At 54.9% G+C, this 67277-nt stretch overlaps 3 protein-coding genes across 3 annotated transcripts; 1 reads left to right on the top strand and 2 right to left on the bottom strand.

Moving 5' to 3' along the window:
• Nucleotides 1-46323: 46323 nt before the first annotated feature.
• ZNF692 (zinc finger protein 692) lies at nucleotides 46324-52756 on the top strand (the record flags this gene model as incomplete). Its single annotated transcript, XM_062514139.1, has 13 exons — nucleotides 46324-46748; nucleotides 46840-46871; nucleotides 47211-47576; nucleotides 47769-47838; nucleotides 47984-48118; nucleotides 48562-48690; nucleotides 49468-49538; nucleotides 49623-49692; nucleotides 50628-50690; nucleotides 50946-51024; nucleotides 51113-51227; nucleotides 51584-51683; nucleotides 52127-52756. Coding segments are annotated over 13 exons (2019 nt in total), but the record flags the coding sequence as incomplete, so codon positions are not given.
• Nucleotides 52757-53155: 399 nt separating this feature from the next.
• Nucleotides 53156-59213, bottom strand: LOC134057114 (E3 ubiquitin-protein ligase TRIM7-like). Its single transcript, XM_062514138.1, has 7 exons — nucleotides 58627-59213; nucleotides 56596-56682; nucleotides 56147-56374; nucleotides 55729-55751; nucleotides 55487-55602; nucleotides 55175-55207; nucleotides 53156-54718 (listed from the first exon to the last, which is right to left on the bottom strand). The coding sequence occupies exons 1-7, from the start codon at nucleotides 59137-59139 to the stop codon at nucleotides 54192-54194; spliced, it is 1527 nt and encodes a 508-aa protein (XP_062370122.1). The 5' UTR covers nucleotides 59140-59213; the 3' UTR covers nucleotides 53156-54191.
• A 3603-nt stretch (nucleotides 59214-62816) lies between these two features.
• On the bottom strand, nucleotides 62817-65182 carry LOC134057113 (zinc finger protein CKR1-like). Its single transcript, XM_062514137.1, has 3 exons — nucleotides 65039-65182; nucleotides 64652-64796; nucleotides 62817-64132 (listed from the first exon to the last, which is right to left on the bottom strand). The coding sequence occupies exons 1-3, from the start codon at nucleotides 65180-65182 to the stop codon at nucleotides 62817-62819; spliced, it is 1605 nt and encodes a 534-aa protein (XP_062370121.1).
• Between the last annotated feature and the right edge of the window lie 2095 nt (nucleotides 65183-67277).

The raw sequence follows: 67277 nt of genomic DNA, 5'->3' as shown, positions 1-67277 counted from the left end.
CTTGGCAGGTGTCATTTTGTAGGGCACGTTTGGGCCTCCGATGGCAGCCAGGTTTGGAGGAGGGGGCAGCTTTGGCCTGGGAGAAATCCCCTTCCTTCTGGAATTTTTGGAGGCAAAAGCCCAGGACGGGCCGCAGGCAAGTTAGGCAAGTTGGCTCCGAAAGGAGGCACTTTTCCCCAAGAAGCCAAACTCAAGAACCCTCAATGCAGGTGTCATTTTGTAGGGCGCGTTTGGTCCTCCGATGGCAGCCAGGTTTGGAGGAGGGGGCAGCTTTGGTCTGGGAGAAATCCTCGTCCTTATGGAATTTTTGTAGTCTAAAGCCCAGCACGGGCCGCAGGATAGTTAGGCAAGTTGGCTTTGAAAGGAGGCACTTTTCCCCAAGAAGCCAAACTCAAGAGCCCACTTGGCAGATGTCATTTTGTAGGGCGCGTTTGGGCCTCCGATGGCAGCCAGGTTTGGAGGAGGGGGCAGCTTTGGTCTGGGAGGAATCCTCGTCCTTATGGAATTTTTGTAGGCAACAGCCCAGGAAGGGCCGCAGGCAAGTTGGCTTTGAAAGGAGGTACTTCCACCCAAGAAGCCAAACTCAAGAGCCCACTTGGCAGATGTCATTTTGTAGGGCGCGTTTGGGCCTCCGATGGCAGCCAGGTTTGGAGGAGGGGGCTGCTTTGGTCTGGGAGAAATCCTCGTCCTTATGGAATTTTTGGAGGCAAAAGCCCTGCATGGGACGCAGGCAAGTTGAGTCCGAAAGGAGGCACTTTTCCCCAGAAAGCCAAACTCAAGAGCCCACTTGGCAGATGTCATTTTGTAGGGCGCGTTTGGGCCTCCAATGGCAGCCAGGTTTGGAGGAGGGGGCAGCTTTGGTCTGGGAGGAATCCTCGTCCTTATGGAATTTTTTTAGCAAAAGCCCGGGACGGGACGCAGGCAAGTTGGTTTTGAAAGGAGTCACTTTTCCCCAAGAAGCCAAACTCAAGAGCCCACTTGGCAGGTGTCATTTTGTAGGGCGCGTTTGGGCCTCCGATGTCAGCCAGGTTTGGAGGAGGGGGCAGCTTTGGTCTGGGAGAAATCCTCGTCCTTATGGAATTTTTGTAGGCAAAAACCCCGCATGGGCCGCAGGCAAGTTAGGCAAGTTGGCTTTGAAAGGAGGCACTTTTCCCCAAGAAGCCAAACTCAAGAACTCACAATGCAGATGTCATTTTGTGGGGCGCGTTTGGGCCTCTGATGGCAGCCACGTTTGGAGGAGGGGGCAGCTTTGGTCTGGGAGAAATCCTCGTCCTTATGGAATTTTTGTAGCAAAAGCCCAGGACGGGCCGCAGGCAAGTTAGGCAAGTTGACTCCGAAAGGAGGCACTTTTCCCCAAGAAGCCAAACTCAAGAACCCTCAATGCAGATGTCATTTTGTGGGGCGCGTTTGGGCCTCCGATGGCAGCCAGGTTTGGAGGAGGGGGCAGCTTTGGTCTGGGAGAAATCCTCGTCCTTATGGAATTTTTGTAGTCTAAAGCCCAGCACGGGCTGCAGGCAAGTTGGCTTTGAAAGGAGGCACTTTCCCCCAAGAAGCCAAACTCAGGAGCCCACTTGGCAGATGTCATTTTGTAGGGCGCGTTTGGGCCACCGATGGCAGCCAGGTTTGGAGGAGGGGGCAGCTTTGGTCTGGGAGAAATCCTCGTCCTTATGGAATTTTTGTAGGCAAAAGCCCAGCACGGGCCGCAGGCAAGTTGGCTTTGAAAGGAGGTACTTCCACCCAAGAAGCCAAACTCAAGAGCCCACTTGGCAGATGTCATTTTGTAGGGCGCGTTTGGGCCTCCGATGGCAGCCAGGTTTGGAGGAGGGGGCAGCTTTGGTCTGGGAGAAATCCTCTTCCTTATGGAATTTTTGTAGGCAAAAGCCCAGGACGGGCCGCAGGCAAGTTGGCTTTGAAAGGAGGCACTTTTCCGCAAGAAGCCAAACTCAAGAGCCCACTTGGCAGATGTCATTTTGTAGGGCACGTTTGGGCCTCCGATGGCAGCCAGGTTTGGAGGAGGGGGCAGCTTTGGTCTGGGAGAAATCCTCGTCCTTCTGGAATTTTTGTAGGCAAAAGCCCTGCATGGGCCGCCGGCAAGTTGACTCCGAAAGGAGGCACTTTTCCCCAAGAAGCCAAACTCAAGAGCCCACTTGGCAGATGTCATTTTGTAGGGCGCGTTTGGGCCTCCGATGGCAGCCAGGTTTGGAGGAGGGGGCAGCTTTGGTCTGGGAGAAATCCTTGTACTTATGGAATTTTTGTAGGCAAAAGCCCAGGACGGGCCGCAGGCAAGTTAGGCATGTTGGCTTTGAAAGGAGGCACTTTTCCCCAAGAAGCCAAACTCAAGAACCCGCAATGCCGATGTCCTTTTGTAGGGCGCGTTTGGGCCTCTGATGGCAGCCAGGTTTGGAGGAGGGGGCAGCTTTGGTCTGGGAGAAATCCTCGTCCTTATGGAATTTTTGTACTCAAAAGCCCAGGACGGGCCGCAGGCAAGTTAGGCATTTTGGCTCCGAAAGGAAGCACTTTTCCCCAAGAACCCAAACTCAAGAGCCCACTTGGCAGATGTCATTTTGTAGGGCGCGTTTGGGCCTCCGATGGCAGCCAGGTTTGGAGGAGGGGGCAGCTTTGGTCTGGGAGAAATCCCCGTCCTTATGGAAGTTTTGTCGGCAAAAGCCCTGCATGGGCCGCAGGCAAGTTGACTCCGAAAGGAGGCACTTTTCCCCAGGAAGCCAAACTCAAGAGCCCACTTGGCAGATGTCATTTTGTAGGGCGCGTTTGGGCCTCCGATGGCAGCCAGGTTTGGAGGAGGGGGCAGCTTTGGTCTGGGAGAAATCCTCGTCCTTCTGGAATTTTTGGAGGCAAAAGCCCTGGAAGGGCCGCAGGCAAGTTGGCTCCGAAAGGAGGCACTTTCCCCCAAGAAGCCAAACTCAGGAGCCCACTTGGCAGATGTCATTTTGTAGGGCGCGTTTGGGCCACCGATGGCAGCTAGGTTTGGAGGAGGGGGCAGCTTTGGTCTGGGAGAAATCCTCGTCCTTCTGGAATTTTTGTAGGCAAAAGCCCAGAATGGGCTGCAGGCTAGTTAGGCAAGTTGGCTTTGAAAGGAGGCACTTTTCCGCAAGAAGCCAATCTCAAGAGCCCACTTGGCAGATGTCATTTTGTAGGGCGCGTTTGGGCCTCCGATGGCAGCCAGGTTTGGAGGAGGGGGCAGCTTTGGTCTGGGAGAAATCCTCGTCCTTATGGAATTTTTGTAGGCAAAAGCCCAGGACGGGCCGCAGGCAAGTTGGCTTTGAAAGGAGGCACTTCCACCCAAGAAGCCAAACTCAAGAGCCCACTTGGCAGGTGTCATTTTGTAGGGCACGTTTGGGCCTCCGATGGCAGCCAGGTTTGGAGGAGGGGGCAGCTTTGGTCTGGGAGAAATCCTCGTCCTTCTGGAATTTTTGTAGGCAAAAGCTCTGCATGGGACGCAGGCAAGTTGAGTCCGAAAGGAGGCACTTTTCCCCAGAAAGCCAAACTCAAGAGCCCACTTGGCAGATGTCATTTTGTAGGGCGCGTTTGGGCCTCCAATGGCAGCCAGGTTTGGAGGAGGGGGCAGCTTTGGTCTGGGAGGAATCCTCGTCCTTATGGAATTTTTTTAGCAAAAGCCCGGGACGGGACGCAGGCAAGTTGGTTTTGAAAGGAGTCACTTTTCCCCAAGAAGCCAAACTCAAGAGCCCACTTGGCAGGTGTCATTTTGTAGGGCGCGTTTGGGCCTCCGATGTCAGCCAGGTTTGGAGGAGGGGGCAGCTTTGGTCTGGGAGAAATCCTCGTCCTTATGGAATTTTTGTAGGCAAAAACCCCGCATGGGCCGCAGGCAAGTTAGGCAAGTTGGCTTTGAAAGGAGGCACTTTTCCCCAAGAAGCCAAACTCAAGAACTCACAATGCAGATGTCATTTTGTGGGGCGCGTTTGGGCCTCTGATGGCAGCCACGTTTGGAGGAGGGGGCAGCTTTGGTCTGGGAGAAATCCTCGTCCTTATGGAATTTTTGTAGCAAAAGCCCAGGACGGGCCGCAGGCAAGTTAGGCAAGTTGACTCCGAAAGGAGGCACTTTTCCCCAAGAAGCCAAACTCAAGAACCCTCAATGCAGATGTCATTTTGTGGGGCGCGTTTGGGCCTCCGATGGCAGCCAGGTTTGGAGGAGGGGGCAGCTTTGGTCTGGGAGAAATCCTCGTCCTTATGGAATTTTTGTAGTCTAAAGCCCAGCACGGGCTGCAGGCAAGTTGGCTTTGAAAGGAGGCACTTTCCCCCAAGAAGCCAAACTCAGGAGCCCACTTGGCAGATGTCATTTTGTAGGGCGCGTTTGGGCCACCGATGGCAGCCAGGTTTGGAGGAGGGGGCAGCTTTGGTCTGGGAGAAATCCTCGTCCTTATGGAATTTTTGTAGGCAAAAGCCCAGCACGGGCCGCAGGCAAGTTGGCTTTGAAAGGAGGTACTTCCACCCAAGAAGCCAAACTCAAGAGCCCACTTGGCAGATGTCATTTTGTAGGGCGCGTTTGGGCCTCCGATGGCAGCCAGGTTTGGAGGAGGGGGCAGCTTTGGTCTGGGAGAAATCCTCTTCCTTATGGAATTTTTGTAGGCAAAAGCCCAGGACGGGCCGCAGGCAAGTTGGCTTTGAAAGGAGGCACTTTTCCCCAAGAAGCCAAACTCAAGAGCCCACTTGGCAGATGTCATTTTGTAGGGCACGTTTGGGCCTCCGATGGCAGCCAGGTTTGGAGGAGGGGGCAGCTTTGGTCTGGGAGAAATCCTCGTCCTTCTGGAATTTTTGTAGGCAAAAGCCCTGCATGGGCCGCCGGCAAGTTGACTCCGAAAGGAGGCACTTTTCCCCAAGAAGCCAAACTCAAGAGCCCACTTGGCAGATGTCATTTTGTAGGGCGCGTTTGGGCCTCCGATGGCAGCCAGGTTTGGAGGAGGGGGCAGCTTTGGTCTGGGAGAAATCCTTGTACTTATGGAATTTTTGTAGGCAAAAGCCCAGGACGGGCCGCAGGCAAGTTAGGCATGTTGGCTTTGAAAGGAGGCACTTTTCCCCAAGAAGCCAAACTCAAGAACCCGCAATGCCGATGTCCTTTTGTAGGGCGCGTTTGGGCCTCTGATGGCAGCCAGGTTTGGAGGAGGGGGCAGCTTTGGTCTGGGAGAAATCCTCGTCCTTATGGAATTTTTGTACTCAAAAGCCCAGGACGGGCCGCAGGCAAGTTAGGCATTTTGGCTCCGAAAGGAAGCACTTTTCCCCAAGAACCCAAACTCAAGAGCCCACTTGGCAGATGTCATTTTGTAGGGCGCGTTTGGGCCTCCGATGGCAGCCAGGTTTGGAGGAGGGGGCAGCTTTGGTCTGGGAGAAATCCTCGTCCTTATGGAATTTTTGTAGTCTAAAGCCCAGCACGGGCTGCAGGCAAGTTGGCTTTGAAAGGAGGCACTTTCCCCCAAGAAGCCAAACTCAGGAGCCCACTTGGCAGATGTCATTTTGTAGGGCGCGTTTGGGCCACCGATGGCAGCCAGGTTTGGAGGAGGGGGCAGCTTTGGTCTGGGAGAAATCCTCGTCCTTATGGAATTTTTGTAGGCAAAAGCCCAGCACGGGCCGCAGGCAAGTTGGCTTTGAAAGGAGGTACTTCCACCCAAGAAGCCAAACTCAAGAGCCCACTTGGCAGATGTCATTTTGTAGGGCGCGTTTGGGCCTCCGATGGCAGCCAGGTTTGGAGGAGGGGGCAGCTTTGGTCTGGGAGAAATCCTCTTCCTTATGGAATTTTTGTAGGCAAAAGCCCAGGACGGGCCGCAGGCAAGTTGGCTTTGAAAGGAGGCACTTTTCCGCAAGAAGCCAAACTCAAGAGCCCACTTGGCAGATGTCATTTTGTAGGGCACGTTTGGGCCTCCGATGGCAGCCAGGTTTGGAGGAGGGGGCAGCTTTGGTCTGGGAGAAATCCTCGTCCTTCTGGAATTTTTGTAGGCAAAAGCCCTGCATGGGCCGCCGGCAAGTTGACTCCGAAAGGAGGCACTTTTCCCCAAGAAGCCAAACTCAAGAGCCCACTTGGCAGATGTCATTTTGTAGGGCGCGTTTGGGCCTCCGATGGCAGCCAGGTTTGGAGGAGGGGGCAGCTTTGGTCTGGGAGAAATCCTTGTACTTATGGAATTTTTGTAGGCAAAAGCCCAGGACGGGCCGCAGGCAAGTTAGGCATGTTGGCTTTGAAAGGAGGCACTTTTCCCCAAGAAGCCAAACTCAAGAACCCGCAATGCCGATGTCCTTTTGTAGGGCGCGTTTGGGCCTCTGATGGCAGCCAGGTTTGGAGGAGGGGGCAGCTTTGGTCTGGGAGAAATCCTCGTCCTTATGGAATTTTTGTACTCAAAAGCCCAGGACGGGCCGCAGGCAAGTTAGGCATTTTGGCTCCGAAAGGAAGCACTTTTCCCCAAGAACCCAAACTCAAGAGCCCACTTGGCAGATGTCATTTTGTAGGGCGCGTTTGGGCCTCCGATGGCAGCCAGGTTTGGAGGAGGGGGCAGCTTTGGTCTGGGAGAAATCCCCGTCCTTATGGAAGTTTTGTCGGCAAAAGCCCTGCATGGGCCGCAGGCAAGTTGACTCCGAAAGGAGGCACTTTTCCCCAGGAAGCCAAACTCAAGAGCCCACTTGGCAGATGTCATTTTGTAGGGCGCGTTTGGGCCTCCGATGGCAGCCAGGTTTGGAGGAGGGGGCAGCTTTGGTCTGGGAGAAATCCTCGTCCTTCTGGAATTTTTGGAGGCAAAAGCCCTGGAAGGGCCGCAGGCAAGTTGGCTCCGAAAGGAGGCACTTTCCCCCAAGAAGCCAAACTCAGGAGCCCACTTGGCAGATGTCATTTTGTAGGGCGCGTTTGGGCCACCGATGGCAGCTAGGTTTGGAGGAGGGGGCAGCTTTGGTCTGGGAGAAATCCTCGTCCTTCTGGAATTTTTGTAGGCAAAAGCCCAGAATGGGCTGCAGGCTAGTTAGGCAAGTTGGCTTTGAAAGGAGGCACTTTTCCGCAAGAAGCCAATCTCAAGAGCCCACTTGGCAGATGTCATTTTGTAGGGCGCGTTTGGGCCTCCGATGGCAGCCAGGTTTGGAGGAGGGGGCAGCTTTGGTCTGGGAGAAATCCTCGTCCTTATGGAATTTTTGTAGGCAAAAGCCCAGGACGGGCCGCAGGCAAGTTGGCTTTGAAAGGAGGCACTTCCACCCAAGAAGCCAAACTCAAGAGCCCACTTGGCAGGTGTCATTTTGTAGGGCACGTTTGGGCCTCCGATGGCAGCCAGGTTTGGAGGAGGGGGCAGCTTTGGTCTGGGAGAAATCCTCGTCCTTCTGGAATTTTTGTAGGCAAAAGCTCTGCATGGGACGCAGGCAAGTTGAGTCCGAAAGGAGGCACTTTTCCCCAGAAAGCCAAACTCAAGAGCCCACTTGGCAGATGTCATTTTGTAGGGCGCGTTTGGGCCTCCAATGGCAGCCAGGTTTGGAGGAGGGGGCAGCTTTGGTCTGGGAGGAATCCTCGTCCTTATGGAATTTTTTTAGCAAAAGCCCGGGACGGGACGCAGGCAAGTTGGTTTTGAAAGGAGTCACTTTTCCCCAAGAAGCCAAACTCAAGAGCCCACTTGGCAGGTGTCATTTTGTAGGGCGCGTTTGGGCCTCCGATGTCAGCCAGGTTTGGAGGAGGGGGCAGCTTTGGTCTGGGAGAAATCCTCGTCCTTATGGAATTTTTGTAGGCAAAAACCCCGCATGGGCCGCAGGCAAGTTAGGCAAGTTGGCTTTGAAAGGAGGCACTTTTCCCCAAGAAGCCAAACTCAAGAACTCACAATGCAGATGTCATTTTGTGGGGCGCGTTTGGGCCTCTGATGGCAGCCACGTTTGGAGGAGGGGGCAGCTTTGGTCTGGGAGAAATCCTCGTCCTTATGGAATTTTTGTAGCAAAAGCCCAGGACGGGCCGCAGGCAAGTTAGGCAAGTTGACTCCGAAAGGAGGCACTTTTCCCCAAGAAGCCAAACTCAAGAACCCTCAATGCAGATGTCATTTTGTGGGGCGCGTTTGGGCCTCCGATGGCAGCCAGGTTTGGAGGAGGGGGCAGCTTTGGTCTGGGAGAAATCCTCGTCCTTATGGAATTTTTGTAGTCTAAAGCCCAGCACGGGCTGCAGGCAAGTTGGCTTTGAAAGGAGGCACTTTCCCCCAAGAAGCCAAACTCAGGAGCCCACTTGGCAGATGTCATTTTGTAGGGCGCGTTTGGGCCACCGATGGCAGCCAGGTTTGGAGGAGGGGGCAGCTTTGGTCTGGGAGAAATCCTCGTCCTTATGGAATTTTTGTAGGCAAAAGCCCAGCACGGGCCGCAGGCAAGTTGGCTTTGAAAGGAGGTACTTCCACCCAAGAAGCCAAACTCAAGAGCCCACTTGGCAGATGTCATTTTGTAGGGCGCGTTTGGGCCTCCGATGGCAGCCAGGTTTGGAGGAGGGGGCAGCTTTGGTCTGGGAGAAATCCTCTTCCTTATGGAATTTTTGTAGGCAAAAGCCCAGGACGGGCCGCAGGCAAGTTGGCTTTGAAAGGAGGCACTTTTCCCCAAGAAGCCAAACTCAAGAGCCCACTTGGCAGATGTCATTTTGTAGGGCACGTTTGGGCCTCCGATGGCAGCCAGGTTTGGAGGAGGGGGCAGCTTTGGTCTGGGAGAAATCCTCGTCCTTCTGGAATTTTTGTAGGCAAAAGCCCTGCATGGGCCGCCGGCAAGTTGACTCCGAAAGGAGGCACTTTTCCCCAAGAAGCCAAACTCAAGAGCCCACTTGGCAGATGTCATTTTGTAGGGCGCGTTTGGGCCTCCGATGGCAGCCAGGTTTGGAGGAGGGGGCAGCTTTGGTCTGGGAGAAATCCTTGTACTTATGGAATTTTTGTAGGCAAAAGCCCAGGACGGGCCGCAGGCAAGTTAGGCATGTTGGCTTTGAAAGGAGGCACTTTTCCCCAAGAAGCCAAACTCAAGAACCCGCAATGCCGATGTCCTTTTGTAGGGCGCGTTTGGGCCTCTGATGGCAGCCAGGTTTGGAGGAGGGGGCAGCTTTGGTCTGGGAGAAATCCTCGTCCTTATGGAATTTTTGTACTCAAAAGCCCAGGACGGGCCGCAGGCAAGTTAGGCATTTTGGCTCCGAAAGGAAGCACTTTTCCCCAAGAACCCAAACTCAAGAGCCCACTTGGCAGATGTCATTTTGTAGGGCGCGTTTGGGCCTCCGATGGCAGCCAGGTTTGGAGGAGGGGGCAGCTTTTGTCTGGGAGAAATCCCCGTCCTTATGGAAGTTTTGTCGGCAAAAGCCCTGCATGGGCCGCAGGCAAGTTGACTCCGAAAGGAGGCACTTTTCCCCAGGAAGCCAAACTCAAGAGCCCACTTGGCAGATGTCATTTTGTAGGGCGCGTTTGGGCCTCCGATGGCAGCCAGGTTTGGAGGAGGGGGCAGCTTTGGTCTGGGAGAAATCCTCGTCCTTCTGGAATTTTTGGAGGCAAAAGCCCTGGAAGGGCCGCAGGCAAGTTGACTCCGAAAGGAGGCACTTTTCCCCAGGAAGCCAAACTCAAGAACCCTCAATGCAGGTGTCATTTTGTGGGGCGCGTTTGGGCCTCCGATGGCAGCCAGGTTTGGAGGAGGGGGCAGCTTTGGTCTGGGAGAAATCCTCGTCCTTCTGGAATTTTTGGAGGCAAAAGCCCAGGACGGGCCGCCGGCAAGTTAGGCAAGTTGGCTCCGAAAGGAGGCACTTTTCCGCAAGAAGCCAAACTCAAGAGCCCACTTGGCAGATGTCATTTTGTGGAGCGCGTTTGGGCCTCTGATGGCAGCCAGGTTTGGAGGAGGGGGCAGCTTTGGTCTGGGAGAAATCCTCGTCCTTATGGAATTTTTGTAGTCTAAAGCCCAGCACGGGCCGCAGGCTAGTTAGGCAAGTTGGCTTTGAAAGGAGGCACTTTTCCGCAAGAAGCCAATCTCAAGAGCCCACTTGGCAGATGTCGTTTTGTAGGGCGCGTTTGGGCCTCCGATGGCAGCCAGGTTTGGAGGAGGGGGCAGCTTTGGTCTGGGAGAAATCCTCGTCCTTGTGGAATTTTTGTAGGCAAAAGCCCAGCACCGGCCGCAGGCAAGTTGGCTTTGAAAGGAGGCACTTCCACCCAAGAAGCCAAACTCAAGAGCCCACTTGGCAGGTGTCATTTTGTAGGGCACGTTTGGGCCTCCGATGGCAGCCAGGTTTGGAGGAGGGGGCAGCTTTGGTCTGGGAGAAATCCTCGTCCTTATGGAATTTTTGTAGGCAAAAGCCCTGCATGGGCCGCAGGCAAGTTGACTCCGAAAGGAGGCACTTTTCCCCAGGAAGCCAAACTCAAGAACCCTCAATGCAGATGTCATTTTGTGGGGCGCGTTTGGGCCTCCGATGGCAGCCAGGTTTGGAGGAGGGGGCAGCTTTGGTCTGGGAGAAATCCTCGTCCTTCTGGAATTTTTGTAGGCAAAAGCCCAGGACGGGCCGCAGGCAAGTTAGGCAAGTTGGCTCCGAAAGGAGGCACTTTTCCCCAAGAAGCCAAACTCAAGAGCCCACTTGGCAGATGTCATTTTGTGGGGCGCATTTGGGCCTCTGATGGCAGGCAGGTTTGGAGGAGGGGGCAGCTTTGGTCTGGGAGAAATCCTCGTCCTTATGGAATTTTTGTAGTCTAAAGCCCAGGACGGGCCGCAGGCTAGTTAGGCAAGTTGGCTTTGAAAGGAGGCACTTTCCCCCAAGAAGCCAAACTCAAGAGCCCACTTGGCAGATGTCATTTTGTAGGGCGCGTTTGGGCCTCCGATGGCAGCCAGGTTTGGAGGAGGGGGCAGCTTTGGTCTGGGAGAAATCCTCGTCCTTATGGAATTTTTGTACTCAAAAGCCCAGGACGGGCCGCAGGCAAGTTGGCTTTGAAAGGAGGTACTTCCACCCAAGAAGCCAAACTCAAGAGCCCACTTGGCAGGTGTCATTTTGTAGGGCACGTTTGGGCCTCCGATGGCAGCCAGGTTTGGAGGAGGGGGCAGCTTTGGTCTGGGAGAAATCCTCGTCCTTATGGAATTTTTGTAGGCAAAAGCCCAGGACGGGCCGCAGGCAAGTTGGCTTTGAAAGGAGGCACTTCCACCCAAGAAGCCAAACTCAAGAGCCCACTTGGCAGATGTCATTTTGTAGGGCGCGTTTGGGCCTCCGATGGCAGCCAGGTTTGGAGGAGGGGGCAGCTTTGGTCTGGGAGGAATCCTCGTCCTTATGGAATTTTTGTAGGCAACAGCCCAGGAAGGGCCGCAGGCAAGTTGGCTTTGAAAGGAGGTACTTCCACCCAAGAAGCCAAACTCAAGAGCCCACTTGGCAGATGTCATTTTGTAGGGCGCGTTTGGGCCTCCGATGGCAGCCAGGTTTGGAGGAGGGGGCTGCTTTGGTCTGGGAGAAATCCTCGTCCTTATGGAATTTTTGGAGGCAAAAGCCCTGCATGGGCCGCAGGCAAGTTGAGTCCGAAAGGAGGCACTTTTCCCCAGAAAGCCAAACTCAAGAGCCCACTTGGCAGATGTCATTTTGTAGGGCGCGTTTGGGCCTCCGATGGCAGCCAGGTTTGGAGGAGGGGGCAGCTTTGGTCTGGGAGGAATCCTCGTCCTTATGGAATTTTTTTAGCAAAAGCCCGGGACGGGACGCAGGCAAGTTGGTTTTGAAAGGAGTCACTTTTCCCCAAGAAGCCAAACTCAAGAGCCCACTTGGCAGGTGTCATTTTGTAGGGCGCGTTTGGGCCTCCGATGTCAGCCAGGTTTGGAGGAGGGGGCAGCTTTGGTCTGGGAGAAATCCTCGTCCTTATGGAATTTTTGTAGGCAAAAACCCCGCATGGGCCGCAGGCAAGTTAGGCAAGTTGGCTTTGAAAGGAGGCACTTTTCCCCAAGAAGCCAAACTCAAGAACTCACAATGCAGATGTCATTTTGTGGGGCGCGTTTGGGCCTCTGATGGCAGCCACGTTTGGAGGAGGGGGCAGCTTTGGTCTGGGAGAAATCCTCGTCCTTATGGAATTTTTGTAGCAAAAGCCCAGGACGGGCCGCAGGCAAGTTAGGCAAGTTGACTCCGAAAGGAGGCACTTTTCCCCAAGAAGCCAAACTCAAGAACCCTCAATGCAGATGTCATTTTGTGGGGCGCGTTTGGGCCTCCGATGGCAGCCAGGTTTGGAGGAGGGGGCAGCTTTGGTCTGGGAGAAATCCTCGTCCTTATGGAATTTTTGTAGTCTAAAGCCCAGCACGGGCTGCAGGCAAGTTGGCTTTGAAAGGAGGCACTTTCCCCCAAGAAGCCAAACTCAGGAGCCCACTTGGCAGATGTCATTTTGTAGGGCGCGTTTGGGCCACCGATGGCAGCCAGGTTTGGAGGAGGGGGCAGCTTTGGTCTGGGAGAAATCCTCGTCCTTATGGAATTTTTGTAGGCAAAAGCCCAGCACGGGCCGCAGGCAAGTTGGCTTTGAAAGGAGGTACTTCCACCCAAGAAGCCAAACTCAAGAGCCCACTTGGCAGATGTCATTTTGTAGGGCGCGTTTGGGCCTCCGATGGCAGCCAGGTTTGGAGGAGGGGGCAGCTTTGGTCTGGGAGAAATCCTCTTCCTTATGGAATTTTTGTAGGCAAAAGCCCAGGACGGGCCGCAGGCAAGTTGGCTTTGAAAGGAGGCACTTTTCCCCAAGAAGCCAAACTCAAGAGCCCACTTGGCAGATGTCATTTTGTAGGGCACGTTTGGGCCTCCGATGGCAGCCAGGTTTGGAGGAGGGGGCAGCTTTGGTCTGGGAGAAATCCTCGTCCTTCTGGAATTTTTGTAGGCAAAAGCCCTGCATGGGCCGCCGGCAAGTTGACTCCGAAAGGAGGCACTTTTCCCCAAGAAGCCAAACTCAAGAGCCCACTTGGCAGATGTCATTTTGTAGGGCGCGTTTGGGCCTCCGATGGCAGCCAGGTTTGGAGGAGGGGGCAGCTTTGGTCTGGGAGAAATCCTCGTCCTTATGGAATTTTTGTACTCAAAAGCCCAGGACGGGCCGCAGGCAAGTTAGGCATTTTGGCTCCGAAAGGAAGCACTTTTCCCCAAGAACCCAAACTCAAGAGCCCACTTGGCAGGTGTCATTTTGTAGGGCGCGTTTGGGCCTCCGATGGCAGCCAGGTTTGGAGGAGGGGGCAGCTTTGGTCTTGGAGAAATCCCCGTCCTTATGGAAGTTTTGTCGGCAAAAGCCCTGCATGGGCCGCAGGCAAGTTGACTCCGAAAGGAGGCACTTTTCCCCAGGAAGCCAAACTCAAGAGCCCACTTGGCAGATGTCATTTTGTAGGGCGCGTTTGGGCCTCCGATGGCAGCCAGGTTTGGAGGAGGGGGCAGCTTTGGTCTGGGAGAAATCCTCGTCCTTCTGGAATTTTTGGAGGCAAAAGCCCTGGAAGGGCCGCAGGCAAGTTGGCTCCGAAAGGAGGCACTTTCCCCCAAGAAGCCAAACTCAGGAGCCCACTTGGCAGATGTCATTTTGTAGGGCGCGTTTGGGCCACCGATGGCAGCTAGGTTTGGAGGAGGGGGCAGCTTTGGTCTGGGAGAAATCCTCGTCCTTCTGGAATTTTTGTAGGCAAAAGCCCAGAATGGGCTGCAGGCTAGTTAGGCAAGTTGGCTTTGAAAGGAGGCACTTTTCCGCAAGAAGCCAATCTCAAGAGCCCACTTGGCAGATGTCATTTTGTAGGGCGCGTTTGGGCCTCCGATGGCAGCCAGGTTTGGAGGAGGGGGCAGCTTTGGTCTGGGAGAAATCCTCGTCCTTATGGAATTTTTGTAGGCAAAAGCCCAGGACGGGCCGCAGGCAAGTTGGCTTTGAAAGGAGGCACTTCCACCCAAGAAGCCAAACTCAAGAGCCCACTTGGCAGGTGTCATTTTGTAGGGCACGTTTGGGCCTCCGATGGCAGCCAGGTTTGGAGGAGGGGGCAGCTTTGGTCTGGGAGAAATCCTCGTCCTTCTGGAATTTTTGTAGGCAAAAGCTCTGCATGGGACGCAGGCAAGTTGAGTCCGAAAGGAGGCACTTTTCCCCAGAAAGCCAAACTCAAGAGCCCACTTGGCAGATGTCATTTTGTAGGGCGCGTTTGGGCCTCCAATGGCAGCCAGGTTTGGAGGAGGGGGCAGCTTTGGTCTGGGAGGAATCCTCGTCCTTATGGAATTTTTTTAGCAAAAGCCCGGGACGGGACGCAGGCAAGTTGGTTTTGAAAGGAGTCACTTTTCCCCAAGAAGCCAAACTCAAGAGCCCACTTGGCAGGTGTCATTTTGTAGGGCGCGTTTGGGCCTCCGATGTCAGCCAGGTTTGGAGGAGGGGGCAGCTTTGGTCTGGGAGAAATCCTCGTCCTTATGGAATTTTTGTAGGCAAAAACCCCGCATGGGCCGCAGGCAAGTTAGGCAAGTTGGCTTTGAAAGGAGGCACTTTTCCCCAAGAAGCCAAACTCAAGAACTCACAATGCAGATGTCATTTTGTGGGGCGCGTTTGGGCCTCTGATGGCAGCCACGTTTGGAGGAGGGGGCAGCTTTGGTCTGGGAGAAATCCTCGTCCTTATGGAATTTTTGTAGCAAAAGCCCAGGACGGGCCGCAGGCAAGTTAGGCAAGTTGACTCCGAAAGGAGGCACTTTTCCCCAAGAAGCCAAACTCAAGAACCCTCAATGCAGATGTCATTTTGTGGGGCGCGTTTGGGCCTCCGATGGCAGCCAGGTTTGGAGGAGGGGGCAGCTTTGGTCTGGGAGAAATCCTCGTCCTTATGGAATTTTTGTAGTCTAAAGCCCAGCACGGGCTGCAGGCAAGTTGGCTTTGAAAGGAGGCACTTTCCCCCAAGAAGCCAAACTCAGGAGCCCACTTGGCAGATGTCATTTTGTAGGGCGCGTTTGGGCCACCGATGGCAGCCAGGTTTGGAGGAGGGGGCAGCTTTGGTCTGGGAGAAATCCTCGTCCTTATGGAATTTTTGTAGGCAAAAGCCCAGCACGGGCCGCAGGCAAGTTGGCTTTGAAAGGAGGTACTTCCACCCAAGAAGCCAAACTCAAGAGCCCACTTGGCAGATGTCATTTTGTAGGGCGCGTTTGGGCCTCCGATGGCAGCCAGGTTTGGAGGAGGGGGCAGCTTTGGTCTGGGAGAAATCCTCTTCCTTATGGAATTTTTGTAGGCAAAAGCCCAGGACGGGCCGCAGGCAAGTTGGCTTTGAAAGGAGGCACTTTTCCCCAAGAAGCCAAACTCAAGAGCCCACTTGGCAGATGTCATTTTGTAGGGCACGTTTGGGCCTCCGATGGCAGCCAGGTTTGGAGGAGGGGGCAGCTTTGGTCTGGGAGAAATCCTCGTCCTTATGGAATTTTTGTAGGCAAAAGCCCTGCATGGGCCGCCGGCAAGTTGACTCCGAAAGGAGGCACTTTTCCCCAAGAAGCCAAACTCAAGAGCCCACTTGGCAGATGTCATTTTGTAGGGCGCGTTTGGGCCTCCGATGGCAGCCAGGTTTGGAGGAGGGGGCAGCTTTGGTCTGGGAGAAATCCTTGTACTTATGGAATTTTTGTAGGCAAAAGCCCAGGACGGGCCGCAGGCAAGTTAGGCATGTTGGCTTTGAAAGGAGGCACTTTTCCCCAAGAAGCCAAACTCAAGAACCCGCAATGCCGATGTCCTTTTGTAGGGCGCGTTTGGGCCTCTGATGGCAGCCAGGTTTGGAGGAGGGGGCAGCTTTGGTCTGGGAGAAATCCTCGTCCTTATGGAATTTTTGTACTCAAAAGCCCAGGACGGGCCGCAGGCAAGTTAGGCATTTTGGCTACGAAAGGAAGCACTTTTCCCCAAGAACCCAAACTCAAGAGCCCACTTGGCAGATGTCATTTTGTAGGGCGCGTTTGGGCCTCCGATGGCAGCCAGGTTTGGAGGAGGGGGCAGCTTTTGTCTGGGAGAAATCCCCGTCCTTATGGAAGTTTTGTCGGCAAAAGCCCTGCATGGGCCGCAGGCAAGTTGACTCCGAAAGGAGGCACTTTTCCCCAGGAAGCCAAACTCAAGAGCCCACTTGGCAGATGTCATTTTGTAGGGCGCGTTTGGGCCTCCGATGGCAGCCAGGTTTGGAGGAGGGGGCAGCTTTGGTCTGGGAGAAATCCTCGTCCTTCTGGAATTTTTGTAGGCAAAAGCCCTGGAAGGGCCGCAGGCAAGTTGACTCCGAAAGGAGGCACTTTTCCCCAGGAAGCCAAACTCAAGAACCCTCAATGCAGGTGTCATTTTGTGGGGCGCGTTTGGGCCTCCGATGGCAGCCAGGTTTGGAGGAGGGGGCAGCTTTGGTCTGGGAGAAATCCTCGTCCTTCTGGAATTTTTGGAGGCAAAAGCCCAGGACGGGCCGCCGGCAAGTTAGGCAAGTTGGCTCCGAAAGGAGGCACTTTTCCGCAAGAAGCCAAACTCAAGAGCCCACTTGGCAGATGTCATTTTGTGGAGCGCGTTTGGGCCTCTGATGGCAGCCAGGTTTGGAGGAGGGGGCAGCTTTGGTCTGGGAGAAATCCTCGTCCTTGTGGAATTTTTGTAGGCAAAAGCCCAGGACCGGCCGCAGGCAAGTTGGCTTTGAAAGGAGGCACTTCCACCCAAGAAGCCAAACTCAAGAGCCCACTTGGCAGGTGTCATTTTGTAGGGCACGTTTGGGCCTCCGATGGCAGCCAGGTTTGGAGGAGGGGGCAGCTTTGGTCTGGGAGAAATCCTCGTCCTTATGGAATTTTTGTAGGCAAAAGCCCTGCATGGGCCGCAGGCAAGTTGACTCCGAAAGGAGGCACTTTTCCCCAGGAAGCCAAACTCAAGAACCCTCAATGCAGATGTCATTTTGTGGGGCGCGTTTGGGCCTCCGATGGCAGCCAGGTTTGGAGGAGGGGGCAGCTTTGGTCTGGGAGAAATCCTCGTCCTTCTGGAATTTTTGTAGGCAAAAGCCCAGGACGGGCCGCAGGCAAGTTAGGCAAGTTGGCTCCGAAAGGAGGCACTTTTCCCCAAGAAGCCAAACTCAAGAGCCCACTTGGCAGATGTCATTTTGTGGGGCGCATTTGGGCCTCTGATGGCAGGCAGGTTTGGAGGAGGGGGCAGCTTTGGTCTGGGAGAAATCCTCGTCCTTATGGAATTTTTGTAGTCTAAAGCCCAGGACGGGCCGCAGGCTAGTTAGGCAAGTTGGCTTTGAAAGGAGGCACTTTCCCCCAAGAAGCCAAACTCAAGAGCCCACTTGGCAGATGTCATTTTGTAGGGCGCGTTTGGGCCTCCGATGGCAGCCAGGTTTGGAGGAGGGGGCAGCTTTGGTCTGGGAGAAATCCTCGTCCTTATGGAATTTTTGTACTCAAAAGCCCAGGACGGGCCGCAGGCAAGTTGGCTTTGAAAGGAGGTACTTCCACCCAAGAAGCCAAACTCAAGAACCCACTTGGCAGGTGTCATTTTGTAGGGCACGTTTGGGCCTCCGATGGCAGCCAGGTTTGGAGGAGGGGGCAGCTTTGGTCTGGGAGAAATCCTCGTCCTTATGGAATTTTTGTAGGCAAAAGCCCAGGACGGGCCGCAGGCAAGTTGGCTTTGAAAGGAGGCACTTCCACCCAAGAAGCCAAACTCAAGAGCCCACTTGGCAGATGTCATTTTGTAGGGCGCGTTTGGGCCTCCGATGGCAGCCAGGTTTGGAGGAGGGGGCAGCTTTGGTCTGGGAGGAATCCTCGTCCTTATGGAATTTTTTTAGCAAAAGCCCGGGACGGGACGCAGGCAAGTTGGTTTTGAAAGGAGTCACTTTTCCCCAAGAAGCCAAACTCAAGAGCCCACTTGGCAGGTGTCATTTTGTAGGGCGCGTTTGGGCCTCCGATGTCAGCCAGGTTTGGAGGAGGGGGCAGCTTTGGTCTGGGAGAAATCCTCGTCCTTATGGAATTTTTGTAGGCAAAAACCCCGCATGGGCCGCAGGCAAGTTAGGCAAGTTGGCTTTGAAAGGAGGCACTTTTCCCCAAGAAGCCAAACTCAAGAACTCACAATGCAGATGTCATTTTGTGGGGCGCGTTTGGGCCTCTGATGGCAGCCAGGTTTGGAGGAGGGGGCAGCTTTGGTCTGGGAGAAATCCTCGTCCTTATGGAATTTTTGTAGCAAAAGCCCAGGACGGGCCGCAGGCAAGTTAGGCAAGTTGACTCCGAAAGGAGGCACTTTTCCCCAAGAAGCCAAACTCAAGAACCCTCAATGCAGATGTCATTTTGTGGGGCGCGTTTGGGCCTCCGATGGCAGCCAGGTTTGGAGGAGGGGGCAGCTTTGGTCTGGGAGAAATCCTCGTCCTTATGGAATTTTTGTAGTCTAAAGCCCAGCACGGGCTGCAGGCAAGTTGGCTTTGAAAGGAGGCACTTTCCCCCAAGAAGCCAAACTCAGGAGCCCACTTGGCAGATGTCATTTTGTAGGGCGCGTTTGGGCCACCGATGGCAGCCAGGTTTGGAGGAGGGGGCAGCTTTGGTCTGGGAGAAATCCTCGTCCTTATGGAATTTTTGTAGGCAAAAGCCCAGCACGGGCCGCAGGCAAGTTGGCTTTGAAAGGAGGTACTTCCACCCAAGAAGCCAAACTCAAGAGCCCACTTGGCAGATGTCATTTTGTAGGGCGCGTTTGGGCCTCCGATGGCAGCCAGGTTTGGAGGAGGGGGCAGCTTTGGTCTGGGAGAAATCCTCTTCCTTATGGAATTTTTGTAGGCAAAAGCCCAGGACGGGCCGCAGGCAAGTTGGCTTTGAAAGGAGGCACTTTTCCCCAAGAAGCCAAACTCAAGAGCCCACTTGGCAGGTGTCATTTTGTAGGGCACGTTTGGGCCTCCGATGGCAGCCAGGTTTGGAGGAGGGGGCAGCTTTGGTCTGGGAGAAATCCTCGTCCTTCTGGAATTTTTGGAGGCAAAAGCCCAGGACGGGCCGCAGGCAAGTTAGGCAAGTTGGCTCCGAAAGGAGGCACTTTTCCCCAAGAAGCCAAACTCAAGAACCCTCAATGCAGATGTCATTTTGTGGGGCGCGTTTGGGCCTCCGATGGCAGCCAGGTTTGGAGGAGGGGGCAGCTTTGGTCTGGGAGAAATCCTCGTCCTTATGGAATTTTTGTAGGCAAAAGCCCAGGACGGGCCGCAGGCATGTTAGGCAAGTTGGCTCCGAAAGGAGGCACTTTTCCCCAAGAAGCCAAACTCAAGAGCCCACTTGGCAGATGTCATTTTGTGGGGCGCATTTGGGCCTCTGATGGCAGGCAGGTTTGGAGGAGGGGGCAGCTTTGGTCTGGGAGAAATCCTCGTCCTTATGGAATTTTTGTAGTCTAAAGCCCAGGACGGGCCGCAGGCTAGTTAGGCAAGTTGGCTTTGAAAGGAGGCACTTTCCCCCAAGAAGCCAAACTCAAGAGCCCACTTGGCAGATGTCATTTTGTAGGGCGCGTTTGGGCCTCCGATGGCAGCCAGGTTTGGAGGAGGGGGCAGCTTTGGTCTGGGAGAAATCCTCGTCCTTATGGAATTTTTGTACTCAAAAGCCCAGGACGGGCCGCAGGCAAGTTGGCTTTGAAAGGAGGTACTTCCACCCAAGAAGCCAAACTCAAGAGCCCACTTGGCAGGTGTCATTTTGTAGGGCACGTTTGGGCCTCCGATGGCAGCCAGGTTTGGAGGAGGGGGCAGCTTTGGTCTGGGAGAAATCCTCGTCCTTATGGAATTTTTGTAGGCAAAAGCCCAGGACGGGCCGCAGGCAAGTTGGCTTTGAAATGAGGTACTTCCACCCAAGAAGCCAAACTCAAGAGCCCACTTGGCAGGTGTCATTTTGTAGGGCACGTTTGGGCCTCCGATGGCAGCCAGGTTTGGAGGAGGGGGCAGCTTTGGTCTGGGAGAAATCCTCGTCCTTATGGAATTTTTGTAGGCAAAAGCCCAGGACGGGCCGCAGGCAAGTTGGCTTTGAAAGGAGGCACTTCCACCCAAGAAGCCAAACTCAAGAGCCCACTTGGCAGATGTCATTTTGTAGGGCACGTTTGGGCCTCCGATGGCAGCCAGATTTGGAGGAGGGGGCAGCTTTGGTCTGGGAGAAATCCTCGTCCTTATCGAATTTTTGTAGCAAAAGCCCGGGACGGGACACAGGCAAGTTGGTTTTGAAAGGAGTCACTTTTCCCCAAGAAGCCAAACTCAAGAGCCCACTTGGCAGGTGTCATTTTGTAGGGCACGTTTGGGCCTCTGATGGCAGCCAGGTTTGGAGGAGGGGGCAGCTTTGGCCTGGGAGAAATCCTCGCCCTTATGGAATTTTTGGAGGCAAAAGCCCAGGACGGGCCGCAGGCAAGTTAGGCAAGTTGGCTCCGAAAGGAGGCACTTTTCCCCAAGAAGCCAAACTGATGAACCCTCAATGCAGATGTCATTTTGTGGGGCGCGTTTGGGCCTCCGATGGCAGCCAGGTTTGGAGGAGGGGGCAGCTTTGGTCTGGGAGAAATCCTCGTCCTTCTGGAATTTTTGTAGCAAAAGCCCGGGACGGGACACAGGCAAGTTGGTTTTGAAAGGAGTCACTTTTCCCCAAGAAGCCAAACTCAAGAGCCCACTTGGCAGGTGTCATTTTGTAGGGCACGTTTGGGCCTCCGATGGCAGCCAGGTTTGGAGGAGGGGGAAGCTTTGGTCTGGGAGAAATCCTCGTCCTTCTGGAATTTTTGGAGGCAAAAGCCCAGGACGGGCCGCAGGCAAGTTAGGCAAGTTGGCTCCGAAAGGAGGCACTTTTCCCCAAGAAGCCAAACTCAAGAACCCTCAATGCAGATGTCATTTTGTGGGGCGCGTTTGGGCCTCCGATGGCAGCCAGGTTTGGAGGAGGGGGCAGCTTTGGTCTGGGAGAAATCCTCGTCCTTATGGAATTTTTGTAGGCAAAAGCCCAGCACGGGCCGCAGGATAGTTAGGCAAGTTGGCTTTGAAAGGAGGCACTTTTCCGCAAGAAGCCAAACTCAAGAGCCCACTTGGCAGATGTCATTTTGTAGGGCGCGTTTGGGCCTCCGATGGCAGCCAGGTTTGGAGGAGGGGGCAGCTTTGGTCTGGGAGAAATCCTCGTCCTTATGGAATTTTTGTAGCAAAAGCCCAGGACGGGCCGCAGGCAAGTTGGCTTTGAAAGGAGGCACTTCCACCCAAGAAGCCAAACTCAAGAGCCCACTTGGCAGGTGTCATTTTGTAGGGCACGTTTGGGCCTCCGATGGCAGCCAGGTTTGGAGGAGGGGGCAGCTTTGGTCTGGGAGAAATCCTCGTCCTTCTGGAATTTTTGTAGGCAAAAGCCCTGCATGGGCCGCAGGCAAGTTGACTCCGAAAGGAGGCACTTTTCCCCAGGAAGCCAAACTCAAGAACCCTCAATGCAGGTGTCATTTTGTGGGGCGCGTTTGGGCCTCCGATGGCAGCCAGGTTTGGAGGAGGGGGCAGCTTTGGTCTGGGAGAAATCCTCGTCCTTCTGGAATTTTTGGAGGCAAAAGCCCAGGACGGGCCGCAGGCAAGTTAGGCAATTTGGCTCTGAAAGGAGGCACTTTTCCCCAAGAAGCCAAACTCAGGAGCCCACTTGGCAGATGTCATTTTGTAGGGCGCGTTTGGGCCTCTGATGGCAGCCAGGTTTGGAGGAGGGGGCAGCTTTGGTCTGGGAGAAATCCTCGTCCTTATGGAATTTTTGTAGGCAAAAGCCCAGCACAGGCCGCAGGCAAGTTAGGCAAGTTGGCTCCGAAAGGAGGCACTTTTCCCCAAGAAGCCAAACTCAAGAGCCCACTTGGCAGGTGTCATTTTGTAGGGCGCGTTTGGGCCTCTGATGGCAGCCAGGTTTGGAGGAGGGGGCAGCTTTGGTCTGGGAGAAATCCTCGTCCTTATGGAATTCTTGTAGGCAAAACCCCTGCATGAGCCGCAGGCAAGTTGACTCCGAAAGGAGGCACTTTTCCCCAGAAAGCCAAACTCAAGAGCCCACTTGGCAGATGTCATTTTGTAGGGCGCGTTTGGGCCTCCGATGGCAGCCAGGTTTGGAGGAGGGGGCAGCTTTGGTCTGGGAGGAATCCTCGTCCTTATGGAATTTTTGTAGCAAAAGCCCAGGACGGGACGCAGGCAAGTTGGTTTTGAAAGGAGTCACTTTTCCCCAAGAAGCCAAACTCAAGAGCCCACTTGGCAGGTGTCATTTTGTAGGGCGCGTTTGGGCCTCCGATGTCAGCCAGGTTTGGAGGAGGGGGCAGCTTTGGTCTGGGAGAAATCCTCGTCCTTATGGAATTTTTGTAGGCAAAAACCCCACTTGGGCCGCAGGCAAGTTAGGCAAGTTGACTCCGAAAGGAGGCACTTTTCCCCAAGAAGCCAAACTCAAGAGCCCACTTGGCAGATGTCATTTTGTGGGGCGCGTTTGGGCCTCCGATGGCAGCCAGGTTTGGAGGAGGGGGCAGCTTTGGTCTGGGAGAAATCCTCGTCCTTATGGAATTTTTGTAGTCTAAAGCCCAGCACGGGCCGCAGGCTAGTTAGGCAAGTTGGCTTTGAAAGGAGGCACTTTTCCGCAAGAAGCCAAACTCAAGAGCCCACTTGGCAGATGTCATTTTGTAGGGCGCGTTTGGGCCTCCGATGGCAGCCAGGTTTGGAGGAGGGGGCAGCTTTGGTCTGGGAGAAATCCTCGTCCTTATGGAATTTTTGTAGGCAAAAGCCCAGGACGGGCCGCAGGCAAGTTGGCTTTGAAAGGAGGCACTTCCACCCAAGAAGCCAAACTCAAGAGCCCACTTGGCAGGTGTCATTTTGTAGGGCACGTTTGGGCCTCCGATGGCAGCCAGGTTTGGAGGAGGGGGCAGCTTTGGTCTGGGAGAAATCCTCGTCCTTCTGGAATTTTTGTAGGCAAAAGCCCTGCATGGGCCGCAGGCAAGTTGACTCCGAAAGGAGGCACTTTTCCCCAGGAAGCAAAACTCAAGAACCCTCAATGCAGGTGTCATTTTGTGGGGCGCGTTTGGGCCTCCGATGGCAGCCAGGTTTGGAGGAGGGGGCAGCTTTGGTCTGGGAGAAATCCTCGTCCTTATGGAATTTTTGTAGGCAAAAGCCCAGGACGGGCCGCTGGCAAGTTGGTTTTGAAAGGAGGTACTTCCACCCAAGAAGCCAATCTCAAGAGCCCACTTGGCAGGTGTCATTTTGTAGGGCACGTTTGGGCCTCCAATGGCAGCCAGGTTTGGAGGAGGGGGCAGCTTTGGTCTGGGAGAAATCCTCGTCCTTATGGAATTTTTGTAGGCAAAAGCCCTGGACGGGGCGCAGGCTACTTAGGCAAGTTGGCTCCGAAAGGAGGCACTTTTCCCCAAGAAGCCAAACTCAAGAGCCCACTTGGCAGGTGTCATTTTGTAGGGCGCGTTTGGGCCTCCGATGGCAGCCAGGTTTGGAGGAGGGGGCAGCTTTGGTCTGGGAGAAATCCTCGTCCTTATGGAATTTTTGGAGGCAAAAGCCCAGGACGGGCCGCAGGCAAGTTAGGCAAGTTGGCTCCGAAAGGAGGCACTTTTCCCCAAGAAGCCAAACTCAAGAACCCTCAATGCAGATGTCATTTTGTGGGGCGCGTTTGGGCCTCCGATGGCAGCCAGGTTTGGAGGAGGGGGCAGCTTTGGTCTGGGAGAAATCCTCGTCCTTATGGAATTTTTGTAGGCAAAAGCCCAGCACGGGCCGCAGGATAGTTAGGCAAGTTGGCTTTGAAAGGAGGCACTTTTCCGCAAGAAGCCAAACTCAAGAGCCCACTTGGCAGATGTCATTTTGTAGGGCGCGTTTGGGCCTCCGATGGCAGCCAGGTTTGGAGGAGGGGGCAGCTTTGGTCTGGGAGAAATCCTCGTCCTTATGGAATTTTTGTAGCAAAAGCCCAGGACGGGCCGCAGGCAAGTTGGCTTTGAAAGGAGGCACTTCCACCCAAGAAGCCAAACTCAAGAGCCCACTTGGCAGGTGTCATTTTGTAGGGCACGTTTGGGCCTCCGATGGCAGCCAGGTTTGGAGGAGGGGGCAGCTTTGGTCTGGGAGAAATCCTCGTCCTTCTGGAATTTTTGTAGGCAAAAGCCCTGCATGGGCCGCAGGCAAGTTGACTCCGAAAGGAGGCACTTTTCCCCAGGAAGCCAAACTCAAGAACCCTCAATGCAGGTGTCATTTTGTGGGGCGCGTTTGGGCCTCCGATGGCAGCCAGGTTTGGAGGAGGGGGCAGCTTTGGTCTGGGAGAAATCCTCGTCCTTCTGGAATTTTTGGAGGCAAAAGCCCAGGACGGGCCGCAGGCAAGTTAGGCAATTTGGCTCTGAAAGGAGGCACTTTTCCCCAAGAAGCCAAACTCAGGAGCCCACTTGGCAGATGTCATTTTGTAGGGCGCGTTTGGGCCTCTGATGGCAGCCAGGTTTGGAGGAGGGGGCAGCTTTGGTCTGGGAGAAATCCTCGTCCTTATGGAATTTTTGTAGGCAAAAGCCCAGCACAGGCCGCAGGCAAGTTAGGCAAGTTGGCTCCGAAAGGAGGCACTTTTCCCCAAGAAGCCAAACTCAAGAGCCCACTTGGCAGGTGTCATTTTGTAGGGCGCGTTTGGGCCTCTGATGGCAGCCAGGTTTGGAGGAGGGGGCAGCTTTGGTCTGGGAGAAATCCTCGTCCTTATGGAATTCTTGTAGGCAAAACCCCTGCATGAGCCGCAGGCAAGTTGACTCCGAAAGGAGGCACTTTTCCCCAGAAAGCCAAACTCAAGAGCCCACTTGGCAGATGTCATTTTGTAGGGCGCGTTTGGGCCTCCGATGGCAGCCAGGTTTGGAGGAGGGGGCAGCTTTGGTCTGGGAGGAATCCTCGTCCTTATGGAATTTTTGTAGCAAAAGCCCAGGACGGGACGCAGGCAAGTTGGTTTTGAAAGGAGTCACTTTTCCCCAAGAAGCCAAACTCAAGAGCCCACTTGGCAGGTGTCATTTTGTAGGGCGCGTTTGGGCCTCCGATGTCAGCCAGGTTTGGAGGAGGGGGCAGCTTTGGTCTGGGAGAAATCCTCGTCCTTATGGAATTTTTGTAGGCAAAAACCCCACTTGGGCCGCAGGCAAGTTAGGCAAGTTGACTCCGAAAGGAGGCACTTTTCCCCAAGAAGCCAAACTCAAGAGCCCACTTGGCAGATGTCATTTTGTGGGGCGCGTTTGGGCCTCCGATGGCAGCCAGGTTTGGAGGAGGGGGCAGCTTTGGTCTGGGAGAAATCCTCGTCCTTATGGAATTTTTGTAGTCTAAAGCCCAGCACGGGCCGCAGGCTAGTTAGGCAAGTTGGCTTTGAAAGGAGGCACTTTTCCGCAAGAAGCCAAACTCAAGAGCCCACTTGGCAGATGTCATTTTGTAGGGCGCGTTTGGGCCTCCGATGGCAGCCAGGTTTGGAGGAGGGGGCAGCTTTGGTCTGGGAGAAATCCTCGTCCTTATGGAATTTTTGTAGGCAAAAGCCCAGGACGGGCCGCAGGCAAGTTGGCTTTGAAAGGAGGCACTTCCACCCAAGAAGCCAAACTCAAGAGCCCACTTGGCAGGTGTCATTTTGTAGGGCACGTTTGGGCCTCCGATGGCAGCCAGGTTTGGAGGAGGGGGCAGCTTTGGTCTGGGAGAAATCCTCGTCCTTCTGGAATTTTTGTAGGCAAAAGCCCTGCATGGGCCGCAGGCAAGTTGACTCCGAAAGGAGGCACTTTTCCCCAGGAAGCAAAACTCAAGAACCCTCAATGCAGGTGTCATTTTGTGGGGCGCGTTTGGGCCTCCGATGGCAGCCAGGTTTGGAGGAGGGGGCAGCTTTGGTCTGGGAGAAATCCTCGTCCTTATGGAATTTTTGTAGGCAAAAGCCCAGGACGGGCCGCTGGCAAGTTGGTTTTGAAAGGAGGTACTTCCACCCAAGAAGCCAATCTCAAGAGCCCACTTGGCAGGTGTCATTTTGTAGGGCACGTTTGGGCCTCCAATGGCAGCCAGGTTTGGAGGAGGGGGCAGCTTTGGTCTGGGAGAAATCCTCGTCCTTATGGAATTTTTGTAGGCAAAAGCCCTGGACGGGGCGCAGGCTACTTAGGCAAGTTGGCTCCGAAAGGAGGCACTTTTCCCCAAGAAGCCAAACTCAAGAGCCCACTTGGCAGGTGTCATTTTGTAGGGCGCGTTTGGGCCTCCGATGGCAGCCAGGTTTGGAGGAGGGGGCAGCTTTGGTCTGGGAGAAATCCTCGTCCTTATGGAATTTTTGGAGGCAAAAGCCCAGGACGGGCCGCAGGCTAGTTAGGCAAGTTGGTTCCGAAAGGAGGCACTTTTCCCCAAGAAGCCAAACTCAAGAGCCCACTTGGCAGGTGTCATTTTGTAGGGCGCGTTTGGGCCTCCGATGGCAGCCAGGTTTGGAGGAGGGGGCAGCTTTGGTCTGGGAGAAATCCTCGTCCTTATGGAATTTTTGTAGGCAAAACCCCTGCATGAGCCGCAGGCAAGTTGACTCCGAAAGGAGGCACTTTTCCCCAGAAAGCCAAACTCAAGAGCCCACTTAGCAGATGTCATTTTGTAGGGCGCGTTTGGGCCTCCGATGGCAGCCAGGTTTGGAGGAGGGGGCAGCTTTGGTCTGGGAGGAATCCTCGTCCTTATGGAATTTTTGTAGCAAAAGCCCGGGACGGGACGCAGGCAAGTTGGTTTTGAAAGGAGTCACTTTTCCCCAAGAAGCCAAACTCAAGAGCCCACTTGGCAGGTGTCATTTTCTAGGGCGCGTTTGGGCCTCCGATGTCAGCCAGGTTTGGAGGAGGGGGCAGCTTTGGTCTGGGAGAAATCCTCGTCCTTATGGAATTTTTGTAGGCAAAAACCCCGCATGGGCCGCAGGCAAGTTAGGCAAGTTGACTCCGAAAGGAGGCACTTTTCCCCAAGAAGCCAAACTCAAGAGCCCACTTGGCAGATGTCATTTTGTGGGGCGCGTTTGGGCCTCCGATGGCAGCCAGGTTTGTAGGAGGGGGCAGCTTTGGTCTGGAGAAATCCTCGTCCTTATGGAATTTTTGTAGTCTAAAGCCCAGCACGGGCCGCAGGCTAGTTAGGCAAGTTGGCTTTGAAAGGAGGCACTTTTCGGCAAGAAGCCAAACTCAAGAGCCCACTTGGCAGATGTCATTTTGTGGGGCGCGTTTGGGCCTCCGATGGCAGCCAGGTTTGGAGGAGGGGGCAGCTTTGGTCTGGGAGAAATCCTCGTCCTTATGGAATTTTTGTAGGCAAAAGCCCAGGACGGGCCGCAGGCAAGTTGGCTTTGAAAGGAGGCACTTCCACCCAAGAAGCCAAACTCAAGAGCCCACTTGGCAGGTGTCATTTTGTAGGGCACGTTTGGGCCTCCGATGGCAGCCAGGTTTGGAGGAGGGGGCAGCTTTGGTCTGGGAGAAATCCTCGTCCTTCTGGAATTTTTGTAGGCAAAAGCCCTGCATGGGCCGCAGGCAAGTTGACTCCGAAAGGAGGCACTTTTCCCCAGGAAGCCAAACTCAAGAACCCTCAATGCAGGTGTCATTTTGTGGGGCGCGTTTGGGCCTCCGATGGCAGCCAGGTTTGGAGGAGGGGGCAGCTTTGGTCTGGGAGAAATCCTCGTCCTTATGGAATTTTTGTAGGCAAAAGCCCAGGACGGGCCGCAGGCAAGTTGGATTTGAAAGGAGGTACTTCCACACAAGAAGCCAAACTCAAGAGCCCACTTGGCAGATGTCATTTTGTAGGGCACGTTTCGGCCTCCGATGGCAGCCCGGTTTGGAGGAGGGGGCAGCTTTGGTCTGGGAGAAATCCTCGTCCTTATGGAATTTTTGTAGGCAAAAGCCCTGCATGGGCCGCAGGCAAGTTGACTCCGAAAGGAGGCACATTTCCCCAGAAAGCCAAACTCAAGAGCCCACAATGCAGATGTCATTTTGTAGGGCGCGTTTGGGCCTCCGATGGCAGCCAGGTTTGGAGGAGGGGGAAGCTTTTGTCTGGGAGGAATCCTCGTCCTTATGGAATTTTTGTAGCAAAAGCCCGGGACGGGACGCAGGCAAGTTGGTTATGAAAGGAGTCACTTTTCCCCAAGAAGCCAAACTCAAGAGCCCACTTGGCAGGTGTCATTTTGTAGGGCGCGTTTGGGCCTCCGATGGCAGCCAGGTTTGGAGGAGGGGGCAGCTTTGGTCTGGGAGAAATCCTCGTCCTTATGGAATTTTTGTAGGCAAAAACCCCGCATGGGCCGCAGGCAAGTTAGGCAAGTTGCTTTAAAAGGAGGCACTTTTCCCCAAGAAGCCAAACTCAAGAACCCTCAATTCAGATGTCATTTTGTGGGGCGCGTTTGGGCCTCCGATGGCAGCCAGGTTTGGAGGAGGGGGCAGCTTTGGTCTGGGAGAAATCCTCGTCCTTATGGAATTTTTGTAGTCAAAAGCCCAGCACGGGCCGCAGGCTAGTTAGGCAAGTTGGCTTTGAAAGGAGGCACTTTTCCACAAGAAGCCAAACTCAAGAGCCCACTTGGCAAATGTCATTTTGTAGGGCGCGTTTGGGCCTCCGATGGCAGCCAGGTTTGGAGGAGGGGGCAGCTTTGGTCTGGGAGGAATCCTCGTCCTTATGGAATTTTTGTAGCAAAAGCCCGGGACGGGACGCAGGCAAGTTGGTTTTGAAAGGAGTCACTTTTCCCCAAGAAGCCAAACTCAAGAGCCCACTTGGCAGGTGTCATTTTCTAGGGCGCGTTTGGGCCTCCGATGTCAGCCAGGTTTGGAGGAGGGGGCAGCTTTGGTCTGGGAGAAATCCTCGTCCTTATGGAATTTTTGTAGGCAAAAACCCCGCATGGGCCGCAGGCAAGTTAGGCAAGTTGACTCCGAAAGGAGGCACTTTTCCCCAAGAAGCCAAACTCAAGAACCCTCAATGCAGATGTCATTTTGTGGGGCGCGTTTGGGCCTCCGATGGCAGCCAGGTTTGGAGGAGGGGGCAGCTTTGGTCTGGGAGAAATCCTCGTCCTTATGGAATTTTTGTAGTCTAAAGCCCAGCACGGGCCGCAGGCTAGTTAGGCAAGTTGGCTTTGAAAGGAGGCACTTTTCCGCAAGAAGCCAAACTCAAGAGCCCACTTGGCAGATGTCATTTTGTAGGGCGCGTTTGGGCCTCCGATGGCAGCCAGGTTTGGAGGAGGGGGCAGCTTTGGTCTGGGAGAAATCCTCGTCCTTATGGAATTTTTGTAGGCAAAAGCCCAGGACGGGCCGCAGGCAAGTTGGCTTTGAAAGGAGGCACTTCCACCCAAGAAGCCAAACTCAAGAGCCCACTTGGCAGGTGTCATTTTGTAGGGCACGTTTGGGCCTCCGATGGCAGCCAGGTTTGGAGGAGGGGGCAGCTTTGTTCTGGGAGAAATCCTCGTCCTTCTGGAATTTTTGTAGGCAAAAGCCCTGCATGGGCCGCAGGCAAGTTGACTCCGAATGGAGGCACTTTTCCCCAGGAAGCCAAACTCAAGAACCCTCAATGCAGGTGTCATTTGGTGGGGCGCGTTTGGGCCTCCGATGGCAGCCAGGTTTGGAGGAGGGGGCAGCTTTGGTCTGGGAGAAATCCTCGTCCTTATGGAATTTTTGTAGGCAAAAGCCCAGGACGGGCCGCAGGCAAGTTGGCTTTGAAAGGAGGTACTTCCACACAAGAAGCCAAACTCAAGAGCCCACTTGGCAGATGTCATTTTGTAGGGCACGTTTCGGCCTCCGATGGCAGCCAGGTTTGGAGGAGGGGGCAGCTTTGGTCTGGGAGAAATCCTCGTCCTTATGGAATTTTTGTAGGCAAAAGCCCTGCATGGGCCGCAGGCAAGTTGACTCCGAAAGGAGGCACATTTCCCCAGAAAGCCAAACTCAAGAGCCCACAATGCAGATGTCATTTTGTAGGGCGCGTTTGGGCCTCCGATGGCAGCCAGGTTTGGAGGAGGGGGCAGCTTTGGTCTGGGAGGAATCCTCGTCCTTATGGAATTTTTGTAGCAAAAGCCCGGGACGGGACGCAGGCAAGTTGGTTTTGAAAGGAGGCACTTTTCCCCAAGAAGGCAAACTCAAGAGCCCACTTGGCAGGTGTCATTTTGTAGGGCGCGTTTGGGCCTCCGATGGCAGCCAGGTTTGGAGGAGGGGGCAGCTTTGGTCTGGGAGAAATCCTCGTCCTTATGGAATTTTTGTAGGCAAAAACCCCGCATGGGCCGCAGGCAAGTTAGGCAAGTTGCTTTGAAAGGAGGCACTTTTCCCCAAGAAGCCAAACTCAAGAACCCACAATGCAGATGTCATTTTGTAGGGCGCGTTTGGGCCTCCGATGGCAGCCAGGTTTGGAGGAGGGGGCAGCTTTGGTCTGGGAGAAATCCTCGTCCTTCTAGAATTTTTGTAGTCTAAAGCCCGGGACGGGACACAGGCAAGTTGGTTTTGAAAGGAGTCACTTTTCCCCAAGAAGCCAAACTCAAGAGCCCACTTGGCAGGTGTCATTTTGTAGGGCGCGTTTGGGCCTCCGATGTCAGCCAGGTTTGGAGGAGGGGGCAGCTTTGGTCTGGGAGAAATCCTCGTCCTTATGGAATTTTTGTAGGCAAAAACCCCACTTGGGCCGCAGGCAAGTTAGGCAAGTTGACTACGAAAGGAGGCACTTTTCCCCAAGAAGCCAAACTCAAGAGCCCACTTGGCAGATGTCATTTTGTGGGGCGCGTTTGGGCCTCCGATTGCAGCCAGGTTTGGAGGAGGGGGCAGCTTTGGTCTGGGAGAAATCCTCGTCCTTATGGAATTTTTGTAGTCAAAAGCCCAGCACGGGCCGCAGGCTAGTTAGGCAAGTTGGCTTTGAAAGGAGGCACTTTTCCGCAAGAAGCCAAACTCAAGAGTCCACTTGGCAAATGTCATTTTGTAGGGCGCGTTTGGGCCTCCGATGGCAGCCAGGTTTGGAGGAGGGGGCAGCTTTGGTCTGGGAGAAATCCTCGTCCTTATGGAATTTTTGTAGGCAAAAGCCCTGCATGGGCCGCAGGCAAGTTGACTCCGAAAGGAGGCACTTTTCCCCAGGAAGCCAAACTCAAGAACCCTCAATGCAGGTGTCATTTTGTGGGGCGCGTTTGGGCCTCCGATGGCAGCCAGGTTTGGAGGAGGGGGCAGCTTTGGTCTGGGAGAAATCCTCGTCCTTATGGAATTTTTGTAGGCAAAAGCCCAGGACGGGCCGCAGGCAAGTTGGATTTGAAAGGAGGTACTTCCACACAAGAAGCCAAACTCAAGAGCCCACTTGGCAGATGTCATTTTGTAGGGCACGTTTCGGCCTCCGATGGCAGCCCGGTTTGGAGGAGGGGGCAGCTTTGGTCTGGGAGAAATCCTCGTCCTTATGGAATTTTTGTAGGCAAAAGCCCTGCATGGGCCGCAGGCAAGTTGACTCCGAAAGGAGGCACATTTCCCCAGAAAGCCAAACTCAAGAGCCCACAATGCAGATGTCATTTTGTAGGGCACGTTTGGGCCTCCGATGGCAGCCAGGTTTGGAGGAGGGGGCAGCTTTTGTCTGGGAGGAATCCTCGTCCTTATGGAATTTTTGTAGCAAAAGCCCGGGACGGGACGCAGGCAAGTTGGTTTTGAAAGGAGTCACTTTTCCCCAAGAAGCCAAACTCAAGAGCCCACTTGGCAGGTGTCATTTTGTAGGGCGCGTTTGGGCCTCCGATGGCAGCCAGGTTTGGAGGAGGGGGCAGCTTTGGTCTGGGAGAAATCCTCGTCCTTATGGAATTTTTGTAGGCAAAAACCCCGCATGGGCCGCAGGCAAGTTAGGCAAGTTGCTTTAAAAGGAGGCACTTTTCCCCAAGAAGCCAAACTCAAGAACCCTCAATTCAGATGTCATTTTGTGGGGCGCGTTTGGGCCTCCGATGGCAGCCAGGTTTGGAGGAGGGGGCAGCTTTGGTCTGGGAGAAATCCTCGTCCTTATGGAATTTTTGTAGTCAAAAGCCCAGCACGGGCCGCAGGCTAGTTAGGCAAGTTGGCTTTGAAAGGAGGCACTTTTCCACAAGAAGCCAAACTCAAGAGCCCACTTGGCAAATGTCATTTTGTAGGGCGCGTTTGGGCCTCCGATGGCAGCCAGGTTTGGAGGAGGGGGCAGCTTTGGTCTGGGAGGAATCCTCGTCCTTATGGAATTTTTGTAGCAAAAGCCCGGGACGGGACGCAGGCAAGTTTGTTTTGAAAGGAGTCACTTTTCCCCAAGAAGCCAAACTCAAGAGCCCACTTGGCAGGTGTCATTTTCTAGGGCGCGTTTGGGCCTCCGATGTCAGCCAGGTTTGGAGGAGGGGGCAGCTTTGGTCTGGGAGAAATCCTCGTCCTTATGGAATTTTTGTAGGCAAAAACCCCGCATGGGCCGCAGGCAAGTTAGGCAAGTTGACTCCGAAAGGAGGCACTTTTCCCCAAGAAGCCAAACTCAAGAACCCTCAATGCAGATGTCATTTTGTGGGGCGCGTTTGGGCCTCCGATGGCAGCCAGGTTTGGAGGAGGGGGCAGCTTTGGTCTGGGAGAAATCCTCGTCCTTATGGAATTTTTGTAGTCTAAAGCCCAGCACGGGCCGCAGGCTAGTTAGGCAAGTTGGCTTTGAAAGGAGGCACTTTTCCGCAAGAAGCCAAACTCAAGAGCCCACTTGGCAGATGTCATTTTGTAGGGCGCGTTTGGGCCTCCGATGGCAGCCAGGTTTGGAGGAGGGGGCAGCTTTGGTCTGGGAGAAATCCTCGTCCTTATGGAATTTTTGGAGGCAAAAGCCCAGGACGGGCCGCAGGCAAGTTGGCTTTGAAAGGAGGCACTTCCACCCAAGAAGCCAAACTCAAGAGCCCACTTGGCAGGTGTCATTTTGTAGGGCACGTTTGGGCCTCCGATGGCAGCCAGGTTTGGAGGAGGGGGCAGCTTTGGTCTGGGAGAAATCCTCGTCCTTCTGGAATTTTTGTAGGCAAAAGCCCTGCATGGGCCGCAGGCAAGTTGACTCCGAATGGAGGCACTTTTCCCCAGGAAGCCAAACTCAAGAACCCTCAATGCAGGTGTCATTTGGTGGGGCGCGTTTGGGCCTCCGATGGCAGCCAGGTTTGGAGGAGGGGGCAGCTTTGGTCTGGGAGAAATCCTCGTCCTTCTGGAATTTTTGGAGGCAAAAGCCCAGGACGGGCCGCAGGCAAGTTGGCTTTGAAAGGAGGCACTTCCACCCAAGAAGCCAAACTCAAGAGCCCACTTGGCAGGTGTCATTTTGTAGGGCACGTTTGGGCCTCCGATGGCAGCCAGGTTTGGAGGAGGGGGCAGCTTTGGTCTGGGAGAAATCCTCGTCCTTCTGGAATTTTTGTAGGCAAAAGCCCTGCATGGGCCGCAGGCAAGTTGACTCCGAAAGGAGGCACATTTCCCCAGAAAGCCAAACTCAAGAGCCCACAATGCAGATGTCATTTTGTAGGGCGCGTTTGGGCCTCCGATGGCAGCCAGGTTTGGAGGAGGGGGCAGCTTTGGTCTGGGAGGAATCCTCGTCCTTATGGAATTTTTGTAGCAAAAGCCCGGGACGGGACGCAGGCAAGTTGGTTTTGAAAGGAGGCACTTTTCCCCAAGAAGCCAAACTCAAGAGCCCACTTGGCAGGTGTCATTTTGTAGGGCGCGTTTGGGCCTCCGATGGCAGCCAGGTTTGGAGGAGGGGGCAGCTTTGGTCTGGGAGAAATCCTCGTCCTTATGGAATTTTTGTAGGCAAAAACCCCGCATGGGCCGCAGGCAAGTTAGGCAAGTTGCTTTGAAAGGAGGCACTTTTCCCCAAGAAGCCAAACTCAAGAACCCACAATGCAGATGTCATTTTGTAGGGCGCGTTTGGGCCTCCGATGGCAGCCAGGTTTGGAGGAGGGGGCAGCTTTGGTCTGGGAGAAATCCTCGTCCTTCTAGAATTTTTGTAGTCTAAAGCCCGGGACGGGACACAGGCAAGTTGGTTTTGAAAGGAGTCACTTTTCCCCAAGAAGCCAAACTCAAGAGCCCACTTGGCAGGTGTCATTTTGTAGGGCGCGTTTGGGCCTCCGATGTCAGCCAGGTTTGGAGGAGGGGGCAGCTTTGGTCTGGGAGAAATCCTCGTCCTTATGGAATTTTTGTAGGCAAAAACCCCACTTGGGCCGCAGGCAAGTTAGGCAAGTTGACTCCGAAAGGAGGCACTTTTCCCCAAGAAGCCAAACTCAAGAGCCCACTTGGCAGATGTCATTTTGTGGGGCGCGTTTGGGCCTCCGATTGCAGCCAGGTTTGGAGGAGGGGGCAGCTTTGGTCTGGGAGAAATCCTCGTCCTTATGGAATTTTTGTAGTCAAAAGCCCAGCACGGGCCGCAGGCTAGTTAGGCAAGTTGGCTTTGAAAGGAGGCACTTTTCCGCAAGAAGCCAAACTCAAGAGTCCACTTGGCAAATGTCATTTTGTAGGGCGCGTTTGGGCCTCCGATGGCAGCCAGGTTTGGAGGAGGGGGCAGCTTTGGTCTGGGAGAAATCCTCGTCCTTATGGAATTTTTGTAGCAAAAGCCCAGGACGGGCCGCAGGCAAGTTGGCTTTGAAAGGAGGCACTTCCACCCAAGAAGCCAAACTCAAGAGCCCACTTGGCAGATGTCATTTTGTAGGGCGCGTTTGGGCCTCCGATGGCAGCCAGGTTTGGAGGAGGGGGCAGCTTTGTTCTGGGAGAAATCCTCGTCCTTCTGGAATTTTTGTACTCAAAAGCCCAGGACGGGCCGCAGGCAAGTTAGGCAAGTTGGCTCCGAAAGGAGGCACTTTTCCCCAAGAAGCCAAACTCAAGAACCCACAATGCAGATGTCATTTTGTAGGGCGCGTTTGGGCCTCCGATGGCAGCCAGGTTTGGAGGAGGGGGCAGCTTTGTTCTGGGAGAAATCCTCGTCCTTATGGAATTTTTGTAGGCAAAAGCCCTGCATGGGCCGCCGGCAAGTTGACTCAGAAAGGAGGCAATTTTCCCCAAGAAGCCAAACTCAAGAGCCCACTTGGCAGGTGTCATTTTGTAGGGCGAGTTTGGGCCTCCGATGGCAGCCAGGTTTGGAGGAGGGGGCAGCTTTGGTCTGGGAGGAATCCTCGTCCTTATGGAATTTTTGTAGCAAAAGCCCGGGACGGGACGCAGGCAAGTTGGTTTTGAAAGGAGGCACTTTTCCCCAAGAAGCCAAACTCAAGAGCCCACTTGGCAGGTGTCATTTTGTAGGGCGCGTTTGGGCCTCCGATGGCAGCCAGGTTTGGAGGAGGGGGCAGCTTTGGTCTGGGAGAAATCCTCGTCCTTATGGAATTTTTGTAGGCAAAAACCCCGCATGGGCCGCAGGCAAGTTAGGCAAGTTGCTTTGAAAGGAGGCACTTTTCCCCAAGAAGCCAAACTCAAGAACCCACAATGCAGATGTCATTTTGTAGGGCGCGTTTGGGCCTCCGATGGCAGCCAGGTTTGGAGGAGGGGGCAGCTTTGGTCTGGGAGAAATCCTCGTCCTTCTAGAATTTTTGTAGTCTAAAGCCCGGGACGGGACACAGGCAAGTTGGTTTTGAAAGGAGTCACTTTTCCCCAAGAAGCCAAACTCAAGAGCCCACTTGGCAGGTGTCATTTTGTAGGGCGCGTTTGGGCCTCCGATGTCAGCCAGGTTTGGAGGAGGGGGCAGCTTTGGTCTGGGAGAAATCCTCGTCCTTATGGAATTTTTGTAGGCAAAAACCCCACTTGGGCCGCAGGCAAGTTAGGCAAGTTGACTCCGAAAGGAGGCACTTTTCCCCAAGAAGCCAAACTCAAGAGCCCACTTGGCAGATGTCATTTTGTGGGGCGCGTTTGGGCCTCCGATGGCAGCCAGGTTTGGAGGAGGGGGCAGCTTTGGTCTGGGAGAAATCCTCGTCCTTATGGAATTTTTGTAGTCAAAAGCCCAGCACGGGCCGCAGGCTAGTTAGGCAAGTTGGCTTTGAAAGGAGGCACTTTTCCGCAAGAAGCCAAACTCAAGAGTCCACTTGGCAAATGTCATTTTGTAGGGCGCGTTTGGGCCTCCGATGGCAGCCAGGTTTGGAGGAGGGGGCAGCTTTGGTCTGGGAGAAATCCTCGTCCTTATGGAATTTTTGTAGCAAAAGCCCAGGACGGGCCGCAGGCAAGTTGGCTTTGAAAGGAGGCACTTCCACACAAGAAGCCAAACTCAAGAGCCCACTTGGCAGATGTCATTTTGTAGGGCGCGTTTGGGCCTCCGATGGCAGCCAGGTTTGGAGGAGGGGGCAGCTTTGTTCTGGGAGAAATCCTCGTCCTTCTGGAATTTTTGTACTCAAAAGCCCAGGACGGGCCGCAGGCAAGTTAGGCAAGTTGGCTCCGAAAGGAGGCACTTTTCCCCAAGAAGCCAAACTCAAGAACCCACAATGCAGATGTCATTTTGTAGGGCGCGTTTGGGCCTCCGATGGCAGCCAGGTTTGGAGGAGGGGGCAGCTTTGTTCTGGGAGAAATCCTCGTCCTTATGGAATTTTTGTAGGCAAAAGCCCTGCATGGGCCGCCGGCAAGTTGACTCAGAAAGGAGGCAATTTTCCCCAAGAAGCCAAACTCAAGAGCCCACTTGGCAGGTGTCATTTTGTAGGGCGAGTTTGGGCCTCCGATGGCAGCCAGGTTTGGAGGAGGGGGCAGCTTTGGTCTGGGAGAAATCCTCGTCCTTATGGAATTTTTGTAGGCAAAAGCCCTGCATGAGCCGCAGGCAAGTTGACTCCGAAAGGAGGCACTTTTCCCCAGAAAGCCAAACTCAAGAGCCCACTTGGCAGATGTCATTTTGTAGGGCGCGTTTGGGCCTCCGATGGCAGCCAGGTTTGGAGGAGGGGGCAGCTTTGGTCTGGGAGGAATCCTCGTCCTTATGGAATTTTTGTAGCAAAAGCCCGGGACGGGACGCAGGCAAGTTGGTTTTGAAAGGAGTCACTTTTCCCCAAGAAGCCAAACTCAAGAGCCCACTTGGCAGGTGTCATTTTGTAGGGCGCGTTTGGGCCTCCGATGGTAGCCAGGTTTGGAGGAGGGGGCAGCTTTGGTCTGGGAGAAATCCTCGTCCTTATGGAATTTTTGTAGGCAAAAACCCCACATGGGCCGCAGGCAAGTTAGGCAAGTTGACTCCGAAAGGAGGCACTTTTCCCCAAGAAGCCAAACTCAAGAACCCTCAATGCAGATGTCATTTTGTGGGGCGCGTTTGGGCCTCCGATGGCAGCCAGGTTTGGAGGAGGGGGCAGCTTTGGTCTGGGAGAAATCCTCGTCCTTATGGAATTTTTGTAGTCTAAAGCCCAGCACGGGCCGCAGGCTAGTTAGGCAAGTTGGCTTTGAAAGGAGGCACTTTTCCGCAAGAAGCCAAACTCAAGAGCCCACTTGGCAGATGTCATTTTGTAGGGCGCGTTTGGGCCTCCGATGGCAGCCAGGTTTGGAGGAGGGGGCAGCTTTGGTCTGGGAGAAATCCTCGTCCTTCTGGAATTTTTGGAGGCAAAAGCCCAGGACGGGCCGCAGGCAAGTTGGCTTTGAAAGGAGGCACTTCCACCCAAGAAGCCAAACTCAAGAGCCCACTTGGCAGGTGTCATTTTGTAGGGCACGTTTGGGCCTCCGATGGCAGCCAGGTTTGGAGGAGGGGGCAGCTTTGGTCTGGGAGAAATCCTCGTCCTTATGGAATTTTTGTAGGCAAAAGCCCTGCATGGGCCGCAGGCAAGTTGACTCCGAAAGGAGGCACATTTCCCCAGGAAGCCAAACTCAAGAACCCTCAATGCAGGTGTCATTTGGTGGGGCGCGTTTGGGCCTCCGATGGCAGCCAGGTTTGGAGGAGGGGGCAGCTTTGGTCTGGGAGAAATCCTCGTCCTTATGGAATTTTTGTAGGCAAAAGCCCAGGACGGGCCGCAGGCAAGTTGGCTTTGAAAGGAGGTACGTCCACCCAAGAAGCCAAACTCAAGAGCCCACTTGGCAGATGTCATTTTGTAGGGCACGTTTGGGCCTCCGATGGCAGCCAGGTTTGGAGGAGGGGGCAGCTTTGGTCTGGGAGAAATCCTCGTCCTTATGGAATTTTTGTAGGCAAAAGCCCTGCATGGGCCGCAGGCAAGTTGACTCCGAAAGGAGGCACATTTCCCCAGAAAGCCAAACTCAAGAGCCCACTTGGCAGATGTCATTTTGTAGGGCGCGTTTGGGCCTCCGATGGCAGCCAGGTTTGGAGGAGGGGGCAGCTTTGGTCTGAGAGGAATCCTCGTCCTTCTGGAATTTTTGGAGGCAAAAGCCCGGGACGGGACGCAGGCAAGTTGGTTTTGAAAGGAGTCACTTTTCCCCAAGAAGCCAAACTCAAGAGCCCACTTGGCAGGTGTCATTTTGTAGGGCGCGTTTGGGCCTCCGATGGCAGCCAGGTTTGGAGGAGGGGGCAGCTTTGGTCTGGGAGAAATCCTCGTCCTTATGGAATTTTTGTAGTCTAAAGCCCAGCACGGGCTGCAGGCAAGTTGGCTTTGAAAGGAGGCACTTTCCCCCAAGAAGCCACACTAAGGAGCCCACTTGGCAGATGTCATTTTGTAGGGCGCGTTTGGGCCACCGATGGCAGCTAGGTTTGGAGGAGGGGGCAGCTTTGGTCTGGGAGAAATCCTCGTCCTTATGGAATTTATGTAGGCAAAAGCCCAGAATGGGCTGCAGGCTAGTTAGGCAAGTTGGCTTTGAAAGGAGGCACTTTTCCGCAAGAAGCCAAACTCAAGAGCCCACTTGGCAGATGTCATTTTGTAGGGCGCGTTTGGGCCTCCGATGGAAACCAGGTTTGGAGGAGGGGGCAGCTTTGGTCTGGGAGAAATCCTCGTCCTTCTGGAATTTTTGGAGGCAAAAGCCCAGGACGGGCCGCAGGCAAGTTAGGCAAGTTGGCTCCGAAAGGAGGCACTTTTCCCCAAGAAGCCAAACTCAAGAGCCCACTTGGCAGGTGTCATTTTCTAGGGCGCGTTTGGGCCTCCGATGGCAGCCAGGTTTGGAGGAGGGGGCAGCTTTGGTCTGGGAGAAATCCTCGTCCTTATGGAATTTTTGGAGGCAAAAGCCCTGCATGGGCCGCCGGCAAGTTGACTCCGAATGGAGGCACTTTTCCCCAAGAAGCCAAACTCAAGAGCCCGCTTGGCAGATGTCATTTTGTAGGGCGCGTTTGGGCCTCCGATGGCAGCCAGGTTTGGAGGAGGGGGCAGCTTTGGTCTGGGAGAAATCCTCGTCCTTATGGAATTTTTGTAGGCAAAAGCCCTGCATGGGCCGCCGGCAAGTTGACTCCGAAAGGAGGCAATTTTCCCCAAGAAGCCAAACTCAAGAGCCCACTTGGCAGGTGTCATTTTGTAGGGCGCGTTTGGGCCTCCGATGGCAGCCAGGTTTGGAGGAGGGGGCAGCTTTGGTCTGGGAGAAATCCTCGTCCTTATGGAATTTTTGTAGGCAAAACCCCTGCATGAGCCGCAGGCAAGTTGACTCCGAAAGGAGGCACTTTTCCCCAGAAAGCCAAACTCAAGAGCCCACTTGGCAGATGTCATTTTGTAGGGCGCGTTTGGGCCTCCGATGGCAGCCAGGTTTGGAGGAGGGGTCAGCTTTGGTCTGGGAGGAATCCTCGTCCTTATGGAATTTTTGTAGCAAAAGCCCAGGACGGGACACAGGCAAGTTGGTTTTGAAAGGAGTCACTTTTCCCCAAGAAGCCAAACTCAAGAGCCCACTTGGCAGGTGTCATTTTGTAGGGCGCGTTTGGGCCTCCGATGGCAGCCAGGTTTGGAGGAGGGGGCAGCTTTGGTCTGGGAGAAATCCTCGTCCTTATGGAATTTTTGTAGGCAAAAACCCCGCATGGGCCGCAGGCAAGTTAGGCAAGTTGACTCCGAAAGGAGGCACTTTTCCCCAAGAAGCCAAACTCAAGAACCCTCAATGCAGATGTCATTTTGTGGGGCGCGTTTGGGCCTCTGATGGCAGCCAGGTTTGGAGGAGGGGGCAGCTTTGGTCTGGGAGAAATCCTCGTCCTTATGGAATTTTTGTAGTCTAAAGCCCAGCACGGGCCGCAGGCTAGTTAGGCAAGTTGGCTTTGAAGGGAGGCACTTTTCCGCAAGAAGCCAAACTCAAGAGCCCACTTGGCAGATGTCATTTTGTAGGGCGCGTTTGGGCCTCCGATGGCAGCCAGGTTTGGAGGAGGGGGCAGCTTTGGTCTGGGAGAAATCCTCGTCCTTATGGAATTTTTGGAGGCAAAAGCCCAGGACGGGCCGCAGGCAAGTTGGCTTTGAAAGGAGGCACTTCCACCCAAGAAGCCAAACTCAAGAGCCCACTTGGCAGGTGTCATTTTGTAGGGCACGTTTGGGCCTCCGATGGCAGCCAGGTTTGGAGGAGGGGGCAGTTTTGGTCTGGGAGAAATCCTCGTCCTTCTGGAATTTTTGTAGGCAAAAGCCCTGAATGGGCCGCAGGCAAGTTGACTCCGAAAGGAGGCACTTTTCCCCAGGAAGCCAAACTCAAGAACCCTCAATGCAGGTGTCATTTTGTGGGGCGCGTTTGGGCCTCCGATGGCAGCCAGGTTTGGAGGAGGGGGCAGCTTTGGTCTGGGAGAAATCCTCGTCCTTATGGAATATTTGTAGGCAAAAGCCCAGGACGGGCCGCAGGCAAGTTGGCTTTGAAAGGAGGTACTTCTACCCAAGAAGCCAAACTCAAGAGCCCACTTGGCAGATGTCATTTTGTAGGGCACGTTTCGGCCTCCGATGGCAGCCAGGTTTGGAGGAGGGGGCAGCTTTGGTCTGGGAGAAATCCTCGTCCTTATGGAATTTTTGGAGGCAAAAGCCCTGCAAGTTGACTCCGAAAGGAGGCACTTTTCCCCAAGAAGCCAAACTCAAGAGCCCGCTTGGCAGATGTCATTTTGTAGGGCGCGTTTGGGCCTCCGATGGCAGCCAGGTTTGGCGGAGGGGGCAGCTTTGGTCTGGGAGGAATCCTCGTCCTTATGGAATTTTTGTAGGCAAAAGCCCTGCATGGGCCGCCGGCAAGTTGACTCCGAAAGGAGGCAATTTTCCCCAAGAAGCCAAACTCAAGAGCCCACTTGGCAGGTGTCATTTTGTAGGGCGCGTTTGGGCCTCCGATGGAAGCCAGGTTTGGAGGAGGGGGCAGCTTTGGTCTGGGAGAAATCCTCGTCCTTATGGAATTTTTGTAGGCAAAAGCCCAGAATGGGCTGCAGGCTAGTTAGGCAAGTTGGCTTTGAAAGGAGGCACTTTTCCGCAAGAAGCCAAACTCAAGAGCCCACTTGGCAGATGTCATTTTGTAGGGCGCGTTTGGGCCTCCGATGGCAGCCAGGTTTGGAGGAGGGGGCAGCTTTGGTCTGGGAGAAATCCTTGTCCTTATGGAATTTTTGTAGGCAAAAGCCCAGGACGGGCCGCAGGCAAGTTGGCTTTGAAAGGAGGCACTTCCACCCAAGAAGCCAAACTCAAGAACCCACAATGCAGATGTCATTTTGTAGGGCGCGTTTGGGCCTCCGATGGCAGCCAGGTTTGGAGGAGGGGGCAGCTTTGGTCTGGGAGGAATCCTCGTCCTTATGGAATTTTTGTAGCAAAAGCCCGGGACGGGACACAGGCAAGTTGGTTTTGAAAGGAGTCACTTTTCCCCAAGAAGCCAAACTCAAGAGCCCACTTGGCAGATGTCATTTTGTAGGGCGCGTTTGGGCCTCCGATGGCAGCCAGGTTTGGAGGAGGGGGCAGCTTTGGTCTGGGAGAAATCCTCGTCCTTATGGAATTTTTGTAGGCAAAAGCCCAGCACGGGCCGCAGGCTAGTTAGGCAAGTTGGCTCCGAAAGGAGGCACTTTTCCCCAAGAAGCCAAACTCAAGAGCCCACTTGGCAGGTGTCATTTTGTAGGGCGCGTTTGGGCCTCCGATGGCAGCCAGGTTTGGAGGAGGGGGCAGCTTTGGTCTGGGAGAAATCCTCGTCCTTATGGAATTTTTGGAGGCAAAAGCTCTGCATGGGCCGCCGGCAAGTTGACTCCGAAAGGAGGCACATTTCCCCAAGAAGCCAAACTCAAGAGCCCGCTTGGCAGATGTCATTTTGTAGGGCGCGTTTGGGCCTCCGATGGCAGCCAGGTTTGGCGGAGGGGGCAGCTTTGGTCTGGGAGAAATCCTTGTCCTTATGGAATTTTTGTAGCAAACGTCCGGGACGGGACGCAGGCAAGTTAGTTTTGAAAGGAGTCACTTTTCCCCAAGAAGCCAAACTCAAGAGCCCACTTGGCAGATGTCATTTTGTAGGGCGCGTTTGGGCCTCCGATGGCAGCCAGGTTTGGAGGAGGGGGCAGCTTTGCTCTGGGAGAAATCCTCGTCCTTCTGGAATTTTTGGACTCAAAAGCCCAGGACAGGCCGCAGGCAAGTTAGGCAAGTTGGCTCCGAAAGGAGGCACTTTTCCCCAAGGAGCCAAACTCAAGAACCCACAATGCAGATGTCATTTTGTAGGGCGCGTTTGGGCCTCCGATGGCAGCCAGGTTTGGAGGAGGGGGCAGCTTTCTTCTGGGAGAAATCCTCGTCCTTATGGAATTTTTGGAGGCAAAAGCCCAGGACGGGACGCAGGCAAGTTGGCTTTGAAAGGAGGCACTTTCCCCCAAGAAGCCAAACTCAAGAGCCCGCTTGGCAGATGTCATTTTGTAGGGCGCGCTTGGGCCTCCGATGGCAGCCAGGTTTGGAGGAGGGGGCAGCTTTGGTCTGGGAGAAATCCTCGTCCTTATGGAATTTTTGTAGGCAAAAGCCCAGGACGGGCCGCAGGCAAGTTGGCTTTGAAAGGAGGCACTTCCACCCAAGAAGCCAAACTCAAGAGCCCACTTGGCAGGTGTCATTTCGTAGGGCACGTTTGGGCCTCCGATGGCAGCCAGGTTTGGAGGAGGGGGCAGCATTGGTCTGGGAGAAATCCTCGTCCTTATGGAATTTTTGTAGGCAAAAGCCCTGCATGAGCCGCAGGCAAGTTGACTCCGAAAGGAGGCACTTTTCCCCAGAAAGCCAAACTCAAGAGCCCACTTGGCAGATGTCATTTTGTAGGGCGCGTTTGGGCCTCCGATGGCAGCCAGGTTTGGAGGAGGGGGCAGCTTTGGTCTGGGAGGAATCCTCGTCCTTATGGAATTTTTGTAGCAAAAGCCCGGGACGGAACGCAGGCAAGTTGGTTTTGAAAGGAGGCACTTTTCCCCAAGAAGCCAAACTCAAGAGCCCACTTGGCAGGTGTCATTTTGTAGGGCGCGTTTGGGCCTCCGATGGCAGCCAGGTTTGGAGGAGGGGGCAGCTTTGGTCTGGGAGAAATCCTCGTCCTTATGGAATTTTTGTAGGCAAAAGTCCAGGACGGGCTGCAATCACGTAGGTTCCGAAATGTGGCACTTTTTCCCAAGAAGCCAAACTCAAGAGCCCACTTGGCAGATGTCATTTTGTGGGGCGCACTCGGGCCTCCGATGGCAGCCAGGTTTGGAGGAGGGGGCAGCTTTGGTCTGGGAGAAATCCTCGTCCTTATGGAATTTTTGTAGGCAAAAGCCCAGGACGGGCTGCAATCACGTAGTTTCAGAAAGGCGTCACTTAACCCCAAGAATCCAAACTCAAGAGCCCACTTGGCAGATGTCATTTTGTAGGGCGCGTTTGGGCCTCCGATGGCAGCCAGGTTTGGAGGAGGGGGCAGCTTTGGTCTGGGAGAAATCCTCGTCCTTATGGAATTTTTGGAGGCAAAAGCCCAGGATGGGCCGCAGGCAAGTTGGCTTTGAAAGGAGGCACTTTTCCCCAAGAAGCCAAACTCAAGAGCCCACTTGGCAGGTGTCATTTTGTAGGGCGCGCACGGGCCTCCGATGGCAGCCAGGTTTGGAGGAGGGGGCAGCTTTGGTCTGGGAGAAATCCTCGTCCTTCTGGAATATTTGTAGGCAAAAGCCCAGGACGGGACGCAGGCAAGTTGGCTTTGAAAGGAGTCACTTTTCCCCAAGAGGCCAAACTCAAGAGCCAACTTGGCAGATGTCATTTTCTAGGGCACGTTTGGGCCTCCGATGGCAGGCAGGTTTGGCGGAGGGGGTAGCGTTGATCTGGGAGAAATCCTCGTCCTTCTGGAATTTTTGTAGGCAAAAGCCCAGGACGGGCTGCAATCACGTAGGTTCCGAAAGGAGGCACTTTTCCCCAAGAAGCCAAACTCAAGAGCCCACTTGGCAGATGTCATTTTGTAGGGCGCGTTTGGGCCTCCGATGGCAGCCAGGTTTGGAGGAGGGGGCAGCTTTGGTCTGGGAGAAATCCTCGTCCTTATGGAATTTTTGTAGGCAAAAGCCCAGCACGGGCCACAGGCAAGATGGCTCCGAAAAGTGGCACTTTTCCCCAAGAAGCCAAACTCAAGATCCCACTTTCCATTTGTCATTTTGGAGCGCACCTTTGTTCCATATATTTTTATGTATTCAATTTGTATTTAATTCATATTCTAGTATATTTCAAAATATGTACTATATTTTTTTTCTTTTTATTGTGTGTATATATATATATCTTTATACTATTAATACTTCTTTTCGTCCCCACATTCCCACTGTCAAAACCCAGCCTCAAGCTCTGCTCCCCATTCCCTCAGTCTCTAAGTAATTCGGCTTGGATTTACAATTCCACCAGAGCAGAACTTCTGTTATCCTTATTGTATATCTTAAGTGCAGTAATTACTGAAGAAATAACTGAAAGAAATTAAAGGAATGAAGACAAATTCAGAGCTGCCATCTCCAACCAAGGGATGCTCTTACCACACCCCATATCAATGGTTTACTTTAATTAACAAACTCAAAGTAATTAACCCCACATTGACACGGTACCATTCTTTTTGACTGAATTATACATTGCAGGATGTAAAAACCTTTCTAAACACAGGAACTCTTTTAAGAGATATACAGGGCGTAGCTGCAGAGAGAGTCTTGGTTTTGTGGGATAAAAAAACCCTAAGTTTTCAGTCTTTAGCATCTTGCACTGTGTAACCATTGACAGCAAACACGGCTTCAGCCCCAGGGAGACACAGAGAGTCAGAGATTTTACAGATCCTGCTCTCACCTCAGCCTTTCAGCAGGTAGAATCTGCAGTGAAAGAAAATGGATCAGAACAGCCAACCTACTTCCCGAAAATCATCATCATTCATAAAGCTTTAATTAGAGCTGTAAGAACTTCCCCAAAGATTAATTTCCCCATGCACTGAGCCCCCCTGCTTCATCCTTTACCTCTTTTATAGCCACAGCCCCACCCAGGACACAAAAGCAGGCTCCCAGGTGCCTCCTAAGACCCAAATCATTCCAGGTGGCTCAGGACATTTTTTATTTCAAGGTCTGAATTTCGCATGCTTGCCTGGAGAAAAGCAAGCATTTCTCACATGTGTACACTTGTTTTTCCCTGGACACAGAGCAGAGATGTCAGAAATGCACCGACACGAGTGCCAGGAGGAACTCAGCTGCTGAGTCTCTCCAGGAGCCAGCTCTGAACCACAGCCTGGTGCCCTCCAAGTGCACGTTCACATCTAGAGGTGCTCATTGCTGCCAGCAAATACTTCCCAGCAAACGTAGAGTTAACCTCCCCCAAAATTATATAGAATTCCCTCCAATCCCCCCCAAAATTCTCTCAACGTTCCATCGCATTCCTCCCCAAATTTGCGTGAAAAATTCCTTCAAATCCCCCCAAAATTCCCTCAACTTACCACCAAAATCCTCTCAAAAATCCCACCGAATTCCTCCTCAAAATTCCCTCAAAATTCCATTGAATCCCCCCAAAAATCCCATTGAACCCCACAAGCTGCTTCACGCGCACAGATGGTCTTGCCTCTTCCCAGCCACCTCAGCAGCGCCCCAGAGCCTCGGGGACAGCCGAGGAGCGCTCATCCCCCGCGTACCGCAGTGTCCCTCCCCATTCTCCACAATTCCCCCCGCGTCCGCACCCGCCCGGCACTCGGGGGCGCCCCGTGATGCCCCGCAGCGGAACTACATCTCCCAGCGGCCCCCGCGGCTCCGCGCACGCGCGGAAGAGGCGGGGCCTCCGCCGTGGTCCGTGAGCGGCGCGAGCGGGACTGGGGGGGCGGGGGGGGGGGGGGGGGGGCGTGGGTCCGGCGGCTCTTAAAGGGGGCACGGCCCGCGGTGGGCACCTCTCGGCGCGGGATGGAGCGCGGACCGGCGCAGGAGGTTCTCGGGTGCCGGGGTGCGGGCGGAGAGGGTGGCGGGAGCGTGGTGGAGTGGCGGAGATTTCCCGTTCTCCTGTGGCACCATCCGCTTTAAGGCCCGACGGCGGGAGCGGGGGGGGGGGTGGGGGGGTAGGGGGTGTGTGTGTGTGTGCGCAGGGGAAGCGGCGGGGAGGGGGCGTGGCTTAACGGGGAGTGGCTAAAGGGGCGGGGCCAATGCGAGGGGGAGGCCTCGGGGTGGGGGCGGGGCGGATGTCTCCCCGCCCTCCCCTCCACCCCCTCCCCTCCCTTCCTTGTCGTGACCTCCTCCAGGTCCCCAGGCCACCTCCCGTGTGTCCCCCGCACCGCACTCCTGTGCAGCCAGGGGACCCCAGTTCCTCTCCCACCCCCCTCCCGACCCCCCCCATGATGCCGCGCCACCCCTCTGTCTCCCCTAACCACGTCCCTTGTCACCCCCCCCCCGCCCCAGCACTTTCCAATATCCTCCATATCCCCAGGACTGCAGCAGAGTCACGGCCGTGACCCCTGCCCAGATTTACGTGTCACCTCCAGTCTCTCCTATGGAGCCGTGGCACCCCAAATTCCCCACCTGACCCCTCCAGGCTCACACCACCCTTGTATCCCCCTTTCCTGTCCCACTCTGAGCCCCCCTTTGTGCCCCCAGCCCTTTCCTGTAGACTCGGCCCATGGGGGTCATCCGCAGGTCCGGGAGTGCATCCGGCGTCAGAAGCGCAGGGAACTGGACGCGCGACGCAGCAAGTGCCGCATCCGCATTGGGGGTCACCTGGAGCGCTGGTGCCGCCTCAAGGAGCAGCTCGGATTCGCCCTGCACTCCCAGTTGGCCCAGTTCCTCCTTGACAGGTCACTAAAGGGGGCTCAAAACCCATTAAAACCCACCTCTCATGGGGAAAAATCCAGATTTCTGCCTGCTCACCTCTGTCTTCCTGTGCAGGTACAGCTCTCATGGCTGCACCTGGAGCCCAGGTAGGTGCTTCCCTCCCAGTTCCATGTTGCCATCCAGTGGTTCAGGTCCATAAGACGGTCATGGTGGAGAGGGAGAATTCCTGTTGGGTTGGGTGCTGGAGAAGCACCTGGAGCTGCTCGTGGTTTTGCTCACCCCACTGAGCACGAGGCAAATCCTGTGTTCTGTTTTTGGCATCCCCAGCTCTTCTTTGGGAAGCTATTTGAGGGTTGCTCTTAATAAGGAGAACCTTAAGAGCCTGAGGAAGGTGGAGGGGGCCTTGCAGGTGTCCCACCCCCCACCCAAAACACCATTCCAGAGCTGTTTCTCACAGATTTTTTTGTTTTGTTTTGTTTTCCCAGGAGAGCTGGAGCAGGTCCAGCCAGCTGCCCTGCAGCGCCTGGTCGTGCTGTCCCACGGCCACGGCCAGGAGTGTGGCTTTGTTCCAGACATCCAGCTGCCAGCACCAGGCAGCGCGGCACCGCTGGTTTGGGAGTGCGTGGCTGGGCACCGCTTCTCGTGGGGTGGCTCCGGGGGTCCCAACAGCCCCTCCCGTGACCCCCTGAAAGCGGCCCAGGGGTGCAGCCCCTCCCTGGGCGCTGGGCGCCGCCATCTGCTCCGTAGTGCCACGCTGCACTCTGACGAGGCCGGAGGAGAGGGAACGGCCAGGTCACCCCATGGGGATCGGGGCGAGGAGCTGGGAGATGGTGGTGACAGTGGTGGCACAGGTAAGCACCTCCAGGTCACCTTCCCGCCCTCGACTCCCTTTGATTCCCCACCCTCAGCCCTTCTCCCAGTTCTAGGGTAGCTCCAGTTCTACCACCATCCCACTGGGATCAGACGCTGTTGAGCTTTCCAACACCCTCATCCTTCCCAACTCTCGATCCTCCTCCTCCTCACCTCTCCCGGACCTTCCTCAGTGCCCTCCTGTCCCCTTCCAGTCCCCCAGGTACCACTGGAACCGGGGCCTGTGGCAGCAGCTGGCAAGAGGTGAGTGGTGGCACCCACAGGCATGCCCTGGTGAGGCCAACAGTTGCATTTGGCCTGACCCATCCCTGGGTCCCCAACACTGGCCAGGGAGACTTAATGTGGTTGAGCCATCGCGGCAGAATTGACCCAGGTCATTGCCCAGCAGCACCATCCCAGGGAACGATGCAGAGCCAGGAGATGAACCCCAAGAGGAAGAGGAGGATGAGGACTTTGCCGAGGGCGACGATTTGGCCTACACTGATGACCTGCGTGATGAGAACTACCACCCATCCCTGGACAGGTGGGAGAGCTGTGAGGGAGCCTGCAGATTGGGATTGTGTGGGAGCCACTCCACGGTGCCCACTGACAACGCCCCAGCCCAGAGCAATATTGCACTGGAAGGGTTTCAGGCCTCACATCTCTGCCATGTGCTTCTCCTGCTGCAGCTGCCCAGGCAGAGTGGGGAGGAGGTGGGAAAAATGTCTGCGTGGTGCTAAAATAAGGTGTTTCTGGGATGAAAGAGCACAGAATTTTGGAGAGGCATATTCATTGTGTCTCACCTGGGGGAGAGTGCCATGTCCAACTGTGTCCAAAACATGTCCTATCATGTCTAAACAAGTCCTTCCACGACCAACAAATGTCCAACCCTGTCCAAATAATTAATTTCCTACCACATCTAACCTGTATCTCACCCCATCAACCACCCAACCTCCCTCACCAAGCCCGGTCTGTAACCCCCAACAGCAACTTAGAGCCACAGCGACGCCAGAGCCAACCCAAGGCCCGCAAGAAGCCAGTCAAAGAGGAGCAGCCCCTGCTTGAGCCACCCCTGCCCAGCTCTGTCTCCTTGGAGGAGAAGAGCCGACGTGTCAGGTGAGTCATGGCGGCTGCAGCGGTGAAGGGATGAGGGGACGGGGTCAGAGTCATCACCTTGGGAGGGTTCGGTGCTGTTGGGCAAGAGTTGTGTATCCTCAAGGGGAGTAAACCCTCCCCATGACACCACTAACCATGGGGTAAGAGCTGTGTCTCCAGTGGGGTCAGTCCTCCCCATCATATCGTAACCCTCCCTGTGGTACTGTTGACTGCATGGCAGAGCTGTGTTTCTTTGTCTTGTGGGGTTGTTGAGTGATCAGAGTGGGGGTCTGGTTCACAGACATCACTGCAGGGGCTTTGTGAGCCTTGTGTCACCCACCCTATCCCTCACGGGGCCGGTCCAGGGTGCTCAGGGAATCAGGAGAGGCAGCCAGTGCTGGGGCTGCTATGGAGGGGGACAAAGACCCTTGAAGCAGGCCTGTGGTGGGCAGTGGAGCATCCACCAGGCTGTAGATGGAACAGCCCAAAATCCATCAATCCCACCACAACCTCCTCCTGCCCCGATGGATCCGCAGCTTCTCCAGCAGCTTTGGGGCCGAGTGTTGGGTTTCCAGCTCTCCTTTCCAGGCATACAAAATTCAACGTTTTGTGTTTAAAAAGCTCACATCAGCCCTCGGGGCCTCACTGGGGTTTTGCACAAGCATTAAAGGCACATTGGGTTGGGGCTTGGTCCATGCACAGCCTCAGATCCAACACACCTAGACACCTCACCTGGATGGATTTTCTTACACTTTTGATAAAATAAGGGGGTAAAATCCCCCTTTTCCCTGGAATCAGCCACAATTCCTCTGTCTGTCGTCCCCTGAAAGACAGGCTCAGCGCCAGTCCCATCCCAAATTCTTCCCCAGGTGAGTGTTGTGCTGCTCCCTACAGCTTTGATTGATCCCTTTGAGTGACTCCTTTTGGATGCTGAAAGCCCTCCCCTCTTCCAGCAGCTCCAGAACCATCCTGGATGCAGCTGAAAGAGGGACCACCCTTCCTGGAGACCCAATCCCAGCGAAGGTAATGCTGGAACTGGCTCTTCCCCTCTCCCTGCCATCGCTGGGCATGCAGATCCCAGGCTTCCAAATGCAACGTGAGGGTAGAAGAGTCCACATTCAGTCTGGGCCATTCTTTTTGGGGCCAAAAGTGAATTAAATGTGGGGGTTTTTTTTCTGGCGTTTTTCGGGCTGTCTTGATTTTCATCCCAAATCCCATAGTCTAGCCCTCCAAATACATCCAAAGTTACACCTGCGGGCTGGTGGCTTTTCTGAGGCACTAGTGGGGGCTTGTAGCTCTCTGCCCCCTCCCCAAAGCCCAAGCTTTCAGGTCAGCCATTTTTGGGCTAAGTTTGGTGACACAGATTGTATTTTTAATCTTTTTGTTCGTTTCCCCCATCTTTTGTCACAGCAAGTCAAAAATGGGAGATAAAATCCTGGCTTATGAGCAAAGCAGGACCTTCCAGATGTCAAAGGGTTCCTCCTCCCTTCTCCAGGTAAAGCCACCCTGAGATGTTTTCAAGAGATTTGGGACAAGCCCCAGGCTGAATCCATGCTTGAGCATTGGCATGTCTCAGCAGCTTGTTATTTCTCTTCCCCGAACCCCACTTTAATCCACTTTTAATGGATCTTTCCTTAATTCCAGGGTGACAGCCAGGAATAGTTGCTGTTTCCAGGGAGCTATGGATGAATTATAGATCAAACCAGGCTGGGAGCCAATTTCAGTGTCCTGGGACGTGTCCAAACCATGTGAAAAGGGTTTTGTAACAAGCAATAAAGAATTTATTCTTATTTTAATGCCTGAACGATGCGTTTGTTCCAGCGTGTCCTGCTCCCGTGGGGTGCAAATCAGAGAAATGCTGGTCCTGAGGATGATTTAATGTGGGATTTCCTCGGGAATCTTGGGGACAGTGAGGGGGACATCAGGGCTTGGCTCAAAATGGCTCTTTCCTATTGCAGTTGCCAGCGGCAGCCACGGGCAAGTGACAAGGACGTGACCCAGATCGGCCCCAAGAGGATCAGGTACCTGGGAAATGGGACGGAAGGGGCCAGGGAAGCTTCCAGGCACGCCCTGGAAGAGAGGAGGAGGAGGAGCTCAGCTCTTCCCTGGGGGATGGACTGGAGGCTCTGAAAGGATTTCTTAATTTTAGATTTAACGGGTGGGGAAAAAGGGAAGGTGGGTGAGGAGGAAGGAGCTGGGGATAGATCCATATTCCAGAGCTTTTCCAACCTTCCACCTCATCCCGACAATGATTTTTCCCGTGTCTTCTCTGTCAGGAAGGCAGCAAAGCGCGAGATCCTCCTGTGCGACTTTGAGGGCTGCGGCAAAATCTTCTCCAACCGCCAGTACCTGAATGTGAGCACCTGGGAAGACCAGCACTTCCTGGAGAGCCTGGGTGGGGTGTCCTGGAGATGATAGGTTGTTTTGTTTTTTTCCCTGGCAGCACCACCAGAAGTACCAGCATGTGCACCAGAAAACCTTCACCTGCTCCGAGCCCAGCTGTGGGAAATCCTTCAACTTCAAGAAGCACTTGAAGGAACACGAGAAGCTGCACAGTGGTGAGTGGGGCATTTCCATAGGAATTACACCTCCCTGGACATCCTCCTGTCATTTACAACCCCCCTGCATGGCTCGTGGCTCCTCTCTTGGGGATTACACCTACCTTACGGATCACGCTCCCTGTATGCGTTCCACCTGGATTCACACCTCCCGTACCCCCTTCCCCACTGGGCCAGAGCCACCCATTCCCAAATTCCCACCCCAGAACCCATCACTGTTGCCCTCGGCTTCCCGAATCTCTCCCTTATAATCTCCATTCCCATGCTGGAGTCTCCCTGCTCCCAAAGCACATCCTGAGGCCCTTGACAGTTTTTCCAGGCTGGATTAGCCCCAATCCCTTTTCTTTTGCTCCCAGACAAGCGAGATTACATCTGTGAGTTCTGTGCACGCTCCTTCCGCACCAGCAGCAATTTGATCATCCACCGACGGATCCACACCGGGGAGAAGCCACTCCAGTAAGTCCCAGTCCCATTTCCAACTTGCCAGCAAGTCATAGTCCCATCCCTGTCCTTCCAGTAAATCCCAGCACCATTGCCAACCCACCAATAAGTCCCAGTCCCATCCCTGCAACCTCTGCTCAGCCTCGGAGCCTCTTCCCACCCTTTTCAACCCAAAATCAGTTCCTTAGCATATGACATCCAGCCAAAAGTTGGGCTGGGATTTCCCCGAGGTTTCTGCTCCTGGATCCAGCAGCTCCAGGCTCAGCTCCAGGGCAGTGTTTTAGTAAGCACAGGTTAACGAGCTGGGACAGAACGGAGGACTCCTGCCCAACACATTCATGCCAGGACAGCACCGGAGCTTCAGCCCACAGCACATTCCAACCCCGAGCAGGGCAGGGACAGTTCTGCCCGTGCCTCATCCCTGAGGGTTTTTTTTTTTATTTTTTTTACTCCCCCAGGTGTGAGATCTGTGGCTTCACGTGCCGCCAAAAAGCCTCCCTGAACTGGCACATGAGGAAACACGACGCCGACTCCTTCTACCAATTCCCGTGCGACATCTGCGGGAAGAGGTTCGAAAAGCGGGACAACGTCACCGCCCACAAGAGCAAGAGCCACCCCAGGGGGGTCGGGGGACCCCCCCAGCCCCAGGGAATCCAGCAGCACCTGGAGCCCCCCCAGCCGACGGAACCTCTGGAGCTGCTCGGGCAGGTCCTGGGGAGTGGGGGGGATACAAGGAGGACCCCACTGGAGTATGGGGGGGGGGATGTTGGGCAGGATCCAGGTACGCCCCAGGGCAGGGGGATGGGCAAGGGGGGGTCCTAGAGGGCTCGTTCGTCCCCCAGTTTGGGGACCGGAGCAAAATCGGGATCAATGGTGGACCCCGCAGCAGGCTCCAGGTGCCAAAAACACATGGGAGAGACTAAATGGGGGAAAATCCCAGTTTTTCAGCCAAATCCCAGCTGAAACCCCAAGTTTTCAGCCAAATCCCTGGTGCAAATCCCAGTTTTTCAGCCAAATCCCTGGTGCAAATCCCAGATTTTCTGCCAAATCCCCTCAAGCCCAGCGGTATTGCCACAGGTGGATCCTCAATAAAGACTTATTTTGGGTAAAAGTGGGATTTGTTGCCGAATTTTTATGGAGGATAGAAAAGTGAGATTTGGGTGGTTTGGGCACATGAAAAGGGGTTGGAAATGGGGTGGGGACACCACCTAGGAACTGGGGACCCAAACTGGGATGAGAGGGAACTCCCAGTGGGTCTGTGCCCCCAGTCTGGGATGGATGGGAGCACACAGTTGAGCTGTGCCCCCAAACTGGGATGAGAGGGAGTGCCCAGTGGGGCTGTGCCCCAAAACCGGGAGCTCCCAGTACTTCAAACTTTTCCTTTAAACTTTATTTAATTTTCACTTAAAACTCGGATTTAAACCAGAATTTGAACTTACAGATACTTGGAAGCTCCACCTTGGGACCATTTAGTGAACTGCAAGTGTGCCCAAAACCTCTCAGTGCTCCGCTGCAGCAGGGTGGGCACAAGGGCATGTCTGTGTCCATTCCCTCCTGAGCAGGAGCAGCTTTCCCTCCTCCCCCAGCACCAAAAACCCCCAAATTATCAGGTTTTAGGGGTTTTTTTGCACAGCAACTTTTATTTCCCCACTAACAGTGACAGGGTAAAGGACACGAACAGCAGCGGGAAGGGGCACAAGGGGAGTGGGCAAGCACAAGATCACACTTGGAATACAGACCCCCTTCAGCCCCCCCAGACCCCCCAAAAAGCCCAGGTTTGGGGTGACCCCAAATATCCACATCCCCTTGCTGGGATCCCGGTGCTCCAGGGACTCAGAATTTAGGGGGAGCAAGGGGAAGATGGGGGGGAACGGGGGGGGAGGGGGGTGAGCAAAAAGGGAGGGGCTGAAGCAGAGGAAATGGGGGGTAGGGGGGAGATGGGGACACAACGAAGGGAGGACAAGGGGGGGGGAGTGGGGAGAGAAAGGTGGGGCAATAGAGGAGATAGGGGGGGTCAGTCAGCAACAGCAGGATGGGCTTGGCCCTTTCCCCAGGGGGGGATGGGATGGGATGGGATGGGATGGGATGGGATGGGATGGGATGGGATGGGATGGGATGACTTGCGAAGCAGAGGTGTCCAAACTTGGGTGGGGACAACACCCCTCCTCTCCCAGCATTTTAGGGGGGAGTGGGGCACAAAGCTTTGGCTACTATTCGAAGTAGGATGGGATCAGCCTCTCCCTGTTCCACGGGGCTCCAACTCCCAAGGAAAAACAAAATGAATTACAGGGGTGTTTAACCAGCAACAGGCAGAGGGTGCTCAAATAGCAACCCCCCCACCAACCAACACCCCTGAAAAAGATTTTGAGGGAAAAATACTCCAAACTTTGAACTGCAACAGGAAAAAAAATAAAAAATCCCCCCTGAACGGCCAAGGGCAGGATTTGGGGTGTTATGCTTGGAAGCAAAGGAAAACATAAGGATGGCTGGGGAGAGGGGACAAGACCAGTGAGCGGGGCCAGCTCAGTTGCAGAGGGACAGCGAGGAGCCCACATAGAAGAGCCAGAAAAACGGGAAGATCCTCTCGGAGAAGGCGGCAGTGAAGGTGAAGATGGGAGCCATGTTGTCAGCGTTGTAAAACGCCACCCACCCTCCCTCATAGTCCAGGTACACCCCGATCTTGCGCGGTCGCTCGCAAAGGGACAGTGGCGTCTCGGGAGAGGTGAACGCCTGGTACTGATCCCAATTTTTGCCCTTCCAGTTGAGCCCCACTGCCCAAATCCCTTCCTCGGGGGCGAAGTCGACCTTCTCCTTGCGGCGCACGGACTCGCGGGCGGCACCCAGCACCCAGCTCTCCCCGTCTCCCACCTCCACTTCCCAGTAGTGGCGGCCAGCAGAGAAGCCCTCGGAGGCCAGGACGCAGAAGGCGTAGTCGAAACGTTTGGGGTGAGCTGGCAGCTCCTGGGGGGCCCCGCGGAGCCGCACGCTCCGCTTGTCCTCCGACAGCACCAGGTAGGGGTTGGCTGTGTCGGGGTCCAGGGACAGCTCACCTGCAGGGGAAAAGGGGAGGTGTTACCTGTGGGATTGGCTTGACTCGGTGGCTTGACCAGGGAGGACAGAGGTGAGTCACCTGTGGGGTTGCTGTCCCACCTGTGAGGGGACCGACCCATGGTTTGTGTCCCAGACACATTGGGGACAACACAGGTGAGTCACCTCTGGGATCATTACCCCATCTGTGTGGAGATTGATCCACTGTCCGTGTCCCAAACCAGAGGGGAAGGATCCAGGTGAGCCACCAGTAGTATCTTGAAGAGCCCACACAGAACCCAAGCCCAGCAATTCCAACCTTAACCCTTGGAAAAGGGACGTTAGAGCCCCCATAACCTCCAATCCCAGCAAATTCCCACATTATCTCTTGGAAAAAGGAAGTCACGGCCCCACATCCCAGCCAATTCCATGCAAACCCCTGGAAAAGTGAGGTCTTACCCCAGTCCCAATGGCCTCACCTGTGTCATTCTCCAGCTCGAAGCGCAGGTTTTCTGCAGGAAGAGAAGGAAGGAATTGAGCCCTTGGAGCCCCCAGAACTGCCCAAGCCATGGGAATGATCCCTACTCCACACTTCCACACTCAAATCCCAGGGAAATCACCACTTTTCCACCTTTTCCCTGGGATAAGTCAATGCTCAAACAACCTGGAGCTCTCCCAACCAGTCCTGGGGGGAATAAGAGCCCGGCTCCATCCCAGCCCTGATGGGGCTTTTGGTGGGATCCTGGCTGCGAAGCAATTTTTTTTTCCAGGAAAGCTCTTGTCAGGCTCACCCTTGAATTCCAGCAGCACTTCCTTAAGCACCGCACTCTTCTGGGAAAAGCTCTTCAGCTTCTTCTCCAGTTCAGAAAAGCCAGGCTCGGGCTTGAGGAACATCCAGCTCTCCAGGCTGCAGAGACATGGGAGTCAGGGACCCAAAATCAGGGAGCACACACCACCTCCCCTCCCCCCCACCCCCAAAAAAAGAGCTGAAATACCAGCTCTGCTTCCAGCCAGAGCCTCCAAGTTCACTCACCTGCTGCCAGCCAGGACGACACCCTGGAAAGGGAAAAAACCCAAGGAATTTGTTAGGATCAGCATCTCTTCTATCTCAGAGATCTCAAAATCCTCCCCAAAAACTGGGAGGATCCCATGAAGGGACTTTTACTTTTCCATAAATGGAAGTTCTCACCCCATTAACAGGATTCTTTTCCCCAATAAATGGAAATATTTTTGCCAAGACATGAAAATTCTTGCCCGTATAAATGGAACTTTTTTCACCTCTTTTTTTTTTTTTTTTCACCCCAACAGGACACTTTTTGCCCCCGTAAATGGAATTTTCATCCCCACACATAGGTTTTGTCCCTGGAATTAGGGTATTTTTGCCCAATACAAGGGATTTCTATGTCTGTAAGTGGGAATTCTTTCCGTGGAGACACATAACAGAGTCCCACCTGGGCAGGTGTGTTTTCTGTCCCGCTGTCCCCGCCCTGCTCTGCCAGCAGCTTGTCCAGCTGGGCGATGTCCTCAGCCAGACGTGCCACGCTCTCATCCCTCCGGCGCCCGACGTCCTTTTCCAGCTCTTCCAGCCGGGACAGCAGGAGCTGCTCCTTCTCTTCCAGGAACGCCCGCAGTTCCTTGCACTCAGCCACAATCTTCTGCCGCTCCACCTCCGTCTGCTTCTGCGATTCCACAGCAGAGATTCCCCCGTGAGGGCACGACCCTGCAGCCCTGGAGCTCAGGGAATCGCCCCCAGATGAGAGAATCTCATGGATGGGGAGGGGGAACCACCCCCCTCCCCCAGCAAGCGTGCGTGGGACCAAATTCCCGTAACCAGAAAATCCCCAGGTGAGACTGAACCCCCCCCCCCCTTGGATGGGGTCTCCGGGATCCCAGCACTCACCAGCAGCTCCTCGCTCTGCCGCTCCCGCTCGGCCTTGGCCTCTTCGCGCCCTTTCCTCAGCGAGCTCAAGTGCTCCTGGGGCACCTCCTGGAAGCAGAACAACGAGATCCACTTGGAATTCTTCCCGTGGGTGATCAGGAGGGATCGTTTTAGCTGCTGCTAAAATGGCCGAATTCAGCCAATCTTGTTTTTTCTTGGATCTGGAACCAGCAACTGCCCTGCTACCCTCAACCCTGACCTCAGGCTATATCAAAACCACTAAAATTCACTGTAACTAGCCCAAAACCTGGGGAAAAAAAAAGAAGTCAAGTGATCTATCTGCCTGTGAAGAACCAAACGCCCTGGTCCCACCCCTTCCTCCTCACAGGATTACTTCCCACATTCCCCCTCCTCAAGGTGCCCCAAAATTGGGCTGGATCCCCCCCGCAAGAGGAGGAACTGCTGCTTCCAAACTGCTCATTAAATTAGTAATTAAATATTCATTAAGCTCATCCTTATTTAAGTAGTTTGACCTCCATGGAGGGCAGAGAATCCCCAGCAATACCCTGCAAAAAGCAGCTGGCCCTGGGAGCAAATAAATCCACTTATTTTATAACTAAAACGCAAAAGACAAGGATTTTGACTGTTAAGAGCCAGAAGTTGCTGCCTTTGGAATTTATCCACGAGATTAAAGCAAGTATCAGGAAAAAAAGGAGATGGGAGGAGCTCAGCAACAACCAATTATTAAACACTCAAAAAAGTAGCTTAACGAGGGGGGGAAAAAACCCCAAAGGAGTGACAACTTAGGGATGTTTGTGTCCCGAAAAGGGCAAAAACCCAGATTTGGTACAGGGGGATGGCCCCAGCATCCCCGGAAGAGGAACCACAGCAGTTCCTAACCCTAAATTCTCTAAAAGCATTTAACAACCACAAGAATTAATGTGTGGTGGTTAATGATCTCACAATGCCCTTCCCTGATCCCTCGGGATCGTGCTGGTGCCACCCTCCCTCTGCTGCCACTGCGCAGCGACATCGGCTCAGTCCGGCATCTTGGATCCCTCTGGATCCGCTGCTCCCGGCCTGGAATACCGAGGCCAGGCCGCCCACATCAGGCCCTGGCGCTCTAAATTACAAATTAATCCCCATTGTGATCACGACACGCCCCATATCGCGACATGGGGTGGGAGGGGGGGGTGCCGTTCTCGCTCTGCGTCACTCTCCAAGCACCCTGGGGTTGGGAGGAGGGGGAAGACAGGCGGCTCCTGGGGGAGTCCTGCGCCACTTCCAGCCTGGAGCGGGACCGGGATCCAATGAGAGAAGGAATCCCCTGTCCCCCCACCGCTCCCAGGCTCCAGCTCGGTGCTGCCCCGGGAATGAGGAGCGGTGGATTTCGGAGGGGTGCTGGGATTCTGCACCCCCGCACCCCGGGATATCCCTTTCCCAGTACTCTCCCAGTTAACTCAGTTCGATCTCGCACCGGGAACATCCCCCCTGTTTACTGCACCGTGCCCTGGCATGTCCCTGTTTTGGGGTGATTCTGGTCCTTCTGCGCCCCGAATCCTGGGAGCAGCGCCCAGCTGGGGGCGGGATCCCCCGTGAGATCCATGCAGCCCGGAGGGGCCCTTACTGCACCCCACACGTGTGGCAGGGACTGGGAGCTCATTTCTGCACTCCCCTGCGGAACCACGGTCTCCCCCTGCACCCAAGGGGGGCATCCCCCCATGGAGGGGGAGTCCCTGGTGCAACCCCACCCCGTGAGAACTCCTTGGGCATCTCCAGTTTCGGGGTGGGGATGCCTCCGATCTCCTCCCCGTTCACTGCATCCCCCATTTCTTAGGGGAGGTCCTGCACCCCAAAAAAGACCCGGAAAAGGGCAGGGTATTCACTGCCCCCCAGCACCTCGAGGGGGTTTCGCACTGTTCTCCCTCTCCGGGGAAGAAGTCCAGATGCCCCGCCGCCCCTCGGCAGGGCAGTCCTCGCTGTCCGCCCTCCGAGCCAGGCGCCGGCTGTGCGGGGTGGGGGGGGTGGGGGGGGGGGAATCCCGGCACTGACCTCGGCGGCGTGGGCCGCCTCCTCGGCGGGCAGCACAGTGTGGGCGCGGTGCTCGCGGGACAGGTGACACACGACACACACGGCCCGCCGGTCCTGCACGCAGTAAAGCCGCAGCGGCTCCCCGTGGCGCGGACAGCGCGGCGGCCCCGGTGGGCCGGACGGGGCGGCCGCAGGCAGCGGCGGCGCGGGCGCGGGCGGCCCCGGCGGCGGCTCGGCGGGGCCCGGCGGCAGGCCCAGCTGGCGAACGATGTGCACGATGTTGCCAAGGGAGCGGTTGGGGCGAAATAAGCGCTGCGGGACCGGCTCGCGGCACTGCGGGCAGCAGAGGCGCCGCGCCGAGTCCTCCCAGCACTGGGTCACGCAGGCGCGGCAGAAGTTGTGCCCGCACTCGGCCACCAGAACCGGATCGTTGAAGTACTCCAGGCACACGGGGCACGTCAGCTCGTCCTGCAGGCTCCGCGCAGCGCTGCAGGGCGCGGGGGGCGCGGCAGGGGGCGCGGGCGGCGCCTCCATGGCGGCCGCGGTCCCGGTGGCGGCCCCGGTCGTGGCGCCGGTAACGACAACGAGTCCTCGAATCCTGCGCGTCCTCTCCGCACGGCACCGCCACCCGACTGACGGCCGAGGGGCGGGGCCGCGCCTGCGCCGCGGGAAGGGGCGGGGCCGCGCCTGCGCAGGAGGGGAAAGGGTCGCGTGGAGTGGCGGGGGGAGATACCCATAAGGCCCCATAGGAGCGGCGTGAGGGGAGCGGGGACCTCTGCAGGGTTTGAGCAGGAGTATTGGGGTCTGTGCGGTGCTGGGAAAGGGGAAGAGTCCCCTACCGGCTGCTCACACAGAGGGGCTCCTTATAGAGTGCTAGGGGGAGGTTGCACGTCTCAGTACCAGTAGATTAGGTGAGGTGTATCGGGTTTTACGGAAAATGTTGGTGTCTTCGTTACTATGGGATTCCGGGGGTGTATCGGGGTTTATAGGATGGGTTTTGGGGGCCCTATAGGTTTTGGGTGGGTGTATCAGGGGGTATAGGATGGCTTGGGGGAATTCTTATAGGATTGAGGAGGTCTGTTGGGATGTATAATATTTTTGGGGGGGTTGCTATAGGATTGGGGGTGTAGGGGGCCCTATAGGGTGCTGGGAGGGTAGTGTTCCGTATTGGTTATAGGACGGTCCCAGATCCCTGAGAGCAGTAGGGGAAAGGGGGGCGTGCAGAGGGCCCTGTGGTGGTTTTGTTTTGGGCCCTGTGGTTGTTGGAGGCTTCCTGGCAGGAGGGGATGACAGTGGAGGGATTTGGGGGAGGGTTTTCACAGCATCACCGTCTCCACCGCGTCCCCACGAGTGTCAGAAATCAAAAAACCTACCCCAAAACCACCATCGGCCTTTTCCCACGAGATTTAGGGATTTACATCCCTACTGGGAGCAATCCCTCCTCCATGAGACCGATGGAGAACGCAGCAGCACCATTTACCTGTTCTTCTGTACGTTTCCTCACTGTTCGTGATGAGATTGGTTTGGGGAGGAAATATTTCGTTACCATAAGGTCGGGAAGGGCGGAAATTTGGGTTAAAAATTTGTTAATTTGGGGTCAGACCGGAGCTGCCCTCTTCCGAAATGGCGGCCTCGCCGTCAGGCAGGAAGCGAGGGAAAATGGCCGCGGCCTCCCGCTCCCCATTGCTGCCTGCCCTGCCCGGCTCAAGATGGCGCCTGCGGCGTGAGGCCGTGGGCGCCATCTTGGATGAGGGCAGCCAGCCGCCATTGCCGTGCCTTGGTGGGAGGAAGCGCCCGCGGAGCTGGGGCGAGGGGGAACGGAATTTTGGCCTCCAAACTCTCCCCTGGAGGGTTTTAGCATGTTTTGGGGAGGGTACTCCTTGGCGTCGCGACATGCTCCCGTTGACAGAAAAGTCCCTTTTTACCCCAAAAATCCGCGAACGGTCACGGCGGCCGCCGCAATGGGGGGCGGGTCCTGCAGCCCCTGCTCTTCAGCCCACGCTGGTTAAAACACATTTAAAACACATCCGGTACCTTCCCCCCGCTCCAAATTTCGGGGGTTTTGCCCAAAAATGATCCTTGATCCTTTAGCACCCATAAGTGTCGGGGGTCACTCCGCAGCCCCCACAAGCAGTGACCCTGGGGCTCATCCCCATACCCAGAGAGGGGCGGGAGAACCCCGGAACCGCTTCAGTTTGGTTTTGTTTCCTTGTGGGGTTTTGTTCTGTTTTGGTTTTGTTCTTAATTTTTTTCTTTTTTATTTCCGCCCAGACTCGCGGCTCTTGCCGCCAGAGGGCCCCGGCCATCATTGCCCTTTTCTCTCTTTTTTTCTGTAAATTCCTTCTGTCCTTCCTTTTTTTTTTTTTTTTTTTTTTTTTAATAAAATCCCAACATTCCCCCACCCCAAAATGCACTCCGTTGTCCTTCCCCCTCTGGGATTCCCTTTGGATGTGTCGACCCCTTTATTTGCATTTATTTTAGCAGGTTGGCAAAACACCAAGGAATAAATGAGATGCTGGTGGGGGCTCCAAAATACATAAAAATAAAGGGAAAAAGAGTAGGAGGGATCCGTGCTGGAAAACTTAATGGCGTTTATTCCCGCCATCAGTAAGTTATTTCAGAACCTTCAATTCCATCCTTTTCCAACCTGTCCTCTAGGAATAATAATAAATTAATAAAAACAAAATTAATAATTGGGATCCTTATGCACCTGCTGCTTCCTGAGGAGGATGAGGGGGACAACGGGAATTTGCTTTTCCATGATTTTTGTAAAGCAAAGCATTAAATGCTTTTCCTACGGCTGGGAAAACTCCAGTTTTTCCCTTAAGGCTCAGAAACAATGGGCAGGAGAAGGGTGAACGACGATGGGAGATGGGCACACCCCCTGAGCTCTGGGCTGAGGAGCCCAGCTCTGCTTTGCCTTCCTCCTGTGCAGTGCCCAGGGGCTGGGGTGGCGAAGATCTCCCTGGGGAGGGGGACAGCCTGCACAGCAATGCTGCAGCCTCACCAGAGCCCTGCGTGTCCCTCCCTCCTCCCAGCTCCTGAGGTGGGGCTGGGGTGCTCAGAGTTCCCCCTCCTCTTCTGGGGCCGCCCCATAGCCAAGGTGGGAGGGTGGTCTGCGCTCCTACCCCAGCATGGGAGAGGGCTTGGGGGGCCCAGGATACCCCAGATTGAGGGTCAGGATGCGGGGTGACGTGGTGGGAAGGGGGCACAGGGAGGGGCAGCCGTGCCTGCCAAGAGGGTTTTGGAGGGAGACAGGGAGAGGAGTGATGGGGGAGGCTGAGGGTGGATTAGGGGAGAGGTGGATGTCATTTGGGGTGGTGAGGAGACACTTTTCCTACTTTTCCCTTTTCTACTTTCTCCTCATCACCTGCCCTAATAGGAGGGCAAAAGGCGGCGGGGGGGGGGACACACACAATTTGGGTGCATGGCAGGGTGAAATCACACCATGGGATTTTGGAGGCCAAACAGCTTGGAAAAGAGCCCTGGGGACCTGTACCCATCACCAGCACTTTTGGGACCTCCCCAGACTCTGCTGGGGGTTCTACAAAGGACAGGTTGGGATGCATTGAGGTGGGAATGCTGGAAAAGCCAGGCCATGTTTCCTGGGCTTAGAGTGACATTTAATAAAGTAGAAGGTAGTTGAGCCAAAAAGCAAAACCCCTCCATGTGTGTGTGTGTGGTTTTGTCTCTGGGGAGGAAGCTGCTCCTGGGATTTCCTGCCTGGAGCAGGGAAAGCATCAGAGCACAGGGTTGGAGCACAAAGAGACACAGGTGTCCATGAGGTTCGCAGCTCCCAATTTATTCCTGCCCTGTGCCAGCACCTCCTGCTCACCCTGAGCATCTTGCCCCTCCATCACCATCTCCCATCTGCTGTCAGCACAAAGTGGGTACAACGCCACTGGATCAGAACCAGCCCTGGTTCCCCCACCCTTCCCTGATGGAGGCAAGCAGTGTATCCTTTGGGAACAGGCTCCTTCTCCCCCAGGTTGTCCCTTTTTTGGGGTCTGGACTGCAGAAGGTGCAACGCTCACCCACTGCTGTGGGGAGTCAGCAGAGCAGATAAATGCCACCCTGTGCTACAACAGAGCATCCCTGTCACCCACCCCAGTGCCCTTCAAGTGTCACTTGGTGTCCTTTGGCCTGTCTCCGAGGCAAGTTTTCCCTCAGTTGTCTCTCTGCATCCATCACACAGAGGAGGGTCTTAGTCCTTACGAGTCCTCACCGTTGTGAGCTCCAGGCACGTCCCCAGCGAGCCGTGTCCTGGCAAGGGGCGACGGCCCCACGGCCTTGGGGAGGTGGCTGCGGCGGTGCTTGGCGAGGTGCGAGCCCTGGCTGAAAGCCTCGCCGCACTCGGAGCACTCGAAAGGCTTCTCGCCAGTGTGCACGCGGTGGTGCCGCTCCAGGTGGGAGGCCCAGGCAAAGCCCTTCCCGCAGTCGCCGCAGGTGTAGCTCTTGTGCGCGGCGTGGCCGCGCTGGTGTGCCAGGAACGGCGGTGCTTCCCCAAAGCGCTTCCCGCAGTCGCCACACTTGTACGGCCTCTCCGGCGAGTGAGTCTTGCGGTGCTGCAGCAGATGAGCCTTCTGGGTGAAGCGCTCGCCGCAGCTGCTGCAGGGGAAGGGCCGCTCGCCCGTGTGCACGCGCCGGTGCCGCTCCAGGTGGGATGCCCACACGAAGCCCTTCCCGCAGTCGGCGCAGCGATGCGAGTGCTCCCGGCGATGGCACCGCTGGTGCCGTGCCAGCGCCGGCCCTGCCCGGAACAGCTTCCCACAGTCCCCGCAGCGCAGGGGCTTCCTGCCCAGGTGTACGCGGCGGTGCCGCGCCAGGTCGGAGCTCTGGCAGAAGGTCTTCCCGCAGGCCGGGCAGCGGTGCGGCCGCTCGCCCGCGTGGCTGCGGCGGTGCTTGGCGAGGTGCGAGCCCTGGCTGAAAGCCTCGCCGCACTCGGGGCACTCGAAGGGCTTCTCGCCAGTGTGGACGCGGCGGTGCCGCTCCAGGTGGGACGCCCACACGAAGCCCTTCCCGCAGTCCTCGCACTTGTGAGGTTTGTCGGCGGCGTGGCCGCGGCCGTGGGCCGCCAGCTCAGCTGCGACGGCGAAGCGCTTCCCGCAGTCGCCGCATTTGTGCGGGCGGTCGCTGGCGTGCGTGCGGCGGTGCTGCAGCAGGTGCGAGCTCTGGCTGTAGGTCTCGCCGCACTCGGGGCAGCCAAAGGGCCGCTCGCCCGTGTGGACGCGCCGGTGCCGCTCCAGGTGCGATGCCCACGGGAAGCTCTTCCCGCAGTCGGCGCAGCCAAACGGCCGCTCTCGGGCTGGTCCTTTTCCACGCAGGGGTGATTTGGCACAGCTGATTTTGGGGAGCACGGTGGGTTGGGGGTTCCCAGGGGGCACAGCTTTGTCTGGGCGCTTTGTTTTGCGCCTGTTGGAGCCGAGGGGCTTCTCCTGCTCTGGGCTGCGGGATGAGTGCGGCGCAAGCCCAGCACTGTTCTCCGATGCTCCATTCTCTGCAGCTTTTTCACTCACCAGCCCCTGAGCTGCTGGGGAAGGGGAGAAGCAGGAAAAGGTGAAAGTGTGAGGAGCGGGATTTAAAGCAATGGAGTAGCAACGGGATTCTCCTTAAAAACTTCACTTTTTCACTCCCCAGCCCCTGAACTTTTGCAAATCAGCAGGAGGAGGAGGAAAGGGTGAAGGCGTGGCTCTGATTGGAGGAGGGGTAGGATTGAAAACAATGGAGCGACAACAGGATTCCCCTTAAAAATCTTGTTTTCCCAGAGTGGAGGAAGACAGATACAACAGAGACCTGATCCCAGTTTGAACTGGAAATGTGGAGGTGCCAAGGGCACTCCAATGACAGAATTTTCAATTTAAATTAGGAGCGATCAATAACATTTTCCTGAAGAAAAAGAATTAAGAAGAGGGCTGGGGCTTGGGGAAATCCTTCTGGAAACTTTCCCAGATCCCTCCGGCCCTCTTCCCAAACTGCTTTGCTTAGAGCAAGGAAAGGATAAGGGGGTAAACAGCAAGGAAAGAGAGATTTTTTGGGGTGTCCTTACCCAGGGCCATAAGGGTCTCGTAGCTCTCGTGCATCACATCGAGGTACAGAGCCTTCTGCCGCGGGTCCAGCAGCACCCACGGCTCCATGGCAGGAGGAAACACCGGGACAACACAGATTCCTCCCTCGGGGCTCCCCAAAATCCCCTGCAGGGAGGAGAAATCCCTTGAAATCAAGGATTCTCCCCCACCACCACAGCGCTTCCTGCTCGAGATAATGATGGTCACTGCGATATGATGGTCCTGTGGTCACTTCGGGGAACATCGGCTTTTCACAGTCCCTCCACCCGTTAATGCTGAGCGTCCCCCCAGCAATGCGGGAACAGCGGGGCAGGAGGGTCGCCGCTTTCCCACCCCCCCGCCCGCCTTTCTGGGACACCCCATCCCACAACAACCTCTGCCTCCCGGTTCCCCTTCTCCCCACGGCCCTGGGAGTCAGCGGTGGGGCCCTGGGGGCTGTATCCCAGGAGCGTCCTCATCCCTCTCCATCCAGGGGAGCGCCGCTGCTGCTGCCGGGAGCATTCCCCCCACATCCCCGCTCCTGTTTCCCCGCGTTACCTGCCGGCCCCGGCTCTGCTTCCACAGGGCTTTTCCTCGGGAGAAGCGCCCTCGGTTCCCAGATGAGGCTGCAGGGAGGGGGCGATGCCCAGACCCTCCCCTGCTCGCCCAGGACCACAAAGCCTCCCCCAGCAGGACACGATGGAGGCGATGGCGAGCGTGGCTCCGCTCCGGAAGCCCAAGCCGGTATCCGGGAGAGAAAAAGGAGAGGACCAGCAGCGGCTCGGTTTGCCCAGAGCCCTCTAGAGGTAACCCAGTCCCAGACCCGTCCCCAAACCTCCCCCAGATCCTTTGGAGTCCCCCCCGTGCTCCTGCTGTGTCATCCCCTTTGTGTCCTCAGCTGGAGCCCGGCGAAGGGGGGGTTTGAGGATTGGGACAGCAGGATCAGGGATGGATCTGTGATCATCGATAAAAGATTCGTGTCAATCATAAAAGCGCTGGGGTTTGTATAAACCAGAATGCTTAGGTCTGAAATGAGGCATGGGCATTAGATAGAGAAAAATATATATGATTAAATCATTCTGTTTAAATCCCACTGTTATGAATACTGTGTTTTTTAGTAAATTGTATTTGATACCAGTTTGTACAACGGGGGTTTCCCACGGCCTGAAAGATATTGCAAAATCAGATTTCCTGCCTTTGTACAATCGATTGCAACCTGAAAGATTTTGCAATACCAGATTTCCTGCCTTGGTGTAATCAATCCCAACCTATCTGTTAAGACCAGACCCCCCCATGTCTGCTGTCCCTTATCTACCAAGACCACATGGCTGCTTGACAAACTGTCCGGAGACTACAAGGAAAACCATCCTATAAAAAGGAGCTGCAAACCAAGGTTCGATGGAACGAGGAGTGGGCGGTGACCCCTTGGGAATGTGGAAGGATTTCACTGGGATCGCCCCCACGTGAGAGAGGGGACACTGCTGGTTCCCAGTTGTTATAAGGCAGGAAGTGAAGGACAAGAAAATGCTTTGAAAGGGCATCTTTCCTCAGCAGGACCTGCCCACACCTCTGCAACTTGTGCCTGCTGGCCCAGAGACTCGTTAAAGCTAATTACCTCATTAATAAATCCACATATAATAAATCCTTCTCTGTGCTTTGCGTACACTGCCATTTTTCATCTCTGCAGGGAAACTCTCCCAGGTGGACACCCCATTAATATCTCCATTCCAGGAGCTCTCCAGCACACACATGATGTCCCCACACAACATGTGGAATGAAATCCTGCTTTTTTCCCACTCCTTCCATCAAGAAAAGTCAACCTTAAAACCAGAAAACAGCCATTCGGAAAGAAATCACCATCCCTTCTCCCACCTTCTTATTCCCGGCCTTGTGATGCAACCGATGTCAGGTGGAAATTCACCTTCCCGTAACCTTCAAGGAATCAACAGATGGGAACAGGAAGATGGGAGGAACAACTTTTGCAACAGGTGGATTGCTGGTGCCCGGAAAAGAAATCCCCATCATTGAGGTTGATCCCAAAACAACTTGTTGGGACACGCATTAATCCAGGTCTTATCAGGACAATGTGAAACCAGCTGTCTTCACTCCAAACTCTCCTCTCTGCTGTTCCTGGGAATGTGTATCCATGCCAGACTCATTGTGCAATTCCCAAATCCCTCCTGATTTGTTATTCCAGATGGAGAAAATATGTGGTTTTGGGAGGTCAGCATTGACACCCCACAGAGGAGCAACCAACGAACCACAAATCGTAAAACGTAAAACCACACCCAAACCAAGGGGTATTTTTTTTCCCCAAAAAATGATACTTCTACCTTTTCCCTGTCAAACTGGTGGACTTCCTTAAATGGAGACGTGTTCCAAGACAAAAAGAAAAACAAAAAAAAACCCCAAAAAACCAAACAAACAAAAAAAAAAACCCAAAAAACCTTCAGTCCTTCAGGTTTTCTTAGAAGGAAACTTTCCAAAGATGTTTGTCACCCAATTTTAACCAAGACATCCCAGTGACACCCATCTGGGAGGAGTCATCCCTGCCATCAAGAGCCATCAACGGCCCCAAAAGCATCCTATGACTCAGGACTGCATCACTGCGTTGTGAAACTCCCCACC

Source organism: Cinclus cinclus, unplaced genomic scaffold, assembly GCF_963662255.1.
Source record: "Cinclus cinclus unplaced genomic scaffold, bCinCin1.1 SCAFFOLD_49, whole genome shotgun sequence".
Taxonomy (NCBI): Eukaryota; Metazoa; Chordata; class Aves; order Passeriformes; family Cinclidae; genus Cinclus; species Cinclus cinclus.
Note: the sequence above shows the minus strand (reverse complement) of the source record. Positions and strands in the feature narration are given on the sequence as shown.

Bases quoted from the DNA above. Each gene is read 5' to 3' on its own strand.
- LOC134057114 (XM_062514138.1), bottom strand. From the start codon at position 59,139: ATGGAGGCGCCGCCCGCGCCCCCTGCCGCGCCCCCCGCGCCCTGCAGC. The intron at 56,375-56,595 runs GTGAGTGCTGGG...GTGGAATCGCAG, and splicing joins GGCAGAGCGAGGAGCTGCTG to AAGCAGACGGAGGTGGAGCG. The intron at 55,208-55,486 runs GTGAGCCTGACA...CTCTTCCTGCAG, and splicing joins AGTGCTGCTGGAATTCAAGG to AAAACCTGCGCTTCGAGCTG.
- LOC134057113 (XM_062514137.1), bottom strand. From the start codon at position 65,182: ATGTGGGGGGAATGCTCCCGGCAGCAGCAGCGGCGCTCCCCTGGATGG. The intron at 64,797-65,038 runs GTGGGATGGGGT...TCCTCCCTGCAG, and splicing joins ACCGGGAGGCAGAGGTTGTT to GGGATTTTGGGGAGCCCCGA. The intron at 64,133-64,651 runs GTAAGGACACCC...CTTCCCCAGCAG, and splicing joins CGAGACCCTTATGGCCCTGG to CTCAGGGGCTGGTGAGTGAA.